The following is a 72,089-nucleotide window of genomic DNA, read 5'->3' as shown; positions in this document are numbered from 1 at the left end:
AAAAACCTAATTCTGGCATTTTGACTTTTTTTCTCGCTACACTGTTTAGCGACTGGGTTAATTTTTTTTTATATTGATAGCTTGAGCAATTCTGAACGCGGCAATACCAAATATGTGTATGTTTGATTTTTTTATTGTTTTATTTTGAATTGGGTGAAAGGGGGGTGATTTGAACATTTATTTTTTAATTTTTTTAATATTTTTTAAAACTTTTTTTTTTACTTTTTGCATGCTTCAATAGTCTCCATGGGAGACTAGAAGCTGCACTTGTTTGATGAGCTCTGCTACATACAGGCAATGTTCATATCGCCTGTATGTAGCAAAATTGCTCACTTGCTATGAGCGCCGACCACCGGGCGGTGTTCATAGCAATCTGGCAGTGACAACCATAGAGGTCTGCTGGAAACCTCTGGTTGTCATGCCAACCCATTGGTGACCCACGATCACGTGACGGAGATCACCGATGGGTGGAATTTCCGTCGCGCTTGCCAGAAGCACGAGTTAAATGCTGCTGTCAGAGATGTCAGATGTCAAAACAGCTGACATGTGCCGTAAAAGATGTGGGCTCAGCACCTGAGTCCACATCAAAGGGAGGAATTCTGAAATTGGAGTATTTTTACGCCTGATGTCGGAGAGGGGTTTAAACAAATCCAATTGTGTAAACTATTATTATTATAAGTAGAGTTGAGCGATACCGTCCGATACTTCAAAATATCGGATCGGAATGGATCGGCCGATCTTAAAAAAAAGTATCGGTATCGCCGATTCCGATACCGGAAGTCCCATTCAAGTCTATGGGACTTCCGGTATCGGAATAAGAAAAACCCTGTTTTTGCCTTGTACAGCCTCTCTGGGGTCTGTACGGGCCTTTCGGGGGGCTGTGCCGGCCTGCCAGGGGGTCTGTGCAGGCTCCGGTGGTCTGTGCCGGCCTGCCGGGGGGCTGTGCAGGCTCCGGGGGGCTGTGCCGGCCTGCCGGGGGGCTGTGCAGGCTTCGGGGGTCTGTGCAGGCATCGTCCGATGGGACTACAAGTCCCATCGGGCGATGCCTGCTACCATGACAGTGATTGACACATTAGCCAATGATGGGACAGTAGTAGTCCCATCATCCGGCTAATGTGTTGAATGTAAAAAAAAAAAAAAAAAAAAAAAAAATTACATGCTACATACATGCTACATACATACAACATGCATACTACATATATACTACATATATACTACATGTTACATGCATACTACATATATACTACATGCATGCAACATGCATACTACATATATACTACATGCAACATACATACTACATATATGCTACATGCATGCTACATGCATACTACATACATACTACATGCTACATACATACCACATACATACTACATATATACTACATGCATGCTACATACATACTACATACATGCTACATACATACTACATGCATGCTACATACATACATACCACATACATACTACATGCATGCTACATACATACTACATGCTACATACATACTACATGCTACATACTACATGCATGCTACATACATACTACATGCATGCTACATACTACATGCATGCTACATACATACTACATGCTACATACATACTACATGCTACATACATACTACATACATACTACATATATACTACATGCATGCTACATACATACTACATGCATGCTACATACATACTGCATGCTACATGCATGCTACATACATACTACATACATACTACATGCTACATACATACCACATATATACTACATACATACTACATACAATACATTCATACAATACATACATAGACATACAGTACATATAACATAGAGTAACATACTTACCAATACTTGTCACATTGTTCCCCGAAGCCATTGTCTTTTACGGAATAAATATTAACATAACAAACCACAAAAATACTCACCCACGATACGAAGCAGTCCACGAGTGTGTCCCACGACGATCTTGGGTAGAGAACGGCAGCATCAGCTGATGCTGCCGTTCTCTACGGGCTGCAGGAATCCAATGACGGAAGGTAGGTATCCTTCCGCACTGTATTCCTCCGCCACTTAAAAAAAAAAAAGTCCCTAGTCTCACTTTATGCCATTGCTGTGTGGGAATTTCCCACGCAGCAATGGCATAAAGTGAGACTAGGGACTTTTTTTTTTTTTTTAAGTGGCGGAGGAATACAGTGCGGAAGGATACCTACCTTCCGTCATTGGATTCCTGCAGCCCGTAGAGAACGGCAGCATCAGCTGATGCTGCAGTTCTCTACCCAAGATCGTCGTGGGACACACTCGTGGACTGCTTCGGATCGTGGGTGAGTATTTTTGTGGTTTGTTATGTTAATATTTATTCCGTAAAAGACAATGGCTTCGGGGAACAATGTGACAAGTATTGGTAAGTATGTTACTCTATGTTATATGTACTGTATGTCTATGTATGTATTGTATGAATGTATTGTATGTAGTATGTATGTAGTATATATGTGGTATGTATGTAGCATGTAGTATGTATGTAGTATGTATGTAGCATGCATGTAGCATGCAGTATGTATGTAGCATGCATGTAGTATATATGTAGTATGTATGTAGTATATATGTAGTATGTATGTAGCATATATGTAGTATGTATGTAGCATGCATGTAGTATATATGTAGTATGTATGTAGCATGTAGTATGTATGTAGCATGCATGTAGTATGTATGTAGTATGCATGTAGTATTTTTTTTTTTTTTTTTTTAACATTTAACACATTAGCCGGATGATGGGACTACTACTGTCCCATCATTGGCTAATGTGTCAATCACTGTCATGGTAGCAAGCATCGCCAGATGGGACTTATAGTCCCATCGGACGATGCTTGCACCGACCCCCGGACATTAGCACAGCCCCCCGGCAGGCCGGCACAGCCCCCCGGCAGGCCGGTACAGACCCCCACAGGGTGCACAGACCCCGGGCAGTCCACACAGCCCCCCGGCAGGCCGGCACAGCCCCCCGGCAGGCCGGTACAGACCCCGGGCAGTCCACACAGCCCCCCGGCAGGCCGGCAGAGACCCCCGGAAGGCCCGAAATGACGGCGCATCATGATGCGCACACACCGCGCATCCTGATGACGTCAGGCTGTCAATCAACTTTGAACTTCCGATTCCGATGCCGACTTCCGATATTGAAAAAATATCGGAAGTCGGTATCGGAATTCCGATACAGCAAGTATCGGCCAATACCCGATACTTGCGGTATCGGAATGCTCAACACTAATTATAAGATGTTTTGAACTTTGTTAGTGGAAAAACCCCTTTAAGCATTACAAATGCTGAAGTAACATTCAGCGCTGGAGATTTGTCATTTTTTCTCCGGTACTTATCAACTTTGTATTTTCTGTCATTGCTCTCTGAAATTTTCCAATGGCTGACTGTGCCTGAGAAATACAGATCTGAAATAAATCTGCTGAGAGATAAAAAAAGAACATTGACAACAAATGTTCTTGGAGCCACTTTATGGCTGTGTGATCTCAGCACTTTTACCATTCATCCTTGTAGCAGCTAGCTTCTATTGTCAGTGATGTACTCGGTATTTGCTCTTTATTTCTCCTCATAGAACTACTGTTCATTTTCAACTTTTTCCCATTTACAGTATGTTAAATTTAAACTCTTAAATTTCATTATCCTGAGCTAAATCAAGTATATATTATCAGCGCTGTCTATTATAACAACCTTTTCCTTGTTGTTTCTCTCTCTGTGGAAACTTATAAATCATTATAACCAAAGCCAGCAATCCTTGTGGTATATAGCCGATAGGAGCGGATATTGATAAATGGAGCTTTAATTTTGTATTATAGGGAATCTGTCACCTATGCGGCCACCGCCATCAGGGGCATATCTACAGCATTCTGTAATGCTGTAGATAAGCCCCCGATGTAACCTGAAAGATAAGAAAAACGAGTTATATTATACTCACTTGGGGGTGGTCCGGTCCGGGTCTGGTGGGTGTCGCGGTCCGGGTCCGGCGCCTCCCATCTTCTAGCGATGACGTCCTCTTCTTTGCTTCCTGTCGCAGCTCCGATGCAGGAGTACTGCTCTGCCCTGTTGAGGGCAGAGCAGATTACTGCAGTGTGCAGACGCCGGGAAAGGTCAGAGAGGTCCGGCGCCTGCGCACTGCAGTACTCTGCTCTGCCCTCAACAAGTACAACTCATCCTGCAAAAAACAAGCCCTCACACAGTCATATTAATGGAAAAATCAAAAGCTCTGAGAAGGGGAGCAAAAAATGAAAACGCAAAATCGAAAAAAGCTCCGAGGGTTAAGGGGTTGAGACATTTGTGCAATGAAAATGATCTGGCAGTATAATTTGCCAAGTCAGTGTGATAACATGAAAACCAAACATGTATATAATTATATAATTTTATATTTAATAAGAATATAGAAAAATAAAAAATAGAAAATATTTAGAGATTTATATATCCTCTTTTCCCCAACCCACATTAAAAATAAAGTAATAATACAAATTAAAATAGTCATCATACACACACCAGCGATCCCTACCAGGTCGTATCGTTGTCGGGATTGCTGGTGCGTCGCTATGTGAAACGGGACTCTAAGGACAGTGTGGGCAAAGTGTGAGCAAAGTAAGGGCAGTGTGGGCAAAGTGTGGGCAGTGTGGGCAAAGTGTGGGTAAAGTAAAGGTAGTGTGGGCATAGTAAGAGCAAAGTAACTGCAGTGTGGGCAAAGTAAGGTCAAAGTGTGGGCAAAGTAAGGGCAGTGTGGGCAAATTAATGACAATGTGGGCAAAGTGTGGACAGTGTGGGCAAAGAAATGGCAGTGTGTAAAGTAAGGGCAGTGTGGGCAAAGTAAGGGCAAAGTGTGTGTAAATTAAAGGCAGTGTGGGCATAGTAAGAGCAAAGTAAGGGCAGTGTGGGCAAAGTAATGGCAACGTGGGCAAAGTGTGAGCAGTGAGGGCAAACTGAGGGCAAAGTGTGAGCAATGTAGGGGCAGTGTGGGCAAAGTAATCGCAATGTGGGCAAAATGTGGGCAGTGTGGGCAAAGTAAGGGCAAAGTGTGAGCAAAGTAAGGGCAGTGTGGGAAAAGTAAGGGCAACATGGGCAAAATGTGGGCACTGTGGGCAAAGTGTTGGCAAAGTAAGGGCAGTGTGGGCAAAGTAAGAGCCATGTGGGCAAAGTAAGGGGAGTGTAAGCAAAAGTAAGGGCAGTGTGGGCAAAGCGGGCATTGTGGGCAAAGTGTGGGCAAAGTAAGGGCAGTGTAGACAAAGTGTGGGCAAAGTGCGCAGTGTGCGCAAAGTAAGGGCAGTGTGGGCAAAGTGTGGGCAGTGTGAGCAAAGTAAGGGCAGTGTGAGCAAATTAATGGCAGTGTGGGCAAAGTAAAGGCCCCTTTACATTTAGCGATGCACCAGCGTTCCCGACAACGATACGACCCGGTCAGGATCGCTGGTGCATCGCTAAATGGTCGCTAGTGAGCTGCCAAACAGGTAGATCTCACAGCGATGTAGCAACGCAGCAGCGGTCGTTACTTACCTTTCAGACTCGGCGATCCTGACGTCCTCTCACCCGCGTCCACTCGTCGCTCGTCGACGCCAGCAGGAAGCGCCCGACGACAAAAGGAGCTGCACGATCTCGCACGATCAGCGACAGACAGCGGAGGAGCCCGTCAGAGGTACGTATCACACATAGAGATATCGCTAGCAATATCGCTGCTGCGTCACAAAATCGGTGACACTTTAGCGATATCGCTATGTGTAAAGGCCCCTTAAGGGCAATGTGTGGGCAAAGTGTGGGTAAAGTAAGGGCAAAGTGGGGGCAAATTAATGGCAGTGTGGGCAAAGTAAAGGCAAAGTGTGGGCAAAGTGTGCACAGTGTGAGCAAAGTAAGGGCAGTGTGGGCAAAGTGTGGGCAAAGTAAGGGCAAAGTGGGGGCAAATTAATGGCAGAGTGGGCAAAGTAAGGGCAGTGTAAGCAAAGTAAGGGTATGTGCACACGTTGCAGAAAATTTCTACACAAAAACCTGAATCCCTTCCCAGAAACCGCACCTATTTTTCCGTGGCGGTTTTTGCGCATTTTTGTGCGATTTTGATGCGTTTTTTACCTCAGCGATTTCTAAAAGCATGGGAGAAGCCTAAACCGTGGAAAAAAACCGCAAAATTAATGTGCATGCTGCGGTTTTTACCGCGATGCGGTTTTTTCGCGGTAAAAAACGCATCAATGTGCACAAAGTGCAAAATGCATAGAAATGACTGTGCAGCTTATTTTTAGCGGTTTTATAGTGGATTTATAGTGAAAACCACGGTAAAAACCGCTAAAAAAACGCTGTGTGTGAACACAGCCTAAGGGTAGAGTGGGCAAAGTAAAGGCAGTGTGGGCAAAGTGTGAGAAAAATGTGAGCAAAGAAGGCAGGAGGAGAAACAAGGAGTAACTCCACCATGCATATATTGGCGAGATTGTGCAGGCAGCAGCACGCAATAGTGGAGTTTCAGCTGCAGCACGCATGGCTGAGTCACTCTGCAGAACAACACTTAACCAGCAATGACTAGGCCTAAATGCAGGACTTGTGTGTCAGGTTGTGCTGCTTCGAATATTTTACTAATATTAGATACAAAAATTACTGTTATGGAATGATTGCCTTATTTCAAGGTAATGCACAACATAAAGAAGGATTTTTCCAGCGTCTCCAGGAGATAAAATAATTGCTTTATTGAGAATATAAAATCTTCATACCATCAGGTAAAAACGACATAAAGAGGCGTATGGAGGGGAGCAATTTCCTACGCGTTTCACCCTAAGAGGGCTTAATCATGGAATGCGTAAGAAAGGTCTCCAATTCAATATGTAGGTTGTACGACTTGTCCTCTTAAACAGCGGATACGCAGACATAAGTCTGATACATTAAATCCTTCTGCAGTAAATGTTTCTGCAGTCTCGAGGCACTTTATTACTATTCATAATAGGTGCCTGGATTTTCTTACATTCATTGGCATTGAAAAAGTGTACAAACCAACTAGGGGAGGGGACCACCGCAGAAAGATTCTCAATCGAGAGTCTTTCTGGATTTATAAATTGGGTACTACTACTTTATAAATTGGGTAAAACTGTAACGTTTTTTTGTCTCCGGCGAAAAAGCCGGAAGCGCCGGATCTGGCGCTTCCAGCTTTTTGCTACAATGAAAGTCTATGGGCGCCGGAATGCGCCGGATCCAGAAAAAGACGGATCCAGCCACCGGATCCGTTTTTTTAAGTCTGCGCATGCTCAGATCCAATTGGCCAGCCCCCAGGAAACAGATATAACCTGCTAGACGGATCCAGCAAAAAAACGGATCCGTTTCTACAGTTCTCCAAAATTTATGCCGGATCCGTTTTTTCTAAAAATAGCCGGATCCTGCCTGACGGCAAAAAACTGATGTGTGAAAGTAGCCTTAGGCATCTCTTTCTCTTCCATGTTGCCCTATTTTCCCCACAATAAAAGAAAAGGGAATATAAGTAGGAAGAGGGAAACAAAAGCAGGAAGAAGAAACAGGGAAAAAGAAAAAGAATGTTATTTTTTTTGGGGTTTTTTTTTTGGTTTTTTTTTCCCTTTTTGTCAATAAATTGTACATAAATTGTTTGTAAATCGCAAGACTCTTGTTATAACACCATCAAAATATACTATGGCTTCTTTATAACATTAATGTGTGTTTTTCAACTGTTTTACATTATACACTAGCATTTTTTCAAAAAAAATTTTTTTTTTTTTTTTTTCCCTTTCTTTTTTCCTCCCCCCTTTTTTTTTTGATCTTTTTTGTTATTACATTCTTTTTGTGTGTTGGTCTCCATCCTTTACACAGTTGATTTAAATTTGGTTTTGTTCATGCTAAATGAATGGGTGTGTTTTTCACCTAATTGGTTCACCTGTTTTCTTGATGTGTTTAAATATTTGCTTGGAGACCTTTCTTACGCATTCCATGATTAAGCCCTCTTAGGGTGAAACGCGTAGGAAATTGCTCCCCTCCATACGCCTCTTTATGTCGTTTTTACCTGATGGTATGAAGATTTTATATTCTCAATAAAGCAATTATTTTATCTCCTGGAGACGCTGGAAAAATCCTTCTTTATGTTGTGCATGCACTATACACTCGGGTCAGGGTGTTTCCGTGCGTCGGAGGTGTGATCAGGAGTGAAGAGGGGTGAGCTGAATACTTCTTGTTTGTGTATTTCAAGGTAATAACTCATTGAGCATCAGCACATTAATGTGTGCCTTAAAAAAAGACTATGAACAGAAATTATATTTTAAACCATACTTAATCTTTATTATCAAGTATGAAATTCACAAATTAAAAACATAGTGCAGGGATCTTTAATCAATACATATACAGCACCCAAAAAATAATTACAATTGCCTGGAATGAAGAAGCTGGTCAACCTATAGTACGGGAACATCCACAATCACATTTTGGCAATTGAACCCATAAATAAACAAATAAACCAAGTGGCCTTATATATTAATTACTACAAAAGAATAAAAAGTGACACATGCAATTAATCATACCTATAAGGTTAAATTGACAATAAGTGTGTATGTGAATCATTGATGTTGTATAAAGCCTCAGATGAGCTCAGGGGCGTCACTGGAGCGTGGATGGGGACTACAGAGTACCCATACGATATAGCTCCCAGTGAGAACAGCTTGTCATTAAGTCAGTTTCATAAAGCAAAAAAATAAAAAATACCAATAACAGTGCTGGATAACACCACTCTTGAATCTTTATTTATTTTACACCATTAATTCCACAGCGCATTACAGTCATTATCGGCACTGTCCCCATTGTGTCTCACAATTTAACTTTCCTATCAGTATGTCTTTGGAGCATAGGAGGAAACCGTATTACCCAGCAGAAACCATTGCAAACAGGGACAGAAGATACAGACTCCTAGCAGATGTTGCCTTTGGTTGAATTTGAACCCAGGACCAAGCTCTGCAAAGCTGCAGTGCTAACTACTGAGCCACTGTGCTGCTCTGCCTCTTCCACGTATACTGCCAAGTTCACCTTCTCCTCCACTTGGACCTGTTTCAAGATTTTTATTTTTTACTTCTGTTCTTCTCAGTGTAGAGACAGGACGCAGCTGTAGTGAGGGACAGTATTAGATTTTACATGTGCACAGGTTTCAACAAACACTCTCTATGTGTACACTGCACACATAGTACTGTGATAGTACTAGGTGTAACCTAAAGTTTTTATAATCTTCAACAGTGAAGGTGGAAGTGATGTGCATCTAAAAACATTTTTCTACTCTTATGCAGCCATGTCTGTGATAGTACTGTGCCAAAAGTCACTGTGTGTACTCTGCAACCAATATCTGTGGGATTACTGTGCTTTTAAGCCACTGTGTGTATATGTGAGCAGGTAACACAGGATGCAGTAACGGACAGGGGGCAGAGCAAGGGTTAACAGATTTAGTTAACATGGGAATACTCCATGCAGGGAGGTAAAGGGTTAAACAGTGGATTAAACAGTATAAATGGCAAAGGATGTGGTGAGGTGAAGAACAACGGTCCAGATAACGGCAGTTTGGTCATACTTGTGTCAGGAGTTCATCAAACTGTAACTCCTGCTGTGAACTCAATAGCACCGGCAACAGCTGTTGCAGTGTTTTTTCCAGGAAGGTCCTGGGGGCATCAGTGCGGTCGATCTCCAGTACCTTCCTGTGATGGTATGATATGCTATGTGGATATCATTTTGTGTATATTTCTATTTCACTTATTTTCATAGTGTTTTTCTTGATGCCTTGTAAGTCTACAGCCTGACTGTATCTGTCTCTTGATGACCCCCTGTAGTGCATTAATCCCCAAGGCACCTTTGTTCTCTTCTGGGAGGCTTGGAAACCGCCCCAACCTGTTTGACTATCCCTGGACACATGGAAAGGGGTGGGGAGGACAGGAGCTGGTCAAGTCAGTTCCTGTGCGGAGAGGATGGTGTAAAGACTGCACTTCAGAGAGAAGGAACCATTTTATCCTCTGGTGCTAGAGTTTTGGATTCTCATCTCCCTGGACATTTTATCCTGTTACTGGACTGCATTCTTGTTCTGGACTATTGCATCCTCAGTGTGGTGGATTGTTTATGGACCTTCTAATTTTGCCTGTAATAAAGGTCTTGGGAATATTCAGCCTTCCCTCGCTCTGTTGATTGTGTGGTATCGGAGAAGGACCCTGTGACAACTGGTGGCAGCAGTGGGATCAACAGAGCGTAACCCAATGGAGAACCACCCACAGAGTGAGTACATAAATTGGACTGTATCCAGTTTACAGGAGAGAGCCAGAGACCTGGGCCTGAGCTACCAGGGACTGACTAAAGATTCCTTAATTGACCTACTGGTGGATGCTAGCCTGGCCACCTCCTCCCAGATCTCTGAAGGATGAGCACTGGAGACAGGGATCCTCATCCAAAAAAGCCAGTGGTTGGTGTGGTAGGAAGAAGAGATGGTAGTTCTGGGCCCCGACGTCTCTCAGGAGTACAAGGAGGAGGCTGCCCGCCGGGCACAGCGTAGACAGGAAGCAATGGAGCTTGAAAGAGGGAGTAACGAAATGTGGAGTGTAACCCAAACAATCCGGGAGCCTGTACGGATCTCCCGGACAGAGTTTAAGTCATTTGATGAGGCTTCCGGAGATGTGGATGGGTTCTGCAAGGACTTTGAGCAGCAGTGTGCTGTGATGGAGGTGCCCCACTCTAGCTGGATGCATTTGTTAGTGGCGGTCCTGAACGGAAGCATGGCGGAGGCTTACCGAAGCATTGATGCACCGCGGATTCGGGATTATAACATTGTAAAGCGGACTATCCTTGATTACCATGCTATCACCCCAGACTCATATAGGGCCAAGTTCCGACACCTCCCGTGCACCACGGGGGGATCGTTTAGGATGTATGCACATAAGATGTCCCAGGCATGTCAGAGATGGCTGGAAGCAGAAAACGCTTTTACTGTGAAAGATGTTATACAGGCGTTCCTTATAGAATAATTTCTTACCAAGTGCCCTGCAGAGGTGCGGGAATGGGTCCAGGAGCGCATGCCGTGTACCGTGGAAAGAGCTGCAGCCCTGGCCAATGAAGCCCTTACTATCCGGCCGCAATGGAGGAGGCTTCTGGACAATGAACCACGGCCTGCTCCCGCGCCCCATCCCCCTTCAATTATATCTGCCCTTCCACCTAGTCGCAAGCCGATGGCAATCACGCCTCACAATCCTAGGCCCCAACAGTTCTGACCACGACCTGGGGGTATCACAGAGAGGAGGTGTTATGGGTGTGGGAAACCTGGATATTAGCAGTCTGCCTGTCCCTCCAGGATTCGGAGGGAGCCCCACGCAGCCCCTCCTTGTCCAGTGCATCTTGTGCACTCCACCCTGCCTGAGGAAGAGCTACCACCACCCCCACCAGAGTGGACCACCGACCACAGCACTCCTCCTGGAGTGTACGGACTCTGGCCTCTGTCCTTTAGCTACTCAGAGCAATGGCAGCGCCACCACCTGCATGATGTCTTAATTGATGGATACAAAGTGTCAGGATTTAGAGACACGGGGGCATTCTTGACTATCGCTGACCCCATGTGGTTCGACCAGAGGCAATTTACCAGGGTCCGGGAATTCCCATTGTCCTGGCGGGGTGCCCGCAAATATATACAGCAAGCTTCTGTGCGTTTGGACTATGGTTGTGGAGAAAAACTGTGTTGGATTGGAGCTATGGGAGGACTTCCTGCAGATATCCTCCTTGGTAACGACATTGGGGAGTTACAGTGCCAATTTGTGGGAGCAGTCACCCGACTACCGGCCCTTCAAGCACTACATCATCCAGACCTCACCGGGGAGCAACCACCACGAACAGCATCAGAGACGGTAAGTGATACATTCGCTGCTACTACATTGGGAGAGTCTTGGAACAGAGAGGAGTTTAGGAGAGAAATAGAAGGTGACACTACCTTAGCAGCCCTTAGGCAAAAGGCAGAAACTGGGCACATGGGAGATAATGGGGATGGCTTCACTCTAGAAAACGGACCGTATTATCGTGTAACAAAGGGCAGTGACCAGGGCAACCCTGACGCAACGACCAGGCAGCTCATTGTCCCTCAGAAGTACAGGGCACAGCTACCCCATCTGGCCCATGACATCCCCTTGGCTGGGCATCAAGGGAGAAAAAGGACTGAAAAGAGGCTCACCCAAAGTTTTTACTGGCCTGGCGTCTCGCAGTCGGTAGCCCATTATTGCCGCACCTGCGATGTGTGCCAGTGAATACGGCATCCAGGAGCTCAACATAAGGTACCCCTGCAATCCCTGCGCATAATTGAGGAACCATTTCAACGTGTAGTTGTCGACATCATACGTCCTCTGGCCCATCCCAGCCGGTCGGTGAAAAAATATATCCTGACCGTGTTGAACAATGCCACTAGGTATCCTGAAGCTGTGGCCTTGTCCAGTATTACAGCAGTAAAGGTAGGTGAGGCCCTTGTTACCATCTTTACCCGGGTAGGGTTTCCTAGCGAAATATTATCGGATCAAGGCACTCAGTTGATGTCAGATCTGGTCCAGTCTCTATGGCATACCTGTGGTGTTCGAGCCATCTGCACCACCCCATACCACCTGCAGACCAACGGACTATGTGAACGCTTTAATGGAACCCTAAAAAATATGCTGAGGGCTTTTGTTGACATTGAAAAAGACTGGGAAAAGTACCTGCCACATCTCCTCTTCACCTATTGGGAGGTTCCCCAAGAGTCCACAGGGTTCTCTCCCTTCGAACTACTGTTTAGCCGGAAGGTCCGTGGGCCTCTCACTCTTCTGAAAGAACATTTGGAGGGAGACATCTCAGACACCGGAATGCCCATCATTCCCTATGTTCTAGAGTTCAGAGACCGTCTCGCCCAGCTAGCTACCTTCGCTAAAGAACATCAGCGAATGGTCCAGTCCAGACAAAAAACCTGGTATGACCGTAATGCCAGGAACCAGAAATTTATAGAAGGACAGCAAGTGTTCATGATTACTGCTTCCCCTGCCAACAAGCTTCAAGCAGTGTGGGAAGGCCCTTATCAGGATGTCAAGAAAATTAATGACACTAACTATGTTATTGCCCTGGACTCTAGTGGTCGACGACAGGAAACCGTCCACATTAACATGCTGAAAGACTACCACGACCGATCTCTGCCTGTTCTAGCTGTCTGCCACCCCCCTAGTGATACGACGAGTTTCTCCCCGATCTCCTCCAGGTTACCCAAGTGGGAGGATCACTGGAACAAGTGCCCATGGGCTCCCATTTATCGGATATACAAAAGGACGATATTGTCACCGTACTAAGGCCGAGGGCTGCTGCTTTCTCCTCAAAGCCGGGGAAGACTACACTCACCAGCCAACATTTGGAAACCCCCGGACAACGCCCCATCCAGCAGGCTGCCTACCGGGTTCCAGAGGCTGTTCAAGGCATGATAAAGAACGAACTGGAGGAGATGAAAAGACTGGGAGTTATTCAGCCATCTCACAGTTCTTGTGCCTCTCCTGTCGTCCTGGTCCCCAAGAAGGATGGTACAACACGATTCTGCGTTGATTACAGACGATTAAATGATGCCACCAAGAGTGATGCTTATGCCATGCCCAGGATTGATGATCCATTGGATCGTCTGGCCAGTGCCCAATTTGTGACTACGTTAGACTTGAGCAAGGGGTACTGGCAGATACCCCTAACAGAGGACGCTCGGGAGCGCTCGGCCTTCATTACTCCATTTGGGCTTTTTGAGTTCCTGGGAATGCCCTTTGGGATTAAAACTGCCCCCGCTACTTTCCAGAGACTGGTGGATCGACTGTTACAACAATGTCAGGACTTTGCCTGTGCTTACTTAGAGGACATTGCCATTTTTAGCACAACCTGGGAGGAACATCTTAAACACTTGGGCATAGTGCTAGACTGTATCCTTACAGCAGGACTGACCATTCGCCCTGATAAGTGCCAAATAGGGATGGCTGAGGTGCAGTACCTCGGGCATAGAGTAGAGGGTGGGACCCTAAGGCCTGAGCCTGCCAAGGTGGAAGCCATTAGAAACTTGTGTAGACCCCAGACTAAAAAGCAGGTACTTGCATTTTTAGGAACTGCTGGTTACTATCTCAAATTTGTTTCTAACTTCAGCACCTTGGCCAAGCCCCTAACCGACCTGACCCACAAGAACATGCCTAGGAATGTGACGTGGACGCCTGCATGCGAGGATGCCTTTTCAGCGTTAAAGACTGCCCTTGTCACTGCTCCTGTCTTGGCTGCCCCGGATTATAAACGCAGGTTCCTCGTGCAGACAGATGCATCCACCTTTGGGATTGGGGCAGTACTTAGCCAAGTGAACGCGGCCAGAGAAGAACATCCTGTTGCTTTTGCCTGTCGGAAATTACTGGATCGGGAAGTTGCCTATGCCACTATTGAAAAGGAGTGCCTTGCCATCGTATGGGGGCTAAAAAATTTGCAGCCATACTTGTATGGCAGAGACTTTACAGTTGTTACAGACCACAACCCCCTCACATGGCTGAACCGCATATCAGGGGACAATGGAAGATTGCTACGGTGGAGCTTGTCCTTACAACCCTACAGCTTCTCCATCCAATACAAGCGGGGAAGCTAACACCAGAATGCTGATGGTCTCTCAACAAGAACCACCATAGGCTCCCCAGGCCGACCTACCCCTGCCACTGTACAAGGAACTATAAATAACTGAGCAATGTGGACTAAAGTGAGCAGGCCAGAGGTCTGTGTAGACTTCATAGCGTGCTCACTTATTATGGGGGGAGAGGTTGTGATGGTATGATATGCTATGTGGAAATCATTTTGTGCATATTTCTATTTCACTTATTTTCATAGTGTTTTTCTTGATGCCTTGTAAGTCTACAGCCTGACTATCTGTCTCTTGATGACCCCCTGTAGTGCATTAATCCCCAAGGCTCCTTTGTTCCCCTCTGGGAGGCCTGGAAACCGCCCCAACTTGTTTGACTACCCTTGGACGCATGGAAGGGGGTGGAGAGGACAGGAGCTGGTCAAGTCAGTTCCTGTGCGGAGAGGATGGTGTAAAGACTGCACTTCAGAGAGAAGGACCCATTTTATCCTCTGGTGCTTGAGTTTTGGAATCTCGTCTCCCTGGACATTTTATCCTTTTACTGGACTGCATTCTTGTTCTGGACTATTGCATCCTCAGTGTGGTGGATTGTTTATGGACCTTCTAATTTTGCCTGTAATAAAGGTCTTGGGCTTATTCAGCCTTCCCTTGCTCTGTTGATTGCGTGGTATCGGAGCAGGACCCCGTGACACTTCCGCTGAGCATAGTCCATATACTGATGTGGCCGGTGGAGCTTGGGCCACGGCACTGTCTGAGCCCGATGTGGCCCCTGCACAACTTTCCTCACAGTCTTTGCCAGCGGTGGCAGTGGCGGTGCTTGGGTGTGGGCCTACACTGCACAGATACTCTGGGACCAAAGCACTCACTGGTCTCTGCTGCAGTGTCTGACAAGGGTAAAGGCCACAGTCCTGTACGAGCCCAATGTGGCTCAGCAAATATTTATTGGCAAAGTCAGGGTCCAAGTGTCTGTCCTGTCCCCTGTCCCCGGTCACTCTTATAGAGCACATGTGCTGTACTCACGTACACTGAGCTTACGGTGCCTTTCTCTCTGCTAGTCATCGGCACACTGCACCTCTCTCTGTAGTCACCAGGCACGCTCTGCACGTCCCTCTCCTTCTCTGGTCCCCGCTGTTGGTGGCGGGATACGGCGGACACTGGCCTGAACGCTGCTCATGCTCCCAGGATGGAGCACTCCTCTGCCTGGCTGTTGCTGGAACATGGCTCCCATCAGCGCAGCAATCCTTCTCCTTCTGGTCTGTTGCAGCACGCCTGGCCCTTCTCTCTGCTGCAGCCCCTCTGCAGTCGGTGGGGCCCATCACAGCACCGGTACTGTCTGGAGTGATGAGGCTCAGCGCTCCGCTCTCTGCGCGCTGCCCCAGGTTTGTGCCAAAACTCCCCTGCTGCGTGAGCTTTCCTTTTTTATCAACCCTCCCCCCTCGGTCAGGGGGAAAGTCCCGCTCACTAATGCTTCCCTCAGGCCAAAGGGGAAGGTCCCCCTCACTCATGTTTCCCCCAGGGAACATGGGATGCAGCCTCTGCAGTTCTGGATCCGGCGCTCAGGTACCCGCAGTCTCGTTGTCCCCCTTACATGTACTCTGCAGCCATGTCTGTGGGGGTACTGTGTGTGACATGATAATATGAGCAGGAGGAGAGAAGGTGTGGTGACCCTGAAGCTCAGTCGCCACAGAGGTACTGCACCTTCTCCTAAGGTGTAGTGCCCCACCATCCGGGTAAGGTGGGAACTCCTTTCCACGCTCCAACACTCACACCCCTCACAACAGGGTAGTTCTGCACAACCACATTGCGGCTCAGTGCTAAGAGAGTAGCAGAGCACCTCTGGTGGTTCCCTGCATGGAACACTGGCTGTGCTGGGAGGTGGGTGGAGTTGAGATCCATATAAAAGAGTGGGAAGGTTTAGAATTACAGGTCAGTCTGATGGGAGGTCAGGCGGGAGAAAGACAGTCAGTCAGGAGAGTCTGAGGACGGGTCTGAGAAGAAGGAGTGCTGCAGCTGCCTCAGTGATCTGAGCCAGCTGGCACGGGAAAGGAACAGAAGGAGAAAGACGTAGAACTGCAACCTAAGCTTCCATAAGAGAGAGAAGGAACAGTGCGGAACGAAGCAGTAGGAGAACAGAGAGGAGACGTGGGTTGGAAGAGGAACCCTGCCTATAGGTTCTCAGTGCAAGGCTGGGGCCCGGTCCCCGAGGTTGTATGGACACTTATGGTTCTGCAGCACACATCGGTGGAGTAGTTGGCTGTAAATGCATTACTCCCGACTCGGGGCACAACAGCAACTGAATAGAGAGCCAGGACTCCGGAGAAGGGAGTCCCCGAGAGAGGCTACAGCTGTCTGCCATACGAGTAGAGTTGTTAGGATCATCTGACAGGAGGAACTCCAGAGTACCACGGTACTGGAGCTTTTCACACCCTAAGGCGCAATAGAGGAGTCGTTCAGGAAAGGTACATGTTGGCGGAGTGTTGGAGAGGAGAATCCTGACTTGCCCGGGAGGTTGATTGAGTCTCTGTCCCGGAGGACACGGCACGGAGGCAGGCACCAGTGTGTACCACGCACTGTGAGTAAAGCTTTGGAACTGCAAGCCCTTGTGTCTTCCCCTTCATTTGGGCGCTAACACAGTCAGCACCACTACATCTGGGTACCATCCTTTACACCACCTGCACCTTTCCTCATCTATATCAATTACACTGCCCTGTGGTTACAGCTTCACCTGTGGGGAGCTACACCATCTTTGCTGCAACACACCATCAGCCCGAGAGGGTCTGCGTTGGCTCAGCATCTTGCTTGCCAAACATCACAGGTGGCGTCACAAACTATTCCATTAACTACATATACATTCTGCCATTGACTTGGGCGCCCAGGGCCACAGACCGGGTCACCGCTGCTGTGACACATTCCCCTGACACCGGCCCGGTACCGAGTACCCCACAGCCCTGGGAGGGCGACCCAAAGGCAAGATCCACCATGTTTTCAACAATTCTTTTCAGCATTTCTGCTGGCGAAAATGTATTATACTTGACAATAAGTAGCAGTCAGCAAGTTAAAAGGAAGGAAGAGAGTTGAACATTGAAGTGACTTTTTGGTAAGACAATGTAATTTTTAAATATAGTGATATGCTGATTAAGCACCTTATCAAATAAGTTAAGGTCTGAAAGTATAATGGCCATTTAAGGCTAGATTGACACATAGTGTTTAGGTCAGTTTCTAGGATTTGGGTTTTACACTCCTTTTGGTTATTTACAATATAATGGCAAGATGTTAGCTTTCAGTCCGAGGTTCTGTACACATAACAAGGGAGATTCATAAACTATCAGAAAACGTTTTTTTTTCGCCAACAGCTGCAAATCACATGTTCTCATTTCTTACACTTCTTTTTAAAGGTAATAGCACTCTTATTGTATTCTATAAGCAATAAAGACAGTTTTTATGTAAAGCCACTTTTAAACAAACTATTTATTGCACTACATTTTGCGGTATTCTTCCTGCAACCAAATGTTGGACTTAATCCAAAAGCAAAATTTCAGCATTTTTTACATTTTTAATGCTTTTCATCAAAACACGGAATGCCTTAGGTGTAGTATTTTGTTTAGGTGTTACGTCATAGGTTACTCTTGAGGAAAGGAAAACACGTGAATAAATGAAAATGTGAACAATAAAAGAATGTCACATTTGTACAAGCAAAAAAAAAAGTTGAGAAAAGATTAAATTTGAAGGAATTTCTTACAGTGTGCTCACATTGATTTTCTTTGCAGAGTTTTTGAAGCAAAAAATTTCCAACATTTCATTCAAAACTGGTGAATTTTGAACTCCTAGTGATTTTGGAGCGTTTGTGCTCCAAAAATTCTGCAAAAAAAACTAATTGTTAACAAAGCTTTGGGTAGTTTTCAAGTCTCACCATCCAGGTGATTTTGATTGTGATATTTATTGGTATTTTTGTCCCATTTGTTATTTTCTGACAAAAAAAAAAATTGTTGAAAAGGAAAATGTTCAAAGGAATTCTTAGACAGTTTTCATGACTCTCCAGCAAGGACTTTTTGTTTGAGGTATTTAGTATTTTTTTTTTTTATTTGTTCTTTTATTTCCATAATATTGATTAACTATTACTGTATAGACAATTTTTACGGTTAGCACTTTATGTCCTCAGCTGTGTAGCATGCCTGCTTCTTTCCTCGAACCTGCTCGCAGCATACATGATTTGCCTCCAAGAACCAGATGGAACCCATTCAACTCTATGACTCTGTGCACTTGGATGACATCTGAATGTGGTCCGATATTCACAGACTGACATTATGTAGAAGGTGGAGAAACTTTTTTCTCTCCACTTGGAGAAAATCAGATCGTACTCTGATCCAAACTCAGATCTGCATCTGATCAGTGTGGGATCAACATAGCCTGATTGATTTTCTTGGATATCGAGAAAACAGCTGTCTGCACTTGCCTTTAGAGGGAAATCGGCATTGCTTAAAATTTGCTAAATTGTATCAACATTTTGTGCAAAAAAAAAAGGCCTAAAGTAAGCCAACTAGACTGTCTAAATATGTGCTATATTTATAATTCACCATGAGCCACTGTGATAAGTTTGGTGTAGATATCATAATTCTAAGCAGTCTAATTTTACAAAACTGAAATAGCACTAATCCATATGCTGTGTAGTGGTCATTCTTGGGTACTGCAGCTCTCTTCCCATTGAAAAATGTATTTGTCCAATTGCAATTTTTTTTCTTCTGATGTTGATGGTTTAACCCCTTCTCAACATCCACCGTAAATGTATGGGGCATGCTGGAAGTGGGAATATGGAGTGGGATCCGCCAGCGATCCCACCACATACCCGGCAGGTGATGGCTGTTTATTACATCCAGGATCTGCCTCTAACAATCACACGTTGAGCAGTGCTCTGCCTGTGATTGTTAACTTATTAAATGCCGCTGTCAGACTGACACTTCGTGCACATGTGTAACAGGGGACAGGGTGGTAGTCACGGTGAGAAGCTTCTGTATTCCCACACCCTGGTACCTCGACACAATGATATAGTGTCCTGTCAGTTGTGTGTGCAATGCCAATCACTCACTTGTACATTAGAGTCCTCCTCAGGTGGCAACGTCCCGGTGTTCTCCAGCATCACACAATGACCATCAGAGTTCAAGTTCATTTTTAACATAACAACTTTACATAGTCCATCCAGTTTAATCACAGACACCGCACAGCAATCTTCAGACATAATGGACACTCCTTCCCCTGAGCTATCCCTTGTTCTTCCTGTCATCTCACATTCCCGTACCTTATCCTCCGGTTCTGCAGCTCCCTGAGTAGCCAAAATAGCTTCTTCCTGGTGTTCCCCATCCATTTTCCCCATCATGGGCAAAACTAAACGATGCCGCTGCCAATCCTTCTCAGACCGCAAGTCCTGGACATTCTGGAACTTTCCATCAAGCCTAGGCGATGTCTCCCTCATACTGCTCAAATTCACTCGTGCTCATGAGTCTTTCCACCCGTAGGGCCTGGATTGATGAGCTCCTGTAATAAACAGTTTCTTTCCACAAAATAACAGTTCTCCATCCTACTCACTACTAACTTCTCCCACTAGCCATTCCCTATTGGCTTAACTATTTCTTATCCTAAATATCTAATTTCCTAACCTACAGTGCACCCCACTGTTCTAAGTCCTATATTAGGCCAGGTTCATAGTGCGTTAGAGCAGTCCATTCAACGCATGCATTAAACGGACTGCGCTAACGCTACTCTATTTTCTGATTGCGTTATGCGATCGTGCTAGCACAGATGCTCCATCTGCGCTAGCAGTGACGGACCCTTGAACGCTGCAGACCACGTCTGAGGGTCCGTCACAGAATGACGGCACATCACTATCGCATGCCGATTATGACATGAGTTAGTGATGCGCTACATTATGGCTGTCTATGGGGGGGTTAACTCATCTGTTACATAGCGTTAGTGCCGCTGTGTAACGGATGCGTTAAACGCAGCCCCCTAATGCAATATGAACCTGGCCTTACCCCTTACTAATGCTAAGTACATTGTTTGACATGTTCATACACAATAAAACAATATCACATTACATGTAAAACGTATCCGCTTTATTAGGAAAGTATGCAAAGGAATGCAGGGTATAAGACAGCCCCCAGTACACCCCTTATACGTGCATCATTAACTCCGCCCATCTGATGAGATCGAGGGTTGCCGATGGATTGTCATGACATCCGGGGTGTGCTTGTCAATATAGAGCTCCCTTGAAACCTTGCTTGTGGACGAGCTTCAAAGGACACCGTGATTTCTGCTATATGCAAGGATGCTGAGGCATCGTCACTGTATATGGCACAAGCGCTTGGATGATTGCATCTTCACGTTTCCTAAGGGGGCTTACAATAATAGTGAAAATTTTAAAAAAAAGGTTTGAAAAAAAATTAAAAGTTCAAATCAACCACCTCTCCCCCAACTGGGAATAAAGATATAAAAAAAATACACATGTGGGGTCGCCACCTACAGAAGTGTCCAATCAAAATTTTAAAAACATTAACTCAATTGGTAAACACCGTAAATGGAAAAAATTCAAGAATGCTAAAATTACGTTTTTTTTGGTCCCCACAACTTCACAAAAACTGCTGTTTTAACAAGCGATAAAAAAAAAAAAAAAACACATCTATTCCATAATGGTACTATTAAAAACATCATCTGGCCTTTCAAAACATAAGCAATCAATCATCTCAATTGGCAGAAAAGTCACAACCCCCAATATATTTTTTTGCAAACCCCTGATTTTTGATTTCAACACTAAAATAATAAAAAAGCTGCATGTTTGGTATCACCATAATCCTATTGAAAAGGACAATCATATTGCAATGTTATTTTTACAACAAACTGTACACAATAAAAACAATTTCCCAAAACCACTTTCATAATTGTGTTTTTTTTTCACAATTTCATCTCACTTGGAATTTTCTCCCTCTTTCGAGTACACTATGTGGAAAAATGAATGGTGTCATTCTAAAGTATTACTTGTCCTGCAAAAAACAAACCCTCACATGTCTATGTGGACAGAAAAATAAGTATTATGGTTCTGTGAAGAAAGGGAGGAAACAATGAAATGAAAAAATGAAAATTGGCTGCGGCGTGAATGGGTTAAAATGTTATGTACCATATGATGACATTGTATACATTTTTAAAGAATTGCATATATGTTATATAAAATATACCCCCTAAGTGATAAAACCCCCTACCTCTGATGAACATTACGTTTTTCTCTGGTGCTTAGTTTTTCACTGTAACTGAGGCTTTTATAAAATCCCCAGTTACAGAGTTACAGGAAAAAATATCCTCTTGCTGTGCCATAAGTTGCCTGCAGTGCTTATCTGTGCCTCGTGCCCAGCATAAATGATTTATCCAGTAGGCACCTGCCAATAATGTGATTGTTGGCTCCAATAGAAGCATTCACACTGCCATTACTTAGTGTGCAATAAGTGCTGTTTAGCCTAATACAATGAAGCAGTTATAAACTGTTTTGCCTTTTTCACTAGCATGCTGAAGTGTTAATGCAAAAAACATTACTAAAGGCTTAGGGACCCAAACCAAAAGACAGTAGTGGCTAGTAACAGATTAAGAAAAAGTATTTTTTTGAAAAATGCCACTGCAGTATTAGATTGCACCACTCTTAATTTTTGCTAAAAATAATAAAATAAATACATTGCACTTGAAGGGAATCTGTCACCATGAAAATGCTGTCCAATCTGCAGACATCATGTTACAGAACAGGGAGAACAGAGCAGATTAATATATAGTTTTGTCATAACTGTTTAATACAACTTGTGTTTTCATCATTTAAACCACTGCTTTTTCTGGGATTTTGGGTCCAGTGGGAGGTCCTATCAGTGACTGACAGCTTTCTTTGTATAAGTGTGCATACAGAGAGACCGCCCACTGGGCCAAAAATGTCAGAGAGACAAGGATTAAATTAGGAAAATCCAGGTTATACTGAGTCCTTACTCACATAACTATTTATCAATCTACTCAGCTCTCCCTGCTCTATAACATGCAAAAGGTTTCCTTTAAAAGTGACACAACTGCAGCTTCCTTCTACATTATTATTGCCCTAAATACATGAAAATATATTAGTTATAATATATAAAATAGTAAGAATTCTAAAGTAAGATGTAAGTCAAGTATAATCCTGAAAATGTAATTTACAGTCTTAAGAGTGTCCCATATGCCGTGTCCTCAGGTGTTCATTATTCGTACCTGAATGAGTGCAGACTGCTGCGTGAGGTAGCTATGCTACAGAGGAGCTAAACATAGCAAATAAAGCCAGGCTGTCCAGATGAGAACACGCTCTCGTCTGCCAAAAGCCGCAGTGGCTCATGTGGACATAAGTTGGCCACCTGTTATTATGTCACTGCAAAAGACGTACATTTTTGTCTCAAACGAAATGGTCTCAAACAGAATTGTCTTTGTCCGTTGACGGTTAAAATGTGGAGTGAAATCTCATTTATTTCATATAGCCAAATTGGGTTGTCTTAGCACATGTAAAGGCTCATGCATAGCAGCGTATAAATCGGACGAGTGCTATCCGATTTTTTTTTTATTGGCTAGCACACTGTCTCATGTTGTCCAATGATGCAGCGCAGATGGCCATTTTTTTTTCGCAGAATCTGTCTGTGGAAACAATTGCAGTATGATGAGATTTTAGTCTGAAATCGGGTGAGGCTAACCAATTTAAGTGAATGCATGTGAGAAAAAAAATTGTATGCCACAGTATGATATTCTATTTTTAAGGATACAATTCTGTAACATAGGAAACTGTGGTCCTGTAAATGATTAAAATGATTCATCTTATCTTGCAAAGCATGATTGCAAGATTAGATGAATGAGTAATGCAAGTGTACACAACCTGAGTATGCAGCAAAGGTCCCCGCCACGCGTTTCACGTATAGCTTCTTCCTAGGGGGGGTTCTATAGTTCATAGTCTAAATTCATAGCAAACAGATATTTGCACTCTATGCACCTTAAACACTGTGGGACATCCTTATTCTAGGAGTATCTAGATGGATATAATATTTTACTTTATACACAGTATGAGGCTTCTTGGTATAAAGGCTTTTGACCCAATTCAACTGTCTACAGAGTGTATATAGTGCCTGATACATTTGCTAAAGTGCTCCAAATCCCGGAGGTGAACCATAGGGACCCCACTGACATAGGGGAACTCAGGACTCGCCTGTTTAGCAGTATCCAAAGAGAGGGGGAAACAGTTATGCAATATATGAATGTTCTGCAAGAATTACACACCACCATTGTCAGAAAAGACGGGATGGGATAGGGCCGACAGATGTTGTGTTGAGTGACTTGTTGGTGACTTGCCTGCGGGACACCCTGACCAAGCAGACCCTGAGAGAGTGGGTGCAGGCAGACCCTCGTATCACTTTTGCTGACATGGGGAGGGAGGCCCGCTCACAAGAACAGGAGCAGGGGGTGACAGTCCCAGTATGGAAGGTCCAGAGTGGTGAAGCAGCAGTGCAGTCAGTTGCTGAACCCCAATGGGTAGAAGAGATGAGAAAAGAACTATTGAATATTCAAGGGGAACTGGCTCAGGTAAAAGAGAAAGCCCCGGATTGAGGAATCTGTCTGCATTGGGGAAGGCCAAATTCTTCTTGACGCTGGATCTCGCCAGTGGCTACTGGCAAGTGCCCATGTCAGAAAAGTATTGGGTGAAGACGGCCTTTATACTTCCCATGGGCCTCTTTGAGTTCAACAGGATGCCGTTCGGCCTGGCCAATGCCCCCGGTACATTCCTACGACTGATGTAGAGGTGTTTAGGTGATTTGAACTTTGAGGCCACGCTCATCTATCTGGGTGACATCATAGTATACGCTGCCTCATTTGAAGGTCATTGGCAGAGACTAGAGTTGAGCGAAACGGGTCGAAAAAATTCAAAAGTCGCCGACTTTTGGCAAAGTCGGGTTTCATGAAACGAAACCCGACCCTAGGATGAGGTCGGCCACGAGGTCGGCGACTTACGCGCCAAAGTCGCGTTTCAAAAGTTTGTTTTGCGCTCTTTTTCAGCCAATCAGGATCCACGGACACTGTGGGCAACGTGATGACATAGGCACGGGTCACCACCATATTTCAGAAGGGCATGCAAGTGATTGGCTTGCTTTGGTGGGCGTCACAGGGGGTATAAAAGGGCGTGCACGCCGACCGCCATCTTACTTCTGCCGATCTTCGTATAGGGAGAGGTTGCTGCTGATTCTGTAGGGAGAGCGTTAGGCAGGGAAGAAGACAAAAAAACTGCTTCTGCTGCTAGCGATTTGGCCTGCACAACACACCAGTCACTGTGTGTGCAGTGCAAGGGGAGGCTATATAGTGGTGTATCAGTGGTGTTGGTTGTTGGGCTGCCTTCTAAGGCTTCCTGACATTCCTGCATTGCTGTTTACCCACTGCTCCGCAAACTGCTTTTTTAAAAGCAATCCAATCTCCCTTATCCTCTAGTCACTTTTGTCACAGCTGTGCCATCGAGCCTGTCACATAGCGCTCAGATATTCATTGGGCCTCACACAATCCACAAGTGTCCAGTGTCCAAAAGTGTGTGCAGAGATTCAAAATCTCCCTTATCCTCTAGTCACTTTGGTCACAGCTGTGCCATCGAGCCTGTCACATAGCGCTCAGATATCAGTGGGCCTCACACAATCCAAAAGTGTCCAGTGTCCAAAAGTGTGTGCAGAGATTCAAAATCTCCCTTATCCTCTAGTCACTTTGGTCACAGCTGTGCCATCGAGCCTGTCACATAGCGCTCAGATATCAGTGGGCCTCACACAATCCAAAAGTGTCCAGTGTCCAAAAGTGTGTGCAGAGATTCAAAATCTCCCTTATCCTCTAGTCACTTTTGTCACAGCTGTGCCATCGAGCCTGTCACATAGCGCTCAGATATTCATTGGGCCTCACACAATCCAAAAGTGTCCAGTGTCCAAAAGTGTGTGCAGAGATTCAAAATCTCCCTTATCCTCTAGTCACTTTGGTCACAGCTGTGCCATCGAGCCTGTCACATAGCGCTCAGATATCAGTGGGCCTCACACAATCCACAAGTGTCCAGTGTCCAAAAGTGTGTGCAGAGATTCAAAATCTCCCTTATCCTCTAGTCACTTTGGTCACAGCTGTGCCATCGAGCCTGTCACATAGCGCTCAGATATCAGTGGGCCTCACACAATCCAAAAGTGTCCAGTGTCCACAAGTGTCTGCAGAAATTCAAAATCTCCCCTGTCCTATAGACACCTTGTACCTTGTTTTACATTACTATATAGTTTGTTGGATTTTGTCTACATTTCTACCAAAAATGAGGAAGGCTGGTGGAAGAGGCCGTGGAATTGGGCGGGGGTTGGCAGCTGGTAATGATGGTGTTGGTGGTGGATCTGATGGTAGTGGCAAGAGCAAAATAGGACCGAATGCAGGAGGTGCTGACCCTGCGTCATCGTCTGGCTACATAAGGCCTCGAACGCTTAGTTTTCTAGGAGTTGGCAAACCGCTTTTAAAGCCAGAGCATCAGGAAAAAGTTTTGTCTTACATTGCTGACTCAGCCTCCAGCTCTATCGCCTCCTCTTCTTCAGTTGTAAAAAGTAAAAGCACTGAGTCGTCATTGGAGGCTCATGTTCACGAACCACACCTTTCCTTGTGTCCTTCACCCCAACCAAGATTGAAGGATGACGCAGGCCATACTACTGATTACTCCATGGAGCTGTTTTCACATACCATGCCTGGATTATCAAGTGAAATGGTGAATTACCCAGGCCAAGATGAATCTGACATGGAGTGCACTGATGCACAGCCGCTGATGGATGATTCTGCTGGTACATTCACTCAGAGCACTACATTGTCCTCGCAGTGTACAGAGCCAGATTCTGACCCTGATGAGACTCAGGTGCCCCTTCCCGCACACTATACCACCATACACGGTGACACAGAGAAAGGTGCACATGACATAGAAGAGGAGGTGATGGATGACCCAGTTGTTGACCCAGATTGGCATCCATTGGGGGAAGAGGGTGCTGCTTCCAATAGCTCAGATGAGGAGCATCCACAGCAGACATCGACATCGCAACAGCTGTTATCTGGCAGGCCCGGAGCACTCCAAAGACAGGTTCCAAACATCAAAAGATTTGCTGGACAGCTTGTCCAGAGGGTCAAAAGATCACAGCGTGCTAGGCCGCAAAATGTCTGCCAAAGTAGGAAGAGTGCAGTGTGGCACTTTTTTGACCAAAATCCTCATGATCAGGCCAAGGTTATCTGTAAGAAGTGCGCAAAGACCTTTAGCCGAGGGAAAAATCTGAAAAATTTGAATACCAGTTGCATGCTTAGACATTTAACCAGCATGCACTTGCAAGCGTGGACACAACACCAAACCTCAAGTGCCACATGTGCAACTGATCACAAGGAAGGTAGTCAGCAACGCTACATTGTTTCCCCCACTGTAAGCCCACCGGTTAGCACAGCAGCAAATGTTGGGGTGTCGTTGCAAGACCACAGCAGTCAGGGAATCCCACTGTTATATCAACGAAAGACTGATTCTAGGCCATCAGAAAGAACACCAACTCCATCACCATCATCAACCCTCTCTCAGTCTGCCCTGTCCACCGCTACTTCCACCATATGCAGCTCTCAAGTCCAGCTCACCCTCCCAGACACTATGAGTAGGTCAAGAAAGTACTCAGTCTCTCATCCGCGTACACTGGGTTTGAACGCCCACATTGCCAAACTAATCTCGTTTGAGATGATGCCCTTTCGGTTGGTGGAAAGCACAGCTTTCCGCGAACTCATGGCTTATACAGTACCACGCTATGACCTACCCAGTCGCCACTTCTTCTCTCGCAAAGCCATCCCAGCCCTCCACCATCATGTGAAAGACCGCATTGTCCATGCACTCAAGCAGTCAGTGAGCGGAAAGGTGCACCTCACAACTGATGCATGGTCCAGTCGGCATGGCCAGGGCCGTTACGTGTCCATCACTGCGCACTGGGTTAATGTGGTGGATGCAGGGTCCACAGGGGACAGCGGTGGTGGGACAGTGCTGCCTAGCCCACGGTATAGGAAACAGTTGGCTGTAGGCGTTCGACCCTCCTCCTCCTCCAGAAGCGAAAGCTCATCCATAGAGCGCAGTCGTACGAGCACTCCATCTGCAGCTGCCACTGTTGCACACGATGTGTCCCCCTATCGAGCAGCTAGTGGAAAGCGTCAGCAGGCTGTGTTGCAGATGATGTGTTTGGGCGACAGACACACCGCCGAGGTGCTGGCTGAGTACTTGAAGCGACAAACTGAGTCAAGGCTGGGCAGTGTACATCTTGAGGCAGGCAAGGTAGTTAGTGATAACGGCCGTAATTTTGTGGCAGCCATAGCCCTTTCAAAACTGAGCCACATACCTTGCTTGGCTCACACCTTGAACCTGGTGGTGCAGTGCTTCCTCAGAAATTATCCGGAGTTAACAGCCCTGCTCCAGAAGGTGCGAAGACTGTGCGCGCACATCCGCCGGTCGCCTGTACACTCCGTTCGTATACAGAAGCTGCAGCGATTGCTCCACCTTCCCAACCACCGCCTCATTATCGACATTGCAACAAGGTGAAACTCCACCCTGCACATGGTGGAGCGGCTGTGCGAGCAGAGGCAGGCCATAATGCATTTGTGGGAGGATACACAGCCAGGCACTTTGAGAGCAGACATGGAGTTGACAGGTGTGCAGTGGTCGAAGCTGAAAGACCTCTGTAAAGTCCTTCAGTGTTTTGAGGAATGCACACGGCTGGTAAGCGCAGACGACGCCATCCTAAGCATGAGCATCCCACTTATGCGTCTGCTCATGCAAACTTTGACGCACCTTAAGGAGCAGGCGTCTGCAGCCAATGTTGATGAGGAGGAAGAGGAGGAGGGAATCCTTGATGACATTCAGCCATTGTCTGCTCAGGGACCTCTCCTGGACGAGGTGGAGGAAGAAGAGGAGGAGGATGATGATGGGGATGATTACTTAGGGGAGGAGGATGCATCTCGTGGGGCAAGTGAAAATGTTGGCGTGGCAAGGTCTGGTACAGGGTTTGTGCGTGACTGGAGGGATGTGGATTTGCCAGAAAGTGCTCCTCCACCCAGCACTCGCAGTGCATCATTGACACCGGGAACATTGGCCCACATGTCAGATTATGCCTTGCGGATCCTAAAAAGGGACCCCCGCATTGCCAAAATGATGAACGATGACGACTACTGGTTGGCCAGCATCCTGGATCCACGCTATAAAGGCAAATTACAAAACATCATGCCACAGGAGAACCTTGACCTAATATTGGCTAATAAACAAGCAACTCTGGTAAATTGGTTGCTTGAGGCATTCCCAGCACACAGCAGCGGTGATGGTTCTCACACGAGCCGTACGGGCCGGGGGCAGCTTGGCAGAGGTGTTCGTGGTGCACACAGCAGAAGTGGCGTTGGAGACAGGGGTTTCATGACAATGTTGTGGACTGATTTTTCAAATACCGCTCACACAACTGGTAATACTGCATCGATGGAAAGTGACAGGAGACAGCAGTTGTCAACTATGGTTACAAACTACTTTTCCTCCCATATCGATGTTCTCCCACACAGGTCATTCCCCTTTGACTATTGGGCCGCTAAACTGGACACCTGGCCTGAATTGGCCCAATATGCCTTACAGGAGCTCGCTTGCCCAGCTGCAAGTGTGCTATCGGAAAGAGTCTTCAGTGCAGCTGGATCAATCCTGACAGAAAAAAGGACCCGTCTGTCAACCCAAAATGTGGATGATCTAACCTTCATTAAAATGAACCACGCATGGGTTTCCAAGGATTTTGTCCCACCTTCCCCTGATGACACATAGGGTGACAGAAAAATGGCTTGCTTTGGTCCACCTCTTCCTGGTACTTCACCTATTTCGCCTTTTGCATCAGCTGAATGTCCAACATCAACATATGCCACTTTCTAAAACTCCCTAACTGTGCTGCCTCCCCCCCCATGGCCGGGGTCACCACCTAGCGCACGACACCGTGCGAGTGCCGTTGCCCTGGACAGGTGGGTAGGCCGACTCTTGGGCGCGGGCACTGGCACAGGGTCCCTCATAGTGCAATCAAGTGTCTCTGACGGTGGTGGTGCACAACCGCCGTCAGACACACCGCTGTACTATGAGGGGCCCAGTGCCAGTACCGACGCCCACGAGTGGGCCCCCCTTGCTTGGGCAGGGCCCCAGCATTTGCAATCTTTACCTCTCCCTGCTCCTCCGCTGTGTAATCTGGGCCGTCAAATCCATACTGTGCCTGACACCGTCTGAGCCTGCCTCCTGCTGTATAGACATATATTTTGAATGTGTACGCTATCCATACATGTTATCCAGGGATACGGTACCCTTTCTAACCTTTGTGCAATCACGTGCAATCCATACTGGGCCTAACACCGTCTGAGCCTGCCTCCTGAGACATATATTTTGAATGTGTACGCTATCCATACATGTTATCCGGGGATACGGTACCCTTTCTAACCTTTGTGCAATCACGTGCAATCCATACTGGGCCTAACACCGTCTGAGCCTGCCTCCTGAGACATATATTTTGAATGTGTTCGCTATCCATACATGTTATCCGGGGATACGGTACCCTTTCTAACCTTTGTGCAATCACGTGCAATCCATACTGGGCCTAACACCGTCTGAGCCTGCCTCCTGAGACATATATTTTGAATGTGTACGCTATCCATACATGTTATCTGGGGATACGGTACCCTTTCTCACCTTTGTGCAATCACGTGTAATCCATACTGGGCGTGAGAACGGCTGGCGAGCTGTTAAGCAAGCTACAGCACCTGTCCAGACAAGTACAGGGATTCCCTAGCGAGGAGACTTATTTGATTGTTTTCTATGTTGGGACAGCAATTTTTGGGGAGCACTATACTCTGGAGAATGATAGATGGGGCCCACCATACACTGGAACATTCCAAAGGTGGACATCAGACACTGGAGCAGCATTTACAGGGCCCATTATACACTAGAGCATTAGAAATGGGGCCCATTATGTTTGGAGCATTATTTGGGCCCATAAGACAGTGGAGCTTCATCCATGGGGACCAACATATACTGTAGCATTATGTGGAGCTCATCATATACTGTTTCAAACATTATATGGGACCAATGATTCGTCATGAGATGTAAAAAGTGAGGTATTTTTCATTGTACTATACCGCTATTTCTCTGCCGTATCGGAGCATGATGAATTGTGGTATGTGTTAAAGGGGCGCTCTTTCGCCCAGGGCACATGAAAACCTGCAGTCAGCCCTCCCCCCCCCACAAATTTAGCCAAATAACCCCCATTTTTCAGTGCGTAACTTGTATTATGAAGTTAATTAAGGTTGACAAGCTTAAGTAAGAAGAATTGATGCTTTTGGCATTCAAATGGGCACTGTAGGTGTGTTTCCTGTCCTCCTCTCACTGCCGACTTTTATTCCCCATTGACTTACATTGGGTTTCGTTTTTCGGGACGACCCCGACTTTTCCCTATAATCGGACGATCTTGCTCGACCCGACTTTTGGAAAAGTCGGGTTTCACGAAACGAAACGCGACCCTAAAAAACCAAAAGTCGCTCAACTCTAGCGGAGACTATAGCAAGTGTTGAGCTGTTTACAGAAGTATGGGCTAAAAGTGAAACCCCAGAAATGTCACTTGTTCCAGACCCAGATCGAGTACCTAGGTCATGTCGTTTCCGCCTACAGAGTGAAGCCGTCACAGGAGAAAATTGCAGTGATTCGAGATTGGCTGACCCCAGAGAGCATAAAGATGTCCGTGCATTCCTGGGATTGACAGGGTACTATCATCGCTTCGTGAAGAACTTTGCTCGGGTGGTGCAACCGTTACTCAAACTCCTAAAAGGGGTACCCCCAAATGCCAAGGGTCAATCCATCTATTGGGAGGAGAGGCAGGAGAAGGCTTTTTGTGACTTAAAGAAGGCACTGACCTTAGCTCCAGTACTGGCTTATGTGGACTTCTCTATACCGTTCATTCTACACACTGACGGCAGCTTACATGGACTTGAGGCTGTATTATCACAGGAGCAGGATGGGAGAGAGAGGGTGATCGCTTATGCTAGCCGGTCCCTTCACGATTCTGAACACAACCCGGATAACTACAGTTCCTTCAAGCAGGAGTTTCTGGCGTTGGTGTGGGCCTTGACGGAGATATTCGCAGAATACCTGTCCAACTCGGAGGAGCTGGTGTGCACTGATAACTCGTTAGAGCATCTGGAGAATGCTAAGTTAGGGGCCCTGGAGCAATGCTGGGTGGCCCGGATGGCAAAGTTTCGATACAGAATCGCTTATAAAATGGAGGTGGAGAACACCCACGCTGACGCCCTATCCATAGCAAGACATGCACCACCAGGAAAGAGTAAAGATGAGGTGCTGGAAGAAGAGGAAGTTCCCCAGTTCCAAAGGACTGCTGGGACGGTGGTGGCCAAGCTGGAACAAATACAGACTCCTCATCATGAAGGGGTGTTGGGAAAATCCCGGGATGAGTGGGTCCGGTTACAAAAAGAAGATCATGAACTTGCTCTGACAGTGGGTGACACTAGGAAGCTGCCAAGTCAGGAACAGCAGAGTGCTCTGATTCCAGAAGCATTGAAGATATTCCGGCAGTGGGAATGCCTCCAGATGAGAAACTTGCTGTTATATCGGAAGGTTCAACTACAGAAGGAGCTGCGGGCATCCTGGCAGGTGGTGATTTCAGAGACGGTGCTGTCTACCATGGCCTCTGAAGCTCACAAAAAGGGGCTCACTTCAGTCTTGAAAAAAACTTTACAGTGGCTACAGTAGTTTGTCTACCACCCTCATCTAAGAGCAGCCGTCAAGGAGGCTTGTAGACTTGTCAGGCCTGGGAGTTGGTCAAGTCCCCAGAGCAAAGAGCTCCTACTCAGATGATAGTAACCTTAGCCCTCCTGGAACTGTTGATCATTGACTATTTGACCATCGGGCCAGCCCACCAAGGATATGACCACTTCACGAAGTTTGGGGTGGTGACGCCCACTCGAGACCAGACAGCTGAGTCCGCTGCATGCGCCATTTGTAAACATTTCATTCAAGTGTATGGATGCCTGCAGCAGATCCATTCAGATCAAGGAGCTTGTTTATTGGGAAGAGTAATGGATGAGTTGCAATGGATCTAGCAGTTCGACAGATCACACACCATACCGTACTATCATCAGGGAAACAGGGCCTGTGAGCAGTTTAACCATACTCTAATTCAGATGTTAAGAACCTTGGAAGACAATAGGAAGGTTAGGTGGCCAGAATAGGTCTCTGAACTCGTGTGGATCTACAACAATTGAGTCCATCAAACCACCGGTTACACCCCTTACTTCTTGCTGTTTGGCAGACCGGGGAAAGAAGTCACGGAACTGGATCCAGGGGAGGACTTCCCATGGACGGGGGGTGTCTACCTGGGTCAAAGAACATCGCCACCATCTCCAGACCTTACATCGTCTGGTACAGACACGGCTCTGGAGCACCCTGAGAAGCTTCCTCTGCCAGGGACAGATCTTCAGGTTGGTGATCGAGTGTTGGTGCGAGAGAAACGTCCACGTGACAAGCTGGAAAATCATTGGAAGAGTAGGCCATACAGAGTGAAGTGTTGGGTCGGTATGGAAGGACCCATATATGAGATATATCCAGAAGGTAAAAAGAATGCTCCCACTAGAGTGGTACACAGGCGTATGCTCCAGCCAGGCCTCTCCGAGGGCCCCATGCAAAGGGAAGAAACCCCTGAGGTTCTCGAAGAGGTGCCTTCCGTGGCCGTGGAAGATGAAGAGGAAGAATGTCCCGAGCAGCCATCTGAAAATACGTCTGTTGATCAGGGCCTTGGGACCCCGGAAGAAAATCATCATGGCAGGTGCAGGATCAACTCGCTCTAACGTTTCTCAGGATGCCTCGCCCATGGAATGGAGAGTGAAATGAGGGGGTGTAGGAAGATAGGCTGAAACAGAGTCAGCTGCTTCAGGTGCCCTTTGAGGCCGGAACTATCAGGACTGTCACCACTGTTGCCAGGGGAGGGTTCTTCTGGGAGGGGTGGATCTTCACGCTGGACAGCAGGGGGCATGGGGAATATAAAAGGGACTGAGCTTGTGAATGGGTCAGACTTGGCGGGAAAGCGACAAGAGAAGGTTGACTCCCTCTCCGCTGCTCCGACTGCTAACTCCATGCCATTCATCCCCCAATGTACTTACTCTAAAATTGACTGTCACGACTGAGCTATCTTCTGACCCTACCTTTCTGGATGGCTCTTTCCCACCTGCAGTTGCAGATAAGCTGACTTGCTCCGTTCTTAGAGACTACTCCAGAGGACCGCCCGCTGCCACAGTCTGTAAGCATGCCCACAGTTCGTGTTTGGCGCCATCCCTGAGTAATCTACACATAGGACTGTTTCTTCATTCCAGCGCACTCAAGCCAAGCGAGACCAGATACATAAGCACCGTCGGGAGACAGTGCTTCTCGTTCCTCTGTAACAGAGCCAGAGACATTGTCCACGATTTCCGACGCCATAGAGAGATATTCCAACATTTCCCGTGCAAGAACTGCAAGCAATAAGTTACCTTGTTTTTGTATATCTTTCTCTAGAGCATTGTGTTTGTGTGCAATTCCCGTCATTACCGTTACTAGTCTTGCCTCCCTGCGTGGAGTATTCCTTGTTTAATTACCTGTTCAGTAAATCCTGTTGACCCCTTCTCTGCCTCCGGCAATTCACTGCATCCAACAAAACTCTCTCTCCTTTATACTGTTAGGGGCACATGAGAGCTGATCAAATCAGCTGTCTTATGCCGGAAAAGATGCGAGCTCAGCGCCAGAGCCCCTATCAAAGGGAAAGACAAACCTATGATGTATCTATACATCACAGGTCATGAAGGAGTAAAAGAAAATTCATTGATATCAAGACATTTTACAGAGGTGTTTAGACAAAAATAACAGTCATTATTTTGAATAATAGAAGTGGTACACCTAAATTAAGCAAAAAAAAAAAAAAAGTCAGAAAAGGGAGGTCATTGTGTTTTGCACTGTTCCATGTCATGTAGAGGGATCGATGCCTGAAATTACTTCTTATGTCCGGTTGCTTCTCTAAAGTTTTTAAGCAGTCAGTTAAATCAGAGATATATTCACTATATATTGAGTTTTCTGTTAGCAATTCAAAGATTTGAATTCAAGATATATTCCTCCATTCTTGCATGCACAGTATTGCAGAGCAATAAATCAAAACAAGGACAAACAAAATTAATAGAAAAATATGGTCTACTTTAACATATTTTATCTTAAATTTCCACCGATCTGTAAGGAGCATTTAATCTGCCTATGCATCCATAAAACATTTAAAAAAATGAAAACTAGAACTGAGATATTTTGTTAATTCATTTTTTCTTGTTATGCATTGGAACAGTAAAGAATATTCACATTTCTTGAAAGCCTTTCCACAAGATTTTTGAGTGTGTCAGAGATGTTGTCAATTCATCCAGAAGAACATTTGTAAGGTCAAAAACTGATGTTGGATGAGAAGGTTGGATACGCAATCTCCATTCTAATTCATTCAAATGGTGCTCAATATGGTTGAAGTCAGGGCACTATAGAGGCCATGAAGGTTTTTCCACTCCAAACTTGTCTTGGTATGCTGGAGCATTAAGATTTCCTTCCACTGGCATTAAGGGGTCTAAGTCATCACCTGAATAACAAACCCATAGCATTATTCCTCTGCCTCTAAACTGTATAACTGGCACAATGCAGTCAGGCAGGTACAGTGGTGGTAATAAGCATTTGATCCCTTGCTGATTTTGTAAGTTTGCCCATTGACAAATACAGGAACCGTCTATAATTATAAGGGTAGGTTAATTATAACATTGAGAGATAGAATATCAAAAATAAAATCCAGAAAATTACATTGTATAAATTATATAAATTTATTTGCATTTTGCAGTGAAAAATAAGTATTTGATCCCCTTCCAACCATTAAGAGTTCTGGCTCCTACAGACCAGTTAGATGCTCCTAATCAACTTGTCACCTGCATTAAAGACAGCTGTCTTACATAGTCACCTTTATAAAAGACTCCTGACCACAGGCTCAATTAATCAATCAGACTCTACGCTAACATCTACAACATGGGCAAGACCAAAGAGCATGTTAAGGATGTCAGGTACAAGATCATAAACCTACACAAAGCTGGAATGAGCTACAAAACCATAAGTAAGACGCTGGGTGAGAAAGAAACAATTGTTGGTGCAATAGTAAGAAAAAGGAAGAAATACAATCACAATCCATTATTGGATCTGTGTCAGAGTCTGGACTCTCTTATATAAACCTTTTTCTTTTCTGGCCCTCGGGGGGTTAATATGTGTTTTTGCCCCCAGTGGCCGCTGGTGTTACTACAGCTTTAGTTGGTCGGCTGCTGGGTTTTTCTTCCCCAGTGGCCGCTGGTGTTACTACATGTTTAGTTAGGCAGCAGGTGGTGACTACTTCCACTTCCCTTTATAAGGCCACCTGGTGCTCCTGATCACTGTTAGTAATACTGGTCATTTGCTAACCAACCTTGGTGAAGACTGGACTTACCTGATGCTGAGGGGGTTCAGCTTATCTGAGCAGTGGGGATGCTGCTGGATACTGATCGGGGGCTTTTCTCTGCTGCTTGGAGCATTGGCAGCAGACAAAGCTAAGTTTTGGTTTTTAGCTGCTTTAACCCCCGTAGTGTCTGTTTTATCTTTCCTTTTGTGTTATTTGTGCCCTTCACTTTATTCCCTGTCTCACCTCCTGGGGAGGGGGTTGCGGGTTTAGCTCAGGGCTAAACAGGAGATGGGGACAGGTTGGGGACTTGGGCCTCACTATCATCAAGTGTACCCCCAAGTTAAGGAGAGTCAGGGCACCCCCTTAGCCTGAGGGGCAGTTCAGGGGCCCAGGTTCCACGTCTCCTGTTTTTCCCTACTGCCCCGTGACATTCAAAATGACTGTCAATCGACATCGATCTGGGGCACCGTGCAAAATCTCACCTCGTGGGGTATCCTTGATCATGAGGAAGGTGAGAGATCAGTCTAAAAAAAAGCACTTGGGGACTTTGAAGGCAGCTAGGACCATATTAACCAAGAAAACCATTGGTGACACATTACGCCGTTAAGGTTTAAAATCCAGCCGTGCCCGCAAGGTACCCCTGCTCAAGAAGACACATGTACAGGCCCATTTAACATTTGCCAGTGAACACCTGGATGACTCTGACTGATTGGGAGACGGTGCTGTGGTCAGATGAGACAAAAAATGATCTCTTTGGCAACTCGCCGTGTTTGAGAGGAAGAGAAATGCTGCCTGTGACCCAAAGAACACTGTCCCCACTGTCAAGCATAGAGAATCATAGAATCATAGAAACGTAGAGTTGGAGGGGACCTCCTGGGCCATCTGGTCCAACCCCCTGCTCAAAGCAGGATTCGCTAAATCATCCCAGACAGATGTCTGCCCTGCCTCTGTTTGAAGACTTCTATTGAAGGAGAACTCACCACCTCTTGTGGCAGCCTGTTTAACTCACTGATCACTCTGTCAAAAAGTTTTTTCTAATATCTAATCTGTGTCGCATCCCATTCAGTTTCATGAGAATGAAACTAAAGATGATCCTTCTATAATGTGACAGCCCTTGAGATATTTGTAGACAGTTATTAAGTCTCCTCTCAGTCTTCTCTTTTGCAAGCTAAACATTCCCAAATCCTGCAACCAATCCTCATAAGATAGGGTTCGCAGACCGGTCACCATTCTGGTCGCTCTTTTCTGAATTTGCTCCAGTTTGTTGATGTCTTTTTTAAAACGTGGCACCCAAAACTGGACACAGTATTCCAGATGATGTCTGACTAAAGAGGAGTAGATGGCAATAATGACTTCACGTGATCTACACTGTATGCTTCTGTTAATACATCCTAGAATTGCATATGCCTTTTTGGCTGCTGCATCACACTATTGACTCATTCAGTCTGTGATCTATTAGTGTACCCAAGTTTTTTTCACATGTGCTGTTGCTTAGCCCTATTCCTCCCATTCTGTATATGCTTTTTTCATTTTTATTGCCTCAATGTAGTACTTTGCATTTTTCCCTGTTATGCAAAGGTGGAGGTGGAAACATGTTTTGGGGGTGTTTTTCTGCTAAGGGCACATGACTGCTTCACCGTATCAATGGGAGAATGGACGGAGCCATACCGTAAAATCCTGAGTGATAACCTCCTTCTCTCCACCAGGACATTATAAATTGGTCAAAGCTGGGTCTTCCCGCAAGACAATAACCCAAAACATACAGCCAAGGCAACAAAGGAGTGGCTCAAAAAGAAGCACATTAAGGTCATGGAGTGGCCTAGCCAGTCTCCAGCCTTTAATCCCATAGAAAACTTATGGAGGGAGTTGAAGCTCCGAGTTGCCATGCGACAGCCTCAAAATCTTAATGATTTAGAGATGATCTGCAAAGTGGAGTGGACCAAAATTCCTCCTGACATGTGCGCAAACCTCATCATCATCTACAAAAACCATCTGACTGCTGTGCTTGCCAGCAAGGGTTTTGCTACCAAGTATTAAGTCTTGTTTGCAAGAGGGATCAAATACTTATTTCTCACTGCAAAATGCAAATACATTTACATAATTTATACAATGTGATTTTCTGGATTTTATTTTTGATATTCTTTCTCTACATGTTAAAATTAACCTACCCTTAAAATTAAAGATTATTCATGTCTGTCAGTGGGCAAACTTACAAAATCAGCAAGGATCAAATACTTATTGCCCCCACTGTAACATAACCTAGACACACCAATTAGACTGTCAAATAGAAAAGCGTTAGTCACTCAACAGAAATTAATTCCATTGCTCCAGAATGCAATAGTGCCACGATTTACACCACTCCAATAATAGACATTGTGCTTGGTGATGTAAGGCTAGCATGCAGCTTCTCGGCCATGAAGCACCAAGTGCAGTTTTTCTAATAGTGCTTATGCCAGAGGAGGTTTGGAATGATGCACTTATTGAGACATGAGAGCATTGCTGATTTTTATGCTCTATCTTTATCCTCTGCAACCATAACTTCACGTGGTCTGTCACTTTGTGGCAGTGTGGATGTGGTTCCTAATCATTTCTATTTTTGAATAATACCATGCACAGTAGATCATGGAATATTTGAAAGGGAACAAATTTCATGACGTGACTGGTTACATTGGTGTCATCTATTTCAGTCCCATGTGCTTTAGAAAAACCCCTTTTTACATGAATGAAGACGACTAGAGATGAGCGACTTTGCCTTTTTAGGGTCGAGTCAGGTTTCATGAAACCCGACTTTCTCAAAAGTCGAGTCGAACTAAATCGGCCGACTATAGGGAAAAGTCGTGAAAAGTCGTGAAACATGAAGCCCAATGCAAGTCAATGGGGAGAAAAGTCGTTAGTGAGTGGAGGACTGTAAACACACCTGGCATGAATTTTAACCCTAGAAATCTCTCTTCTCTCTTCTCCCTCTCCCTCTCACTCCAGCTACGCTCCCGCTACACTACGCTTCTCTCATTGGCTGAAAAAAGTCACGTGCAAGCATTCGGCGTAACCCAACTTTGGCGCTTGTCTTGCCGTCCGCATGGCCGACTTCACACTGTGGTCGGGTTTCATTTCATGAAACCCGACTTTGGCGAAAGTCGGCAACTTTTGAATCTGACCGACCTGTTTCGCTCAACTCTACAGAAGACTATATGACTTGGTGCTTAATATTATATATACACTTAGGGATGGACAGGACCAGGCGGCAGAGATGTACGTGCCCCCCAAGCCGGTCCCTCAGTAGTTATTTATGGCGGCCCAGTCATCTGCTGCTTCAGAAGCTGTGGCTGACACTGTGCAGGTACAGGTGTGGCCGGCCGGCTGCATCACTGCACAGCAGACCCTACTCACCTCATTCTGACCTTCCTCTTCCTGCCAAAGAGAAGTTTGTGACTACCACGGGAGGTCAAACATCACTGGATTCTGTTATAGCTGGGCTCCCTGAAGTGATAGAGGCAAGAGATTTATGTAATTTGTATGGGGAGGAAGTGGCCCGATGCTGCTCAGCTCATCACAAGTACAGGGCTGGATCCTAAACTTTATCTATGGCCGCTCTGCTGAGGATCAGAAAGACTTATTATAGCGAGTCAGTCAGTGGAAGGAAATAAGCTCGGCACCAGGACTTGTGCGCTAGTACAAGCGTGGCTTGCTAATCAGCTCCACAGATCTCAGGAGAAAAAAGGATCTTGGGTGCTTACCAAGAAATAAGAAAATAGGGGGGAAGCCAGCATTGCTTGAGGTTAAAACGCATAAATTGGAGTGCATATGCACATAATGTCTAGCTGTATTCAAAAATGAGATATTTAGCAAAAAAATTGATCAATTCAATTGAGCCACCCCGCTGCACCAAGGCAATCTCATATGGGGGGTCCTACTCTATATATTTTTAATAAATGCTGTGCCATTACGGCCTCCTAAATACATTTAGAGCATGACCACATCAAGTGCAATCTGTACCTGAACATTACTGGATCGCTCGAATGAAGCCAGATGAAGCAAGTGCAGATGAAGGCCAACCAGGTCTGAACACAGACATATCAGGAATGGCCTCCATGTCTGGACCAACATCGCCCTTCATCTATGTTTGCTGGTCAGGCAGTGTGTGGAGGCCATTCCCGATATGTCTGTGTTCAGACCTGGTTGGCCTTCATCTGCACTTGCTTCATCTGGCTTCATGGGAGCGATCCAGCAATGTTCAGGTACAGATTGCACTTGATGTGGTCATGCTCCAAGTGTATTTAGGAGGCCGTAATGGCACAGCATTTATTAAAAATATATAGAGTAGGACCCCCCATATGAGATTGCCTTTGGCGTGGCGGGGTGGCTCAATTGAATTGATCAATTTTTTTGCTAAATATCTCATTTTTGAATACAGCTAGACATTATGTGCATATGCACTCCAATTTATGCGTTCTAACCTTAAGCAGTGCTGGCTTCCCCCTCTATTTTCTTACCAAGAAATGCAGTGCAACAAAATGTCCAGACTGGAAGAATAGGTAGCAATCATCACTCCTGAAGCAGTCCTTTATTCAAAACTATTAAAACATGGCAGAGGGAGAAATGTGAAGAGACAACAATCGAACTACGGCCATTTCACGCTGTGTACGCTTCCATGGGTCCAAAAGATTTATTATAGCATTTTGCATTTTCATGCAGGTCGGGGTCGGATTGTCAGTGTGAGATCATCGGCTCCCGATGTGTGTGAATGTTCAAACTACTGCCATAAATCACACAGGACATCGCTTTATATAGTTGGTACAATAAATATAATCTGATGCACATAGTATTGCATATACAGTGCTGTATATGAGTGTAAGGTTTTGTACTCACTTCAGGTGAGATAGGAGGAAACAAGAGGCACATTCTCTTGAAATTCCATGTTCACATGCACTAAAGCAAAATACTCCGTGTTGCATCGCAGGGAGCAGCCATCTCTGCAACACATACCTCCCATTCATTATACGACCATTAGCCTCCTTACATACCTTCTCCCTCTGCCTTAAGCCATGGGGCTTGGCACCTTCCATTACCCGAGACTGTTCTCGGTCGCCTTCGAACGTAACCCCGTCTCTCAAAATCGGGCTTTGTTACAGACCCCTTTTGGAACAGTAGGTTGTCTGATTCTGTCACATGCTCTGACAGGGTTGCCCCTTTTTCCGACCACCCCAATCCCTGGTGGTCTGTATGGTGTTGCGATTCCCTTGGTCCCTTACCTTCTGCACATTTCCTGCAGCTTTTTAATAATCTGCAGTCTGTCAAGTCTTAGCTGCTCTATCTCCCTTAGGCTAGGTTCACATTGCATTAGAGCAGTCCATTCAATGCATGCGTTAAACGGACTGCGCTAACGATACTCCTTTTATTGATCGCGTTATGCGATCGCGCTAGCGCAAATGCTCCACCTGCGCTAGCGGTGACAGACCTTCGAACACTGCAGACCACGTCCGAGGGTCCGTCACAGCATGACGGCACATCGCTAACGCATGCCGATTATGACATGCGTTAGCGATGCGCTACATTATGGCAGTCTATGGGTGCATTAACGGATGCATTCCATCCGTTAAATGGACTGCCATAACGCAATGTGAGCCACCCCTTAGATATGCCACCCGATATTCAAGGAGCATTCAGATATTCCTAAGGTTTTCCATTGATTCGACAATGACGAATGGAACCATGCCATCTTCACCAGCTATGTGGGCTTCGTCATCAAAAGGAATCCTCACTCTCGCTGCACCGGATTTATTCACAATTCCCTGCATCACTTTTCCATGTCTTCCAATGATTTTCCTCACCAGACTTCTTGAACGATGTCTTCCACAAACCCCAGCCGACTTTGAGCTTTACTTGCATGCGCCAGACGTCGAGCGGCTTCCTTATTCCTCAACAGGATCATCTGTTTCGTGTGGAGGCAGTGTAGGTGCATGTCACTCAGGATAGCCATCTGCTTCACTGTGACTTCCCTAGTCAACAGTATGACCAACTGCTGAATCTCTGGTGCCCAGTACACACTACATGCTTCTATTGCCTTTCTAAAGGTCTCATGCACAGCTTCACTGGCACAAGCTTCCCGCACGTCCTCAGGTACCTCTATCACGCACTTGAAGAGCGAGGTCTCATCCTCTTCATGGACGGAGCCTGCTTTGCATGGACATGTCCATCAAGTCATCTGCCATGACCGGGTGTTTGTCTTGTTCAGCTCTTAGCGCAATCTCTTCCTGAGCTTCACACTCTTCAAGACCTCTTGCCAAGATGGCCATTTGCAGCTCCTCCTCCTTACCACTCTGGCACTGCCACTGGAAGTTTGCGACCACCATCTTCTTCTCTTGTAGAAGTCCTCCTAATGCTTCTCTGACCATCTCCATATCTTCCAATATGGCCTTGTTCATGGTTTGACATGTTGACAGGTGACCTTTGAGCTCAGACTTCCTTCTCCAGCTCATCCACTCTGTGCTCAGCCGCTTGTCTCAGGACCTTTTCTCGTTCGACATGCTCTTTTACTGCCTCTTAAAGCATCTCAATTTCGTGATCCTGTTCCCTTTTGACTCTCACATGTTGCATCATAACTTCTTTAATTATATTTTCAGATGGGGCAGCTTGCCCACCCACACTCTGCTGCTTCAAAGTTCTACCTGTTCCTTCATCAGCAGGTTCAGCTTTCTCTTGGGTCTTCCCTCCATTAGATTCGACTGCCTCTAGTGTATCTGCTGAGCTCTCTGAAGATTCTTCAAGGTCCTCGTTCCCAGACTCCAAAGCTGCAATTTCCTCAGATTTCTGTTCTTTTAGACGCTTTAATTTGGCCTGTAAATTTGTCACTTATTGCTTCTCACGAGACAACTCTTTGGCGTGGTCCTGGAACTCCTGCACTTTGTTGCAGCAGGTCATTTCCACCTGAGTCACATGTTCTGCGGCCTCCTGCCCAGAAGAGCGCAGCTTCTCCTCAGTGAAGCGGATGGTATGAAGCAGCTGCGGCTCCTGCGCTTCTTTCTCCCCAAGCTTCACAGAGTTAAAACACACTTCACTTTAACTTTTACAACATTATATTCGGAAGCCTTAAAGAAAAAGATGAGTATATTGTGAAGCAAATAGGTATGAATAATTATTATCACCGAAATGATGTTACATAAGTCGGAACATACACAGCCCATCACTGGGGAAATGAGTTTCCACCGAAAGACTAGACTAGTGTCATCTTGTGGATAGATATGAGCCACAAAGTACTTCAAAGTGAAACTGTTCTGAATGTAATGTACAATTTTGTCTTGAAAATTGGAAGAACATACCTTCTATGAAGCTTGCATTAAAGAACTGACTGGCCCGATATGTACGGAGTCAGGATGACTAGGCTGCGGGTACCTGTGTTGCACCAGGTCCGGAACTGTCAAGGCTGCCTCCCCTGTTTCCTTGGGGAAGGAATAGGGGAATGGACAGGCCCCATTACCCAGGAAGAGGGGGCATGTTTAGACAGGGAACCTGGCCAGAAGCTGAGGGAAAAAACTCAAAGCATGAGTGAGTCCCCAGCTGTGAGCATTTGAGCATCAAAGGGGGCAGTGCACTACCCATCCTAAGTGCCACTGTGGCAAACTGCAGCAGACAGACAGACCCGGTGACCTAGAGGCAGGGGGCCTGCTTAATAGAAAGCAGGCACGACAGCATAATTTTTTGGCGTGGACAAGCAGCGCATAGGAGGCTGAGCAGTGTGCTACGTCCTTAGAGCACTGGCAATGAAAAGGACTTTTCCTGTTGGCTCCTGCCATTAAAAGCAGTACTGCTATTTAGCAATATGCCATGTGCCCAGTGACCACAAGAGAGCAAGGCGCTGTGCACTCCTTGACCGTGAGTACAGCGCACGTGCACAGTAGAGAGAGCCAGTTCATGCCACGTGTTCAGCGTGGATAAACCAGAATTATGGAATGACAGAGAACATTGGTACGGTCAGCAAAGTACTCCCTCAGCATTTTCACAAACTTTTCACTCCTTGTGAGAGTACCCCGCATCTCAGAGCCAAACTTTGACCTCTGCTGCCAGCGTTTTAATATGTAAATTTTTTTTAATAATTCCGCAAGAAGGGCCCTCTGGTCCGCCAACATTTTAGTACACCTGTCTGCCTCTGTAATAAGAGATAGAAAGTTCTCCTTGTAGCATGGGTCTAGAAGTGTCACCAATCCGTATTGCCCATCACTCAAAATTTTGAGAATGTGAGGGTGACGGGAGAAGCAGCGTAGCATAAAGTCAGCCATGCATGTAAGACTGCTAACAGTCAATACTTCAGTGTCCTCACTAAGAGGACAACTGACCATGCTCTCCTCCTCCTCCTTGTCCTCAGGCCTCCATGACTTTCGACTAACCTCAGTAATATAATTGTAAATACATAATTGTAAATACATTATTGTAAATACATCCTTGTAGTTTTTATCTCCCCCACCTCATTGTAGATTGTAAATTATCACGAGCAGGATTGTTTTTTTGGGGTTTAATTATTGTTAGCGTTTTTACTTAGTGTAGATTGTAAGCTGTCATGAGCAGGGTCGTTTTATTTTGGTGTAATTATTGGATTATTGTTATCGTTGTTACTTAGGACTGTTGTGTTTGAAACTGTTAAACTGTAAATATGTTTGCGCTACATAAATGACTATAAATCTTCATATTAGAACACAGAGAAGTAGGATGGAGACGTGAATTATGGCGTCATTGATGCTCACCATCTTGGAGGATTCCTCAAAGTTTTGGAGGATGGTACATATGTCTGACATCCATGTCCACTCCTGAGATCTTATGTGTGAAGTCAGAACTGAATACAGACAGCCTTGTTGATGCTGGTAGACTAGTCACCAACTGCCCTCTTCTGCTCACAAATCCTTTCCAACATCTGTAGTGTAGAGTTCCAACGCCTGGGGACATTACACACCAGTCGGTGAGCCAGAAGCTGCATGCACTGTTGAAGCACCGCAAGGGCGGATGAAGCTGTAGCTGACTTTCTAAAATGGGTACGCAGAGCATTGTACTTTTCCTAGCAGATCTGGCAACTCTGTCGCTTTTCAGAAAATGTTGACCAATGAGCTTAAGCGCATTAGCCAAGCAAGGCACGTGTGTGAGCTTGCCTCGCTACAGAGCAGCTACCAGGTTCCAGTCATTGTCACACACATCCATGCCTGGCTGTGGGTTCAGCGGTGTGAGCCACAGATCTGCCTGCTCTTTCAGAGCTTCCACAACTCTTCATCATTGTGTGGTTTGTCACCTAAGCATATTAGCTTCAGCCCAGCCTGTTGCCGCTTTGATGACGCAGTTCAGCAGTGCTTCCAGCGTTTTGCTGATGTGCTACTTTTGGAGATGGAGGCTGAAGAGGAGGTGAAGGAGGCGGTGCAAGAGCTGTAGACATTGATGGCAACTCAGATTGACGTAGGGCCCGCAATACTCGGGGTTGGGAGGACGTGCACCATACCAAGGTTGGAGTGGGTCCACTATGTTAACCCAGTGTTCCCTCTGTGAGATGTACCATCCCTGACGACAAGCACTTATCCATGTGTTTGTGGTTAGGTGGACTTTCCAAGAAACAGCATTGTGGATGGCCCGGGTAATGTTGTGAGACATGTGCTTGCTTGTGTAATGTTGTGACAGCAGACTGGGAGCAATAGTGGCGGGTGGGGCCCGAGTACCTTGTTACGGTCACCGCCGTTAGGTTGTGGCAAGCTTCCGTCTCCCATGAGCCTAAAATGCAACATTTCCAGTGCAAACAGATGATAAATGTGTGAATTTAGCACTGTGGCGTTGCCTGCGTATTTCCACTTGCGTTCCAAGGACTGGGGTATGGACAACTGAGCGCTGCGTTGGGACAAGGACGTGGATGTGATTGTTAATGGTGCTAGTTGAGTTTGTGTGCAGGGCAGGGCAGGAGGCATCTTTGCATGCACCATGGCTAGGGGATTGCCTTGCATACACAACAGCGGAAGAAGCAGTGGTATCACACGCAGACACTGTTCATGGAGCCTGGTGTTCTACCAACAAAGTCAGGTGCTTTGCTGCCATGTGCCTGATCATGCTGGTGGTGGTAAAGCTGGTAGTTTTGCTACCCCTGCTGATGTGGGCATGGCCGGGGGTGCAAATGGCTTTTTTGGGGTTATCGGCAGAGTCTTTAAAAAACAACAAGACTGTTAGGGGGACATTCATTGTCTTCCTGTCCCACACTGCCTCCTCACCTCGACACCTGTCTTTTGGTGTTCCCCAAGGCTCTGTTCTAGGACCCTTACTCTTCTCCATCTACACCTTTGGCCTGGGACAGCTGATGTAATGGCACGGTTTGCAATATCATCTCTTCGCTGATGACACACAGATCTACCTATCTGTACTGGACATCACCTCCTTACTGACCAAAATCACACGTCTTCCCACTATATCATCCTTTTCTGCTCGCTTTCAAAAAGTGGGCATGGACAAATCAGAATACATCATCTTTCAAGCATCTCACGCTGAGTAGTCAAGAGAGCTGTGTATACATCATTCAGTACCACTTTAGTAAGAGGGAACTTAGCCTTAGAGAAAATGATTTTGCAGACATTCAAAGCCTTTTTTGCACATGTTTTGCAGCTGTGATCTTCATCTTGTTGTAGATGTGGTAAATTTCAAAGTTGTCATCAATACCATCATTGTCCATATCTTGTAAAGAGGAAATCTGGAGTATCAAAGGGTTGTGGTTATGTACGTTTAATGGCATTCCTTTAACAGTGTTCGTTACACTAGTGCAAATAATTTTCGACTGGGACATTTGGGTATTATTGGAAATATGTATAGGTGAAGATGAAGAAGTTTGTGCCACGGGTGTGTTTATAGTTACGGATGGTGCACTCCTTTTTAAACTTATTGTTTCACGAAAATCCATCAGTTTGTTTGGTTTTCCTCTGACACTGATCTGCTTTCTCTAATTCAGCATCTCATGAACATGTTGCACTTTGCCCTTTATACAGACACGTGCGTGTTTGGCAACATGTTTTGGAAGGGCATTTCTTAGGCCGAGTCTCACACGCGCATCTGTTACACCGATCTTCTGACAGGCATGAAACGGATTATGGTAATTGATGGTGGCTAAATGACGAATCATGGTAGGCTGTATCCTGGATCTCATACCTACCATAGCCACTGCTGTTATTAATCATGTACTTTCCCATTACTGTCATCACCATGCCCCTTTTCCTGATCACTTCATCCAATGATTCATCTGCCATATTTTTACTAAAAACCTGCACCTTCCCAGCAGCAACTGTGTATGAAACCACATTACTGTTTTGCAAGGTGTTTATGATGCCTCTAAAAATAATTTACACACTATGGTGATATCTACCCCAGGGGGAAAGGTTTGTCAGCCAAACACTTAGTGTATGGGCATTACAAGTCTAGGAGACCCGCTCCTTTAAATTGGGAATATTTTTTAATCAGGCCTTCCTCCACGTCTCATCATCCACTGCCACTAGATCACCAGGGTTAACGTGTTCCGTGCTGCTCGAGCCAGTGTCAAATTCTTAACAAGGGTGGGTGATTATGCTTGGCGTAAAATACTTATTATGGAAAAGGTTGAGGTGTACCCCACAGGGGAAAATGTTTGCCAGTCAATACACTTAGTATACTGGCATTACAAGTCTAGGAGACCCCCTCCTTTAAATTGGGCATATTTTTTAATCAGACCTTACTCCACGTCTCATCATCCACTGTCACTAGATCACCAGGGTTAATGTGTTCCATGCTGCTACAGCCAGTGTCGAATTCCTAACAAGGGTGGGTGGTTATGCTGGGCGTAAAATACTTGTTCTGAAAAAGGTTGAGGTATACCCCACAGGGGAAAATATTTGCCAACCAATACACTTAGTGTATGGGCATTACAAGTCTAAGAGACCCACTCCTTTGTAATGGGACATTTTTTATGAGGCCCTCCTCCATGTTTCTTCCAAGGGGGGATTGGGGTTATTGGGGTGCATATGACTTGGTAGCAGGGCAGGCCTTGCAGTCAATGCATAAGAAAACAGTATGCGTGTATGAAATGAATAATGTGAAGTGGATTTTACTTTGCCCATCCAGTACATGGCTTGAAAAGTTTATTGGGGTGCATGTAAACTTTGGGGCAGGCCAGGCCTTGCAATGTATGCAACATTTTTTCAGAAAGCCCTCCTATACCTCTCGTGAAAAGGGTATTGGGGTGCGTTTTAAATTCTTGGTAGCTCATCCACTCACTGCATAGGCTATAACAGCATAGGAGACCCAATGTTTAATAATAGCCCTTTAAGAAGATTAATGCTGCCTGATGCCCCTGTAAATATAGGCTCTGTGACTTGAAGAGTCCCTCCTTCATAAATGAAACAAGATGAGTCTGCTTATGCGTCACACACCACATGGCCAGCTAGGGTTGTTAAATGTTACAATGACATTTCCCAGTGAATGCATTTGTATTGGTTGAAAGCAATGCTAAAGTTGCAAAACACCTCAAAAACGCTGCGTGTGAACATAGCCCAAGTGATGGAGGAACATTTTTGCTTTGGGTTAATTATTTTGCCTTTGATAAAAGTCATTACACTGGAAACAATGTTCCTGACCATATTTCCCAGCAAAATCCATTTTGGTTTCCCTTTTGTTGGTTTTTTGGTGCATCTGTAAAAAGAGCGTGAAACTCTGACAACATTGTTTAGAGCTGTGACCTAGGAGTGAGAAATGCTTCCAGGGGCAGTTGCCATGACGTTCCTGTGTCATTTGAGCAGTGTTTCCATCATTTTCTGATGTTTTTAGACCTTCAAAAGGACCCCCAGGGGGGGGGGATCACGGTAAAAATGCTTGGATCTCCCACAGACTTACATTGGGCTCATTGTTCTGTCTGAGTACCCGAGTATTCCAATTTGCTCGACCCGAGTAACAAGCACATGAGCATTTTAGTGCTCGCTCATCACTAATTATGTAGAGTCATTACAAACAGTGATCTATTTCAAGTGTTTATTTCTGTTAATGTAGATGATTATGGCTTAGAGCCTATGAAAACCCAAAAGTCATTATCTCAGTAAGTTAGAATAATTAACAAAAAACACTTGCAAATGCTTCCTAAACATTTAAGAAGGTCCCATGGTCTGTTTCAGTAGACTCCACAATCATGGGGAAGACTTCTGACTTGACAGATGTCCAGAAGTCAGTCATTGACATACTCCACAAGGAGGGTAAGCCACAGAAGGTCATTGCTAATCTGGTTGTTCACAGAGTGCTGTATCCAATGGAAAGTTGAGTGGAAAGAAAAATCGTGGTAGAAAAAGGTGCAAAGCAACCTGGATAAATGCAGTCTTGAAAGGATTGTTGAGAAAAGGCCATTCAATATTTTGGGGGAGAATCACAAGGACTGCTGCTGGAGTCATTGCTTAAAGAGCCATCACACACAGATGTATCCAGGCTGCAACTGTCCCGTTCCTTGTGTCAAGCCACTCATATCTAATAGACAATGCCAAAAGTGTCTTACCTGGGCCAAAGAGATAACGAACTGGACTGTTGCTCAGTGGTCCAAGGTGTTGTTTTCAGATGAAAGTAAATTTTGCATTTCATTTGGAAATCAGGATCCCATAGTCTGGAGGAGGAGTGGAGAGGCACACAATCTAAGCGGCTTAAGGTCTAGTGTGGTCTAGTTTCCACAATTAGTGATGGTATGGGGAGCCATGTCATCTGCTGGTGTAGGTTCATTGTGTTTTATCAAGCCCAAAATCAGCGCAGCCATCTACCAGGAAATTTTAGAGCCACCCTCTGTCGGCAAGCTTGGAAATTTCATTCTCCAGCAGGACTTGGCATGAGAGACACCAGACCCAACAACACAGACAAGCTGAAGGCTGCTATCAAAGCAACCTGGGCTTCCATAACACCTCAGCAGTAACACAGGCTGATCGGCTCCATGCCATGCTACATTGAAGCAGTAATTGATGCACAAGGAGCCCCAATCAAGTATTGAGTGCATCTACTGAACATACTTTTCAGTAGGCCAACATTTCGGATTTTAAAATAATTTTTTAAGATGGTGTTATAAAGTATCCTGATTTACTGAGATAATGACTTTTGGGTTTTCTTTGGCTATAAGTCATAATCATCAGGGTAAACAGAACTAAACACTTGAAATGGATCACTCTATTTGTAATGACTCTATATACTACACTTTTTGAATTGAAGAACTGAAATAAATTCACTTTCTTGATGATATTCTAATGTAGTGAGAAGCACTAAAGCTTTCTTCATATACTTAATTTATAAGTAGCAATGATACAATTTGGTCATATTTTTACCTTAAGGCTAATGAGAACAATGGCATGCCATTTTGGCACTTTTAGTTATTTACTAATATGCTACTGTGCTGAATGCACTTGTTAATGAGTTTGTCCTGTGAAAGGCAAACCTTTCAGATTAATGAGGACATCAGGAAGAAGCTATAAAACAGTAACTGTTTTGTTGAGATACATGTTTTCATAAAATTAGCTGACATTTTCATAAGAGCCTACAGCTGTTTAAAATGCAAACAAACATGATACACATCCAAATAAATGTGTTAGAATCAGCAGAACTTGGTAAGAATATCATCTCTGCTCCATGTGGGTTTTGAAAATAGTAGAGTTGTAAGATTCAAAATGGATTTGCAGCTTTAGGCCCAATTTATTTCAAACCATTTTTGCCGGAATTTTAGTGTAAAAGTCCTTGAAATGTCAAAATTATTTTTCCACAAATCAGTTTCACAAAAATAATGTGGCTTTTATGCCAGTTCCAGACAGTTCTCCCTAATTTTTAGAAAAGCGATCAAACCTAAGCCTCTGGAGGTGTAGCTGAACATGTCTGAAAAAAAAAAAACAACAAAAAAAAAAAACAAAACACAAAAATGGTTTAACTTCTTAAGGACTGAGTCACTTTGTAGGTTAATGACCAGATGTCACGACTGTTGTTGGGTGTCACTGTCCCTAGCACCCTAGCTCGCTCTGTTCCCTGGATTATTTCTGATGGTGAAGACGCTGGGGCCACACACACCTTGCCTTAGCTCCTGAATCCACCCTTAGTTTGTACTCTTCCCCCACCCATGGAAGTGGGAAGTAGTAGTGTACCATAATACTCCAAACAGGCTAACAAGGTAACATGAACAGGGATAACCGAAAATACAAAAATATACAAATATAATCACACAGACAAGAAAGGAATGCTCTGGGGAGTAGAGGTTAGGGTTAAACCAAAGTAGGAGAAGAAAGGGAATTATCACACGCTCAAAACGCAACAATCACATATAAGTTCACCAAATGCCTTCTCCAATAATAACCACTGTCACGCTCGCGCCTTGGCTGAATGGCGCGAACCGGGGGGTTGTGGCCCCACTGTGCCACAAACCAGACTACCCTGGAAGGGGCGTGACTACGACAGCTACCTCGGTCTTCACTGGAGCCTCTGATGGTGAGGTCAGGCTTGAGCGGCAGGTAGCTGTCGGGTGCCACTCCAGGGTGGTGTCTGGCTGTGGCTGCTGATCCCACTCGGGGACAAGTCACATGGACAGGTGTGACTAACAGGCAGGCTGAGACACTGGGCAAGCAGGCATGGCTTGGTACACTGGCGGGCAGGCACGGCTTGGAGACACGGCTTGGAGACACTGGGCAAGCGGGCACGGCTTGGAGACACCGGGCAAGCGGGCACGGCTTGGAGACACAGAGCAGGTAGGTGACAGCTTGAGACACAGGACAGGCGGGCATGGTATAAGAGACAGGTAAGGACCTGTTCACACAGCAGGTGTAGGCAATAAGGAGTGGTGTATGTTGGAACAGGATTTGGACCTGTTCACACAGGAGGTGCAGGTACGGATATAGGCTGGAGTGTGGAGTAGGCAGAGCCGCAGAGCAGGCTGGGCTGCAAGGGGGCCGTGCAGGCAGAACGGCTAGGGAGCCATGCAGGCCGAGCGGCTAGGGAGCCGTGCAGGCAGAGCGGCTAGGGAGCCGTGCAGGCAGAGCGGCTAGGGAGCCGAACAGGCAGAGCTGCGAGGGTGCAGATGCACAGACCGAGAGGACACAAGGAAAGACACAGCAGGGAAGGAAGCCACGGACAAGGAGACTGACATACAGAGGTAAGACTGAGTTCAGACAGAGGCACAGGGACAAAGACACAAGGACCAGGATATTCTGCCTCCTGGCAGGCGGACAGAGAACAGACAAGGCACTGGGAACAAGACTCAAGGGCCAGGATATTCTGCCTCCTGGCAGGCGGACAGAGAAGGTACCAAGACACAGGAATACGCAGTAAGAGCCTTCAGAGAAGGCAAGACATAGGACAGGGCCTGGCTAGCTCAGCAGCAAGGAGCTAACTGAGTTTAGACATTGCACAGGCAGTGTTTCAGTGGGAGTGGCGAAACTAAATAGTCAAGGGCTCTAGGTGATTGGAAAGGGACATATTACACAGGTGCACCCTGACTGCATAAGAACCAGAGAGTTCAGGCACCGCCCCCCTATACACACAGTCTGGAAACATGGAGAGCAGAGGCACAGAGCTGGCAACAGACAGAATTCACAGCATGGCTTGAAGAAGAAAGTAAGTTGGTGTGCGTGGGATGGGAGGCCATGCAGTGATGCGAGCAGGGTTGTTACAGTACCCCCCCTTTACGGCCCCTCTTCCTCAAGCCTGCCAGAATGACCTGAAGAAGGAGTATGGGACCACACACAGTCCAGGTTGACACGACATCCTTCAGGTAGGGTGGAATATGTGTGCCATCAGGAATCCCGGAGTGCCAAGCTTCTTGGTGCCCGATGGAGTCAGCTTCCAACATGGAGGGTATAAGGGCTTGGATTTCTTTCTCCTGGGTGGCAGAAAGCAGGGACCTGGAAGCCTCAGACTTGACCCCTACATCAGCCGGCCAGCTGGAAACAGAAGAGACCTTCACTGAGTCCAACTTCAGCCCGATATCCCAAGAAAATTGGACCTCCTCCTCAGGATCAGGAGGAAGCATCTCTGCCCAGGTATCTTCACCAACTAGCCAATTGGAAGCTGGAGGCATACATACAGGGAGCCACTTATTCCTGTTACCCTGAAAAAACTGGTCCTCCTCTTCCAGGTTAGAGCGTGAGAAAATCTCTGTCTCAGTATTTTCACTCACTGGCCACATGGGGGTTGAAGGCAAATACTTAGGACCCATCTTCAGCCCGTAATCCAGGGGAGGACAATCAAGAGACAAAGATGCTCCTGGGAGCAGACCACTGGTATAGTCGCTGGAGACGTGTGAGGAGACTGACACCGCCTCCCCTTCTTCGGAGACGTCATCACCCCTTGACTCGACGACTAGCAGACAAGATGAAGAAGGTGACCTTGCTCACTGACTCTGACGCAAGGGAACCAGACACCTCTTGTCACTTGATTGTTTCAAGCACGGTGCCCTGCTAGGTTTCCAGACATAAATGGGTGCTAGAATCTCTGGATCAGAATGACCCATGGGCATACCAGTCAGCAAGTGGAAGATGAACTTCTTCATGTATAAAGCTCCGACCTGGAGCTGTAGTTGTCCTTGCAGGACTAGACTGTTCTCCAATAGGGCTCGGCCACCTCGAGACAACGCCCACGCCGGCTTCGGGAGCTGTATGACTGAGACCACACACTGACTCTGTAAGACTGGCGACTTAAATACACCAAAGCTCCCTGAAGGCAGAGAAACAGTCAAACAGTTTAATGGAGAGGGAGTACTCTCGCCAGGGACAGCCTCTCCTACTGGCCCAGGGTTTTGGAGTACAGGCTTCACAGGGCAGAGGCCAGATTCCGGCTGCAACTTGGCCCGCTTCTTGTTTCTAGACCTCTTGGATCTTGCACGGGAGATCGCATCGGCAGACTGTGGAACAGGTGATGGCTGGACAGTCATAGGTGGTAGAGACGTTTCACCCACAGGTTCCTCTTGTCTGGTTTGTCTCTGGAAGCTTGGAGAGGAAGACTTTTCAGGAGCAGCTGGACGAGGCATGTCGAACACTTTACGAAAGGCAACCAGGAAGGCCCCCAGGCTCAAGACGACAGGGTCCCCTGCTTCCCAAAGGGGACAGATCCATATCAAGGCATCACCAGCTAGGTAGGACATGATGTATCCCACCTTGACCCGGTCAGAGGGAAAACAAGCTGCATTCTGCAGGATGTAGTGCAGGCACTTTTTCAGGAACCCTTGGCACTCTTTAGGGTCCCCATAGAACCTAGGCGGGTCATCTGGGTTGTGCTCCTCATAGGCCAGAAGTTGCTCATACATAGCCCTGGAGACAATGAGTGGTTCAGATGTCTCAACAATTGGAACCACGCAAGGCGGAACAAATTCTTCCGGTGGCTCATACTGGCAGGAAGAGAGTTCATCATGCTCTGCGAGCGAAAGGACATGGGACTCAGCGGGGACCATGGCCTGTACAAACTGTCACGCTTGTGCCTTGGCTGAATGGCGCGAACCGGGGGGTTGTGGCCCCACTGTGCCACAAACCAGACTACCCTGGAAGGTGCGTGACTACGACAGCTACCTCGGTCTTCACTGGAGCCTCTGATGGTGAGGTCAGGCTTGTGCGGCAGGTAGCTGTCGGGTGCCACTCCAGGGTGGTGTCTGGCTGTGGCTGCTGATCCCACACGGGGACAAGTCACATGGACAGGTGTGACTAACAGGCAGGCTGAGACACTGGGCAAGCAGGCACGGCTTGGTACACTGGCAGGCAGGCATGGCTTGGAGGCACGGCTTGGAGACACTGGGCAAGCGGGCACGGCTTGGAGACACTGGGCAAGCGGGCACGGCTTGGAGACACTGGGCAAGCGGGCACGGCTTGAGACACAGGACAGGCGGGTGTGGTATGAGAAGGGCCAGGTAAGGACCTGTTCACACAGCTGGTGTAGGCAGGAAGGAGTGGTGTATGTTGGAACAGTATTAGGACCTGTTCACACAGGAGGTGCAGGTACTGATATAGGCTGGAGTGTGGAGTAGGCAGAGCCGGCTGGGCTGCAAGGGGGCCGTGCGGGCAGAGCGGCTAGGGAGCCGTGCAGGCAGAGCGGCTAGGGAGCCGTGCAGGCAGAGCGGCTAGGGAGCCGTGCAGGCAGAGCGGCTAGGGAGCCGATGCACAGACAGAGGACACAAGGAAAGACACAGCAGGGAAGGAAGCCACGGACAAGGAGACTGACAGACAGAGGTAAGACTGAGTTCAGACAGAGACACAGGGACAAAGACACAAGGACCAGGATAGTCTGCCTCCTGGCAGGCGGACAGAGAACAGACAAGGCACTGGGAACAAGACTCAAGGGCCAGGATATTCTGCCTCCTGGCAGGTGGACAGAGAAGGTACCAAGACACAGGAATACGCAGTAAGAGCCTTCAGAGAAGGCAAGACATAGGACAGGGCCTGGCTAGCTCAGCAGCAAGGAGCTAACTGAGTTTAGACATTGCACAGGCAGTGTTTCAGTGGGAGTGGCGAAACTAAATAGTCAAGGGCTCTAGGTGATTGGTTCTTATGCAGTCAGGGTGCACCTGTGTAATATGTCCCTTACCAGAGAGTTCAGGCGCCGCCCCCCTATACACACAGTCTGGAAACATGGAGAGCAGAGGCACAGAGCTGGCAACTGACAGAATTCACAGCATGGCTTGAAGCAGAAAGTAAGTTGGTGTGCGGGGGATGGGAGGCCATGCAGTGATGCCAGCAGGGTTGTTACAACCACCAACAACCTCCAGCCATGCAGCAAAAGCTACTCTGACAATGAGTGCTAGCTAGGACCTAGATTATATAGGAGATGGGAGTGGCTAACATAGAACAGCTAAGCTTTAATGCAGGAAAGCTTCCAGGAGCACTCAACTGAGCAGATTAACCCCTGCACTCTTAAAAGAAACTTACACCATTTAATCTGAAGGTGAAGTGCTTCTAAACAGTCAGATGCTGCTGGTCTTCTGGCTCCTCTGTCGCGGTAAACCTGTGACATTCCCCCCTTCTACAAAGGATCTCCGAAGCCTCAGAACCAGGTTCATGAGGGTGTGCCATGTGAAAAGACCGGATCAGCCTGGCCGCATAGACATCAGATGCTGGTACCCAGATCCTCTCTTCAGGACCGTATCCCTTCCAGTGTACTAGATACTGAAGCCACCAACGAACTAAGCAAAAATCAACGATCTTAACTATCTGAAATTCCAAATTTCCATCCACATTGACTGGAGATGGCAGTAGCGGTGATGGTACAGAGGACGCAACATATTTTTTGAGCAGAGATTGATGAAACACATTATGGATCTTAAAAGTGGGCAGCAATGCAAGGTTGAATGCTATGGGATTTACGATAGTCACAATCTTACAAGGAGCGATAAACCTGGGACCCAGTTTCCGAGAGGGAACTTTCAACTTAATTTTCTTTAAGGACAATCACCCCAAGTCACCAACACACAGATGCGGACCCACCAAACATCTCCGATCAGCCACACACTTATATTTGGACCCCATCTTCCTCAAATCATCAAGAACACCTTGCCACACAAATGTAATTGATGATGAAAGTCATTCTTCTTCTGGTATTCCAGAAGAACGATTTCTATTAAATAAGCTGAACTGAGGATGAAACTCATATGACCCGAAAAATGGGGACTTATCAGAAGACTCATGATAATGATAATTTATAGTGAATTCAGCTAAAGGTAAGTAGGTAACCCAATCCTCCTGATTCTCAGACACAAAACACTCGTATAAGTCTCAAGATTATGGAGACTGCGGGTGAAATGCTGAAGAGATCGATAAATGGATACCAAAACGAGTGCAAAATGCCCTCCAATATTTGGAAATAAACTGCACCCCATGGTGGTCAGAAACAATATTGATAGGGATCCCACGTAATTTTACAATCTCTCTCATGAAAATTTGCGCCAAGGTCTTGGCATTGGGTAAAGCAGGTAGTGAAATAAAAAGTGACATTTTACTGAATCTGTCCACCACCACCAAAATTACAGTTTTATCTGCTGACATGGGTAGATCAGTGATCAAATCGACCGATAAATGAGTCCAAGGTCTACTGGGAATCGCCATTGCTTGGAGACACCCAGATGGATGAGTATGAGAGGTTTTAGAATGATCACAGACACTGCAGGTGGCTACATACTACCAGACATCCTGATGTACCCCTGACCACCAAAAATGCAGAGTAAGAAGATCAGTTGTGGTTTTATTACTGAGATGTCCAGCCAAGACTGAATCGTGATGATCACTAAGAACTCTCAGACGGAGATTCATGGGTGCAAACATTTTCCCTAACGGACAGGCAGCAGAGGCGTCCCCCTGAGTCTCAACAACCACTTTCTCAAGATCGGAGCATATACAGTAGATGCAATAACCATCTCTTTTTGTAGTATAGGAACTGGTTCACAATTGTCTCCACCACCAGGAGAACAATGCGATAAAGCATCTACCTTTAATGCCCTATATGTGACAAAAACGTTAAGCCTAGTGAAGAACAATGCCCATCTTGCCTGTTGAGGCATTAGATATTTTGCAGGCTATAGATATGTGAGATTCTTATTATCCATGATTACCATAATCGGATAAACTGCCTCCTCCAAAAACTGATGCCACTCTTCAAAGTCCCACTTGATTAGCAAGAGTCCCCTGTTACCAATGTCATAATTTCTCTCTACAAATGACAGTTTTTTAGAAAAGTATGCACATGGATGTCATTTACCAGGAGACACACCCTGTAACAGTAGAGCACCCATCCCCACTTCAGACGCATCAACTTCTACAATTAAAGGCTGAATGATGTCAGGATAAATGAGAATCAACACAAATGCAATACATTTCTTCAAGGTATCGAATGCATCCCTGGCAGGACTGGTCCATTTGGAAAAGACTGTCCCTTTCCTGGTCATATCCATCAGAGGTTTGGCCACTGCCAAAAAATTTGATGAACTTACGGTAGTAGTTGGCAAAACCCAAAAACCTTTGTAACGCCTTCAAATCCTCAGGACGATCCCAGTCCAGTACCGCTCTGACTTTTTCCGGATCCATGTGAAAATCTGTGGATGATAAAATATATCCTAGAAAAGGGATCTCCTCAACCGAGAACATACATTTCTATGGTTTGACAAAAAAAATATTGTCTGAGTATCTGTAAGACCTGCCTGACGGGTACCTGATGTGACTCAAGATCAGGTAAATAAATTAGTACGTCATCAAGATAGATTACAGCAAATTTGCCTGCCAGGTGACTAAAGATGTAATTTGTAAAGTGCTGAAAGACAACTGGAGTATTAGTTAACCAAAATGACATCACAAGCTTCTCATAGTGTCCCTCAGTTGTATTGAAAGATGTTTTCTACTCATACCCCTCTTTAATACAAATGAGATTATACTCCTCCCTGAGATCCAGTTTAGAAAATTATTTTGCTACTACAATCTGATTAAAGAGGTCTGGGATGAGAGGGAATGGATGCGGATCCCGGATCGTGATTGGATTGAGTTTGCGGAAATATAGGCAGTAGTGTAACCCCCCGTCTTTCTTCTTTACAAAGAAAGACCCCGCAGCAATGGGGGATGAGGATGAGCTGAATTGATTCTTTGCCAATCTTTCCGTGATATAATCCTTCATAGTCTGCCCCTCTGGACCAGAGATATTATATAGTCTACTCTTTTGGCAGCTTGGCCCCATGAACAAGATTAATGGCACAGTCATATGAATGATTGTGAGGAAGTTCTTGGCACCACTGCTCCAAAAACACATTCCCAAAGTCAGATGAATATTTAGGGACAGACTGGGTATCCAAACTTGCCAGCTGGGTGCCCAAGCAGTGTCTTTGACAATACTCACTCCACTTTACCACCTCCCAAGTCTGCCAATCTACCACAGGGTTGTGCAGAGTGATCCAAGGAAGTCCAAAAACCACAGGAAAGGGATGATCCCTATATAAAGATGACTTGGTACATTTATCGGAGATTGGTAATGATATTTTGAACCTCAACTTTCAAGCAATGGTGTAAAGGTGGTGCCATGCTTGCCTGGTTAGGCAAGATGGGCTGGTGGGGTTAGCCATTCCGGTGTCTGAATGGACAGAAAGTTTTTGGTTAATGGGCTTAAGCTTTTGCTAAGCTGCGGTTATTGTGTCACAAGTGTGTTATGTCCTCCTGGGAGATAGAATCATAGAAGGGTAGAGTTGGAATGGTAGCGTTGGAAGGGACCTCCTGGATCATCTGGTCTAACCCCCTGCTCAAGTTAGGATTCACTAAATCATCCCAGACAGATGTCTGTCCAGCCTCTGTTTGAAGACTTCCATGGAAGGAGAACTCACCACAACTCGTGGCAACCTGTTCCACTCATTGATCACCCTGTCAAAAAGTTTTTTCTAATGTCTAATCTGTGTCTCCTCCCATTCAGTTTCATCTCATTGCTTCTAGTCTTTCGTTGTGCAAATGAGAATAAAGATGATCCTTTGATAATGGGAGTAGAAAATCACTATGTATTGATAATCGCAGATCTTCCATTTAGCTTGTGTGTTTATGTCCAATATTAAATGGATTGGCTTCCTTTTGAGCTGAAGAGGTTAATGACCCTTTCTATGCTGATCAGAAACTTGCAGCTCCATTTTCAACTGCTTCTTATCTGGTCATTACTAGAGTTGAGCGACTTTTGGTTTTTTAGGGTCGCGTTTCGTTTCGTGAAACCCGACTTTTCCAAAAGTCGGGTCGAGCAAGATCGTCCGATTATAGGGAAAAGTCGGGGTCGTCCCGAAACACGAAACCCAATGTAAGTCAATGGGGAATAAAAGTCGGCAGTGAGAGGAGGACAGGAAACACACCTACAGTGCCCATTTGAATGCCAAAAGCATCAATTCTTCTTACTTAAGCTTGTCAACGTTAACTAACTTCATAATACAAGTTACGCAATGAAAAATGGGGGTTATTTGGCTAAAGTTGTGGGGGGGGGGAGGGCTGGCTGCAGGTTTTCATGTGCCCTGGGCGAAAGAGCGCCCCTTTAACACATACCACAACTCATCATGCTCCGATACGGCAGAGAAATAGCGGTATAGTACAATGAAAAATACCTCACTTTTTACATCTCATGACGAGGCCCATCTATTTCTCCATACAGAATCATTGGTCCCATATAATGTTTGAAACAGTATATGATGAGCTCCACATAATGCTACAGTATATGTTGGTCCCCATGGATGAAGCTCCACTGTCTTATGGGCCCAAATAATGCTCCAAACATAATGGGCCCCATTTCTAATGCTCTAGTGTATAATGGGCTCTGTACATGCTGCTCCAGTGTCTGATGTCCACCTTTGGAATGTTCCAGTGTATGGTGGGCCCCATCTATCATTCTCCAGAGTATAGTGCTCCCCAAAAATTGCTGTCCCAACATGGAAAACAATCAAATAAGTCTCCTCGCTAGGGAATCACTGTACTTGTCTGGACAGGTGCTGTAGCTCGCTTAACAGCTCGCCAGCCGTTCTCACGCCCAGTATGGATTGCACGTGATTGCACAAAGGTTAGAAAGGGTACCGTATCCCTGGATAACATGTATGGATAGCGTACACAGTCAAAATATATGTCTCAGGAGGCAGGCTCAGACGGTGTCAGGCACAGTATGGATTGCACGTGATTGCACAAAGGTTAGAAAGGGTACCGTATCCCCGGATAACATGTATGGATAGCGTACACATTCAAAATATATGTCTAAGGAGGCAGGCTCAGACGGTGTTAGGCCCAGTATGGATTGCACAAAGGTTAGAAAGGGTACCGTATCCCCGGATAACATGTATGGATAGCGTACACATTCAAAATATATGTCTCAGGAGGCAGGCTCAGACGGTGTCAGGCACAGTATGGATTGGACGGCCCAGATTACACAGCGGAGGAGCAGGGAGAGGTAAAGATTGCAAATGCTGGGGCCCTGCCCAAGCAAGGGGGGCCCACTCGTGGGCGTCGGTACTGGCACTGGGCCCCTCATAGTACAGCGGTGTGTCTGACGGCGGGTGTGCACCACCACCGTTAGAGACACTTGATTGCACTATGAGGGACCCTGTGCCAGTGCCCGCGCCCAAGAGTTGGCCTACCCACCTGTCCAGGGCAACGGCACTCGCACGGTGTCGTGCGGTAGGTGGTGACCCCGGCCATGGGGGGGGGGGAGGCAGCACAGTTAGGGAGTTTTAGAAGTGGCATATGTTGATGTTGGACATTCAGCTGATGCAAAAGGCGAAATAGGTGAAGTACCAGGAAGAGGTGGACCAAAGCAAGCCATTTTTCTGTCACCCTATGTGTCATCAGGGGAAGGTGGGACAAAATCCTTGGAAACCCATGCGTGGTTCATTTTAATGAAGGTTAGATCATCCACATTTTGGGTTGACAGACGGGTCCTTTTTTCTGTCAGGATTGATCCAGCTGCACTGAAGACTCTTTCCGATAGCACACTTGCAGCTGGGCAAGCGAGCTCCTGTAAGGCATATTGGGCCAATTCAGGCCAGGTGTCCAGTTTAGCGGCCCAATAGTCAAAGGGGAATGACCTGTGTGGGAGAACATTGATATGGGAGCAGGGCCCTCACTCGTCTTGGTATTTGTTATAATCAACTGTATGTGATTATTGTTATGCTGTAATGTCTATTGTCTGTACAAATCCCCTCTGAAATGTAAAGTGCTGCGGAATATATCGGCGCTATAAAAATAAAATTTATTATTATTATTATGGAGGAAAAGTAGTTTGTAACCATAGTTGACAACTGCTGTCTCCTGTCACTTTCCATCGATGCAGTATTACCAGTTGTGTGAGCGGTATTTGAAAAATCAGTCCACAACATTGTCATGAAACCCCTGTCTCCAACGCCACTTCTGCTGTGTGCACCACGAACACCTCTGCCAAGCTACCCCCGGCCCGTACGGCTCGTGTGAGAACCATCACCGCTGCTGTGTGCTGGGAATGCCTCAAGCAACCGATTTACCAGAGTTGCTTGTTTATTAGCCAATATTAGGTCAAGGTTCTCCTGTGGCATGATGTTTTGTAATTTGCCTTTATAGCGTGGATCCAGGATGCTGGCCAACCAGTAGTCGTCATCGTTCATCATTTTGGCAATGCGGGGGTCCCTTTTTAGGATCCGCAAGGCATAATCTGACATGTGGGCCAATGTTCCCGGTGTCAATGATGCACTGCGAGTGCTGGGTGGAGGAGCACTTTCTGGCAAATCCACATCCCTCCAGTCACGCACAAACCCTGTACCAGACCTTGCCACGCCAACATTTTCACTTGCCCCACGAGATGCATCCTCCTCCCCTAAGTAATCATCCCCATCATCCTCCTCCTCGTCCAGGAGAGGTCCCTGAGCAGACAATGGCTGAATGTCATCAAGGATTCCCTCCTCCTCTTCCTCCTCATCAACATTGGCTGCAGACGCCTGCTCCTTAAGGTGCGTCAAAGTTTGCATGAGCAGACGCATAAGTGGGATGCTCATGCTTAGGATGGCGTTGTCTGCGCTTACCAGCCGTGTGCATTCCTCAAAACACTGAAGGACTTTACAAAGGTCTTTCAGCTTCGACCACTGCACGCCTGTCAACTCCATGTCTGCTCTCAAAGTGCCTGGCCGTGTATCCTCCCACAAATGCATTATGGCCTGCCTCTGCTCGCACAGCCGCTCCACCATGTGCAGGGTGGAGTTCCACCTTGTTGCAATGTCGATAATGAGGTGGTGGTTGGGAAGGTGGAGCAATCGCTGCAGCTTCTGCATACGAACGGAGTGTACAGGCGACCGGCGGATGTGGGCGCACAGTCTTCGCACCTTCTGGAGCAGGGCTGTTAACTCCGGATAATTTTTGAGGAAGCACTGCACCACTAGGTTCAAGGTGTGAGCCAAGCAAGGTATGTGGCTGAGTTTTGAAAGGGCTATGGCTGCTACAAAATTACGGCCGTTATCACTAACTACCTTGCCTGCCTCAAGATGTACACTGCCCAGCCATGACTCAGTTTGTCGCTTCAAGTACTCGGCCAGCACCTCGGCGGTGTGTCTGTCGCCCAAACACATCATCTGCAACACAGCCTGCTGACGTGTCCCCCTATCGAGCAGCTAGTGGAAAGCATCGTGTGCAACAGTGGCAGCTGCAGATGGAGTGCTCGTACGACTGCGCTCTGTGGACGAGCTTTCGCTTCTGGAGGAGGAGGAGGAGGAGGGTCGAACGCCTACAGCCAACTGTTTCCTATACCGTGGGCTAGGCAGCACTGTCCCACCACCGCTGTCCCCTGTGGACCCTGCATCCACCACATTAACCCAGTGCGCAGTGATGGACACGTAACGGCCCTGGCCATGCGACTGGACCATGCATCAGTTGTGAGGTGCACCTTTCCGCTCACTGACTGCTTGAGTGCATGGACAATGCGGTCTTTCACATGATGGTGGAGGGCTGGGATCGCTTTGCGAGAGAAGAAGTTGCGACTGGGTAGGTCATAGCGTGGTACTGCATAGGCCATGAGTTCGCGGAAAGCTGTGCTTTCCACCAACCGATAGGGCATCATCTCAAACGAGATTAGTTTGGCAATGTGGGCGTTCAAACCCAGTGTACGCGGATGAGAGACTGAGTACTTTCTTGACCTACTCATAGTGTCTGGGAGGGTGAGCTGGACTTGAGAGCTGCATATGGTGGAAGTAGCGGTGGACAGGGCGGACTGAGAGAGGGTTGATGATGGTGATGGAGTTGGTGTTCTTTCTGATGGCCTAGAATCAGTCTTTCGTTGATATAACAGTGGGATTCCCTGACTGCTGTGGTCTTGCAACGACACCTCAACATTTGCTGCTGTGCTAACCGGTGGGCTTACAGTGGGGGAAACAATGTAGCGTTGCTGACTACCTTCGTTGTGATCAGTTGCACATGTGGCACTTGAGGTTTGGTGTTGTGTCCATGCTTGCAAGTGCATGCTGGTTAAATGTCTAAGCATGCAAATGGTATTCAAATTTTTCAGATTTTTCCCTCGGCTAAAGGTCTTTGCGCACTTCTTACAGATAACCTTGGCCTGATCATGAGGATTTTGGTCAAAAAAGTGCCACACTGCACTCTTCCTACTTTGGCAGACATTTTGCGGCCTAGCACGCTGTGATCTTTTGACCCTCTGGACAAGCTGTCCAGCAACTCTTTTGATGTTTGGAACCTGTCTTTGGAGTGCTCCGGGCCTGCCAGATAACAGCTGTTGCGATGTCGATGTCTGCTGTGGATGCTCCTCATCTGAGCTATTGGAAGCAGCACCCTCTTCCCCCAATGGATGCCAATCTGGGTCAACAACTGGGTCATCCATCACCTCCTCTTCTATGTCATGTGCACCTTTCTCTGTGTCACCGTGTATGGTGGTATAGTGTGCGGGAAGGGGCACCTGAGTCTCATCAGGGTCAAAATCTGGCTCTGTACACTGCGAGGACAATGTAGTGCTCTGAGTGAATGTACCAGCAGAATCATCCATCAGCGGCTGTGCATCAGTGCACTCCATGTCAGATTCATCTTGGCCTGGGTAATTCACCATTTCACTTGATAATCCAGGCATGGTATGTGAAAACAGCTCCATGGAGTAATCAGTAGTATGGCCTGCGTCATCCTTCAATCTTGGTTGGGGTGAAGGACACAAGGAAAGGTGTGGTTCATGAACATGAGCCTCCAATGACGACTCAGTGCTTTTACTTTTTACAACTGAAGAAGAGGAGGTGATAGAGCTGGAGGCTGAGTCAGCAATGTAAGACAAAACTTTTTCCTGATGCTCTGCCTTTAAAAGCGGTTTGCCAACTCCTAGAAAACTAAGCGTTCGAGGCCTTATGTAGCCAGACGATGACGCAGGGTCAGCACCTCCTGCATTCGGTCCTATTTTGCTCTTGCCACTACCATCAGATCCACCACCAACACCATCATTACCAGCTGCCAACCCCCGCCCAATTCCACGGCCTCTTCCACCAGCCTTTCTCATTTTTGGTAGAAATGTAGACAAAATCCAACAAACTATATAGTAATGTAAAACAAGGTACAAGGTGTCTATAGGACAGGGGAGATTTAGAATTTCTGCACACACTTGTGGACAGTGGACACTTTTGGATTGTGTGAGGCCCACTGATATCTGAGCGCTATGTGACAGGCTTGATGGCACAGCTGTGACCAAAGTGACGAGAGGATAATGGAGATTTTGAATCTCTGCGCACACTTTTGGACACTGGACACTTGTGGATTGTGTGAGGCCCACTGATATCTGAGCGCTATGTGACACGCTCGATGGCACAGCTGCCTGTGACCAAAGTGACGAGAGGATAATGGAGATTTTGAATCTCTGTGCACACTTTTGGACACTGGACACTTGTGGATTGTGTGAGGCCCACTGATATCTGAGCGCTATGTGACACGCTCGATGGCACAGCTGCCTGTGACCAAAGTGACGAGAGGATAATGGAGATTTTGAATCTCTGTGCACACTTTTGGACACTGGACACTTGTGGATTGTGTGAGGCCCACTGATATCTGAGCGCTATGTGACACGCTCGATGGCACAGCTGCCTGTGACCAAAGTGACGAGAGGATAATGGAGATTTTGAATCTCTGCGCACACTTTTGGACACTGGACACTTGTGGATTGTGTGAGGCCCACTGATATCTGAGCGCTATGTGACACGCTCGATGGCACAGCTGCCTGTGACCAAAGTGACGAGAGGATAAGGGAGATTGGATTGCTTTTAAAAAAGCAGTTTGCGGAGCAGTGGGTAAACAGCAATGCCAGCGTGTCAGGAAGCCTTAAAAGGCAGCCCAACAACCAACACCACAATATAGCCTCCCCTTGCACTGCACACACAGTGACTTGTGTGTTGTGCAGGCCAAATCGCTAGCAGCAGAAGCAGTTTTTTTGTCTTCTTCCCTGCCTAACGCTCTCCCTACAGAATCAGCAGCAACCTCTCCCTATACTAAGATCGGCAGAAGTAAGATGGCGGTCGGCGTGCACGCCCTTTTATACCCCCTGTGACGCCCACCAAAGCAAGCCAATCACTTGCATGCCCTTCTGAAAGATGGTGGTGACCCGTGCCTAGGTCATCACGTTGCCCACAGTGTCCGTGGATCCTGATTGGCTGAAAAAGAGCGCAAAACAAACTTTTGAAACGCGACTTAGGCGCTTAAGTCGCCGACCTTGTGGCCGACCTCATCCTAGGGTCGGGTTTCGTTTCATGAAACCCGACTTTGCCAAAAGTCGGCGACTTTTGAATTTTTACGACCCGTTTCACTCAACTCTAGTCATTACCTCTCCCTATAGAACCTGATCAAAATTTCTCTGCTTCCTAGCTCTTTGGAGACACTGTGCTGAATAAGAGTTCGCTGTTGCTGATGGAGATTCATCTTCCTGTGCTGAGTGCTAAAGCTAAGTGGCTAGAGTGATGTTGCTGTAGTAGTGATCTTTAGTTTGCTGTAGTTCGTGTGTGTTTATCTCCTGGTCCTTATTCCCATTTGTTTGGTACATTTCTATCCTTCTCTATATACCTCTTTTCCTTTGGTGAGTATTAGTAATGAGCGAGTATACTCATTGCTCGGGTTTTCCCCGAGCATGCTCGGGTGTCCTCCGAGTATTTTGGCGTGCTCAGAGATTTAGTTTTCGTCGTCTAATCTGCATGATTTGCTACTTGTAGACAGGCTGAATACATGTGGGAATTCCCTAACAAACAGGCATTCCACACATGTATTCAGGCTGTCTAACAGTCGCAACATGTTGTGTTTATATGATTATAAATTATAGTTAACCCCTTCATGACCGGAGGTGTTTTCGTTTTTGCGTTTCCATGTTTTGATCCCCTTATTCCCAGAGCAATAACTTTTTTATTTTTCGGTTAAAATGGCCACGTGAGCTCCTGTTTATTGCGGGACAAGTTGTACTTTTGAACGACACCATTGGTTTTAACATATCGTGTACTGGAAAATGGGAAAAAAATTCCAAGTGCGGTGAAATTGCAAAAAAAGTGCAATTCTACAATTTTTTTGCTTTGCTTTTTTTTTTTTACTATGTTCACTAAATGCTAAAAGTGACCTGCCATTATGATTCTCCAGGTCATTATGAGTTCATAGACACCAAACATGTCTAGGTTCTTTTTTATTTAAATACCAAAGTTTGTAAAAAATAAAAAACTTGCGCCATTTGCAGATACCAGTAGCGTCTCCATTTTTCGTGATCTCGGGTTCGAATGAGGTCTTATTTTTTCGTGCTGAGCTGACATTTTTAATGATATCATTTTGGATCAGATAAGAACTTTTGATCCCCCATTATTGCATTATAGTGCAATGTTGCGGCGACCAAAAAAAATGTAATTCTGGCGGTTTCACTTTTTTCTCTTTACACCGTTTAGCGATTGGGTTAATTCTTTCTTATATTGACAGATCAGGCGATTATCCACGCTGCAATACCAAATGTGTATGTTTGATTTTTTTTTTATTGTTTTATTTTGAATGGGGTGAAAGGGGGGTGATTTGAACTTTTTTTATATATATTTTAAAAAACATCTTTTTCACTTTTGTCATGCTTCAATAGTGTCCATGGGAAACTAGAAGCTGCCATGACCCAATCGGTTCTGCTACGGTCAGCACTCATAGCAGTCCAGCAGTGACAGCCATAGAGGTCTGCAGGAGACCTCTGGTTGTCAAGACAACCAATCGGTGACCCGCGATCACCGATGGGCGGATTTCCAGCGCGATTGCCAGAAGCGCTTGTTAAATACTGCTGTCAGAGTTTGACAGAGGCATTTAACAGGTTAATAGCCGTGGGTGGATCGCGATTCCACCTGTGGCTGTTTTGGGCACATGTCAGATGTTCAAAACAGCTGACATGTGCCGGGAAAGATGTGGGCTCATCACCGAGCCCACATCAAAGGGAGGGTGTCCGACATCAGCGTACTATTATGACCTATGTCGGAAAGGTGTTAAAGGCAGTGGCCAATTTTACCCATGCAAGCAAATGTGTCAATATATCTATTTTTCTATTTTGCACTGTATAGATAAGATATAGAGGTTGCAATTTGCAATTAGTGATGGACAAGCACTAAAATGCTCGGGTGCTCATTGCTCGTGTCAAGCACATTGGAATACTCGGGTACTTCGACAGAACAACGAGCCCAATGTAAGTCTATGGGAGACCCGATCATTTTTACCGCGATCCCCCGGGGGTTCTTTTAAGGTCTAAAAATGTCAGAAAATGATGGAAACACTGCTCAAATGAAACAGGAACATCATGGGGATCGCCCCTGGAAGCCTTTCTGACCCCTAGGTCACAGCTGTAAGCAATGTTGTCAGATTTTCACGCCATTTTTATAGGTGCACCAAAAAACATACAAAAACGAAACCAAATTGGATTTTGCTGGAAATATGTTAAGGAACATCCTTTCTAGGTTAACGACTTGTATATAAGGCAAAATAATTAACCCCAGACCGAAATGTTCCTCCACCACTTTTGCCATGTTCACACACAGCGTTTTTGATGCATTTTTCAACTTTAACATTGCATTCAACCAATACTAATGCGTTCACTGGGAAATGTCATTGTAACATTTAACAACCCAAGCTGGCCATGTGATGTGTGACACATCTTGTTTCATTTCTGAAGGAGGGACTCTTAAAGTCACAAAGCCTATTTTTTAGAGGGGCATCAGGCAGCATTAATATTCTTAAAGGGCCATTATTAAACAGTGTGTCTCCTATGCTGTTATTGCCTATGCAGTAAGTGGCTGGGCTGCCAAGAATTACAACGCATCCAATACCCCTTTCACGAGAGGTACTGGAGGGCCTCCTGAAAAAATGTTGCACTGAATGCAAGCCATGCCCTGCTATCAAGTCATATGCACCCCAATATGCCTTTGAACCCAGATACTGGAAGGCCACATGAAAGCCCACTTCACAGTCTTCAGTTGGTCCTACCATACAGTTTCCTTATGCATTGAATGCAAGGGCCGCCTTGACCCAAATTTGCACGCACCCCAATCCCCCTTGGAAGAAACATGGAGGAGGGCCTCCTAAAAAAAAAATGTCCCATTACAAAGGGGCCGGTCTCCTAGACTCGTAATGCCCATACACTAAGTGTATGGGGTGACAAACATTTTCCCATGGGGGGTACATTTTTTAAAAATATTTTATGGGGATCATAGACACCCTTTCCAATAATTGGACTGGCTGTAGCAGCACGGAATACGTTAACCCTGGTTATCTAGTGGCAGTGGATGATGAACGTTCAGGAAGGCCTCATTAAAAACTAGGCACAATTTAAAGGAGCAGGTCTCCTAGACTTGTAATGCCCATACACTATGTGCATGGGCTGACTAGCATTTCCCCCTGGGGAGTAAAATTGTTAAAAATATTTCATGGGCATCATAGACACCCTTGCAAAAATTGGACTGGCTGTAGCAGCACAGAACACGTTAACCCTGGTGATCTATTGATGGAGAATGAGGAGACATAATGATAAATCATACTGCAATCAAGCAAATAAATAAAAAATGTGAATCCACCTATGAAAGAAAATAACAAAAGGGAGAGGCGAACACAGGTTCATAGATATGAAGGCAGAATGTGTCCAACAAGATATGTTTGTCCCTAGCAACAGCTCAGAGACAGGGATATAAATAAAAATATAATAGGATTTCAGTATTTTTATATTTGAGTGGTATACACTAGGTCATAAGAGGATGTTCCACAGATAGGAAAAATGGAAAATATAAGAATAAATGGGAAGAATATACGTACATCTAATTTTTATTTGAATTCCCCCTGGGGGAGTAACATTTGTTTTGGTTTTAAATTAGTAACGGCCATCATAAAAACACCCTTGCCAAAAATTGAGTGAATTTTGCATCCCAGAATACGTTCACCCTGGTGTTCTACTGGTTGTGGATGATGAGGATTAGGATAAGGAGGAGGATAATACTAAACAGACCAAATCAGGAAGCGGATGCCCATGTGTGGTTCTGAAGAGGTGCATGAGAATACACCTCCACAGAAAAGCCAATGTATTTGTGGTTATGTTTTGCTGTTTTCATTCGGTGGTGTACAGAAGTCTTGCCCAATCCAGCCCTTGTTCATTTTTATAAGCATCAGCCTGTCAGCATTGTCAGTTGACCGGTGGATGCGCTTATCTGTTATAATTCCACCAGCGGCACTAAAAACCTGCTCTGTCAGTACGCTAGCAGCAGGGCAGGCCAGGACCTCCAAGGCATAGAGAGCCAGTTCATGCCACGTGTTCAGCTTGGATACCCAATGTTCAAAAGGCGCAGAGGAATCCCGGGGGATGTTTGTACGATTTGCAAGGTACTCCCTCAGCATCTCCCCAAACATTACACTTCTTGTGTCAGCACCCCTTGCCTCGGTGTCGGCATGATGGGACAGTCTGAGAAAACTGTCCCAGAACTTTGCCATTGTTCCCCTGCCTGAGCTAGATTGTACTTCTGTCTCTCTCGCTTGGACTCCTTGGCTGTACAACAAACTCTGATGTCTGCTGCCACCGTTCTCACATGCGATTTTTTTTTTCAGTAATTCCACTACAAGGGCCCTGTGGTACAGCAACATTTTTGTGCACCTGTCTGCCTCTGGAAGAAGAGATTGAAAGTTTTCCTTTTAGCGTGGGTCTAGAAGTGTCACCAACCAGTAATGAGTGTCACCAAAAATTTATATAATGCGAGGGTCACGGCAAACGCAGCACAATGTAAAGTCAGCCATGTGTGCCAGACTACTAACAGGCAATGATTCTGTGTCCTCACCAACAGGATGACTAACCATGCTGTCCTCCTCCTCCCTGTCCTCAGGCCTTCCCAGCTGAACAGACGGTATGACAGCTGTGCTTGTAGTACTGTCTATAGCGCATGAAAGTAGCTCCTGTTCTTTCTCCTCATTGTCTACCAAACCACATTGCAACGACATGAGGCTGGAATGAGTTTAATCACCCTGCATGGTTCCTTGCTCCATGTCCTCGTGCTCTGCCTGCAATGCATCCTCTTTAATTGTGAGCAGAGAGGTTTCCAGAATGCTGAGAAGCGGGATGGTGACGCTAATTATGGCATCACCGCCGCTCACCATCTTGGTGCAGTCCTCAAAGTTCTGGAGGATCGTACATATGTGACATCCATGTCCACTCTTGAGGTCTTATGTGTGGAGTCTGAACTGAATATCGACGGCCTTATTGATGCTGGTAGTCAACAACTGCCCTCTTCTGCTCAAAAATTCTTTCCAACATATGCATTGTAGAGTTTCAATACGTGGGGACATCACACACCAGTCGGTGAGCCGGAAGCTGAAAACGCTGCTGAAGCACGGCAAGGGTGGCTGAAGCTGTAGCTGACTTTCTAAAATGGGCAGACAGACGTCGTACTTTCACAAGCAGATCCGGCAGCTCCGGGTAGCTTTTGAGAAAATGTTAAACCACGAGGTTAAGCACATGGGCCAGGCAAGGTACGTGTGTGAGCTCACTTTGCCTCAGAGCCACCACCAGGTTCCAGCCATTGTCACCCATGACCATGTCTGGCTGTAGGTTCAGCGGAGTCATCCAAATATCTGACTGATCTTTCAGAACTGGGTCCCAGCTTCCACTATGTTAACCCAGTGTGCCGTCAGTGACATGTACTATCCCTGCCCACAGGCACTTGTCCACGTGTCTGTGATTAGGTGAACTTTCCCAGTAACAGCATTGTTGAGGGCATGGGTAATGTTGTGGGACACATGCTGGTACGGCGCAACGGGAGAAATAGTGGCGACTGGGGACTGAGTACCTTGGGACGGCCGCTGCCATCAGGTTGCGGAAAGCTTCCATCTCAATGAGCCTAAAAGGCAACATTTCGAACACAAGCAGACAAGAAATGTGCAAATTGAGTACTGTGGCCTGTGTGGCATTGGCTGGGTATTTCCGCTTGCGTTTCTATGACTGGGGTCTAGACAACTGAA

The 72,089-nt window shown here is 46.1% G+C and overlaps 1 long non-coding RNA gene across 1 annotated transcript; it reads right to left on the bottom strand.

Annotated features, from left to right (window-relative positions):
* Positions 1 to 20,682: 20,682 nt before the first annotated feature.
* Positions 20,683 to 58,206, bottom strand: LOC141089014 (uncharacterized). The gene is made up of 2 exons (XR_012232134.1): positions 58,103 to 58,206; positions 20,683 to 20,979 (listed from the first exon to the last, which is right to left on the bottom strand). It is a non-coding gene; the product is annotated as an uncharacterized lncRNA (long non-coding RNA).
* Between the last annotated feature and the right edge of the window lie 13,883 nt (positions 58,207 to 72,089).

This window comes from Dendrobates tinctorius, unplaced genomic scaffold (assembly GCF_039654945.1).
Source record: "Dendrobates tinctorius isolate UK_male_01 unplaced genomic scaffold, ASM3965494v1 ptg000043l, whole genome shotgun sequence".
In the NCBI taxonomy this organism is placed as follows: domain Eukaryota; kingdom Metazoa; phylum Chordata; class Amphibia; order Anura; family Dendrobatidae; genus Dendrobates; species Dendrobates tinctorius.
Note: the sequence above shows the minus strand (reverse complement) of the source record. Positions and strands in the feature narration are given on the sequence as shown.